The 72089-nt window shown below is 41.4% G+C and overlaps 1 protein-coding gene and 1 long non-coding RNA gene across 3 annotated transcripts; one reads left to right on the top strand and one right to left on the bottom strand.

The window, feature by feature from the left end:
- Positions 1-30293: 30293 nt before the first annotated feature.
- LOC144466751 (uncharacterized) lies at positions 30294-32003 on the top strand. Of its 2 annotated transcripts, XR_013493227.1 has the most exons (4): positions 30294-30435; positions 30581-30778; positions 31165-31251; positions 31680-32003. It is a non-coding gene; the product is annotated as an uncharacterized LOC144466751 (long non-coding RNA). The 2 variants fall into 2 exon arrangements; XR_013493226.1 differs by having other exon boundaries at positions 30294-30778.
- A 3090-nt stretch (positions 32004-35093) lies between these two features.
- LOC144466900 (uncharacterized) lies at positions 35094-41218 on the bottom strand. The gene is made up of 6 exons (XM_078174823.1): positions 40863-41218; positions 38549-38682; positions 38069-38216; positions 37638-37886; positions 36176-36437; positions 35094-35867 (listed from the first exon to the last, which is right to left on the bottom strand). The coding sequence occupies exons 1-6, from the start codon at positions 41216-41218 to the stop codon at positions 35664-35666; spliced, it is 1353 nt and encodes a 450-aa protein (XP_078030949.1). The 3' UTR covers positions 35094-35663.
- Positions 41219-72089: the final 30871 nt, after the last annotated feature.

Below are 72089 nucleotides of genomic sequence, written 5' to 3'. Positions count from 1 at the left end.
CGGAGGAGCTGCTCATAGCTGCAAAAACAAGACTACTTGTGAAGTGTAATTAGCGATGACAGAGTTGTAGATTTATAAACATTAGTCACTGTACATTTTAGTAACTGGTAAATACTGTATGTAATTAGCTAACATTAGTCAGGAAAAACAAAACAATTCCATAACAATGATTTGTCAGACTTAAATTTATATACAGATACAAATGTCCATACACTTTTGGATCATGTGTATTTTGTGTTTGTTTTTTATTATATATATATATATATTGCAATTCTGCAGTTGCAATGTCCTTTTATAGCTTCGTTTTATTATGAAATGTATTATGAATGTATGGGTTAGTTAACAATGAGCTGTTTCATAAATGAATCCAGTCCAGTGCAGTGATATCTGTATGTTAGAGCACATTGATGTCTGTTGACAGATGTTTTAAACACTTGCTGTCTAACACTTTGCTATCTACAGTATGTCACTGTATCAAGAAGAACAAAGACAGATGCCACTGACATAAAAGCTAAGAGATCCTATCAGCTGTGCCACAATGTGAAGTCAAGGTTGTTTATTATGAGGAGGTGTGCTTGCATGGAAAGTTCACAGAGACATGACAGAGATCTGACACAACACTGTCCTCCTGCTTATTTGACAGGTCAAAGGTAACAGGCACTTGGAGCAGATGGTATTTATTTCATTAGGTGCTGTGCGCCTCCAAGGTAACCTAGGGTAATGTGATTTTCTGAGTAGTGAGGACTGCAGCCTGGTTACAAGTTAACGTTCCTCTCTTCCATTGAGGTTAAAGGATGTGGTCCTCAGGCTGTAAACCAGAGATACTCAGCTTTGCCTGGGGGCCACTTTTGCAAAATGACAGGAGGCCAGAGGCCAGTTATTAAACAGGTATTAAAAATTAATGTTTTATGTTTTTTAAATAGGCAAGCTTTAGTTTTATGCGCTTTTTTGTTTGTTTTAACTCTGATTCTCACTCTGGCTTTTAAATCAAAGTCCAAAAAAAAGGATTCCCAGTGTAAATGAATTTATTGTCGTTGTGAATAAGATAATTAGAATTAAACAAAACATGACTGTACCAAAATCTGTGGTAATCCATCCATCCAATAATTGTTGAGACATTTACCTCAAGACCACACATGTCAACATCATGGTGACACTAGTGAAAATGTGAGGAGATCACCAAAGTCAGTAGGATTCATCTTCTGGGCACTTTACATATCTCTATGAACTTCCATGGCAGTCCATTCAATAGTTATTGAGTTATTTCAGTCCTGACCGAAGTGATGGATTGACTGACTGACAGACAGTGATGGGAATAACGGTGTTATAAATAAACGGCGTTACTAACGGTGCTACTTTTTTCAGTAACGAGTAATCAAAAAAGTTAGTGTCTCCCACGTTATAACGCCGTTACTGTCACTCACAATAAAATGCGCCATTACTTGGCTTTACTTGAGTTCACTGAAGCGGCTTTCACCCAAGCAAGCTCCTTCTCAGCGGCGCTCTAAAGTTTTTTTGCTTTGGTGAGGGCAAGTGAGGGGGAAGGGAAGGAGAGACAACCGCATAAGTGATGATGATTGGCTTAGGGAGAGTAAAGTTCCATCATAAACCAATCACAGTAGGGCGAGTATTCACAAGCACAAGCAGGGTTACAAATATTGGTAGTCCCAGGTTGCGTTTTTTTTTTTGGGCTTGTTTCTAAAGTGGAGTTGCTTATTTGGGCTTGCTCTTTAAACGTCACCTTTCTCTATATATAACCATCTAATAAGTTATTTAAACACATGACACTATGTCGGGCTGCAGGAAGTTTCCACAGCTCCGCTCCCTCCGCCCCTCTCCTTGTCCACATACACACAGGTGACGGTCAGTCAGTGAGACTTTTCACATTTTAATTGCGCGATTAAAGGCTCTCTAAGTCTTCCTAAGCTTGAAAAGTTTTTGTCACATACAGCAAACATCTCCTCACGATCCGCTAGCTACATGTCCTCTGAATATACTGTGAAAAAGTCTGGTCTCTGTAGGCAGCCCAGGCTCCGCAAATGGCAACAAAAACATTTTGGTCAGGCTGCACCAACTAGCCCACTGAAAAATTTGCATGTACGTAGCCGGCCAATAGGATGTGCCTACCTTACCCACCCTCTTTGACGGGTATATAAGCAGCTTCGTCCATAGCTGCCCTCATTCCGACCAAACTTCAGCGTAAGGCGAAAGAGCGGCAGGGCCCTAAGTAGAGGGCTCCGCCTGTGCTAATATAACTAGGTTTACAATATCTTCGTTATATCTCACACAGGCTTCGCCCTCTACTGGACTTTATGGGTACAGTAGGCGAAGCCCGATCTATGTACTCCCTGCCGCGGGAGAGGCTCCACCCACTGACCAAGCCAGCTACCGGTTAGGTACCAAGACCCAATCACCACTTTATTGATCTTAGCCACCCTGCAGAGTGATGATGGAACCAACTCCATCCCAGTTAGCATCACCTGGCTAGACTGGGTGAGGTTGTGGTCTAACCTTGCAGGGATCTCAATCATAAGATGCCCTGCGCACCCCATCGTCCGTGTCTTAACAGAGCATGGCTCAATGCAGGTGTTTGTCGCCCCGTGGGGGTCAAGCATAAAAACACTTGACACATCCCTCTTTTCACAAGTCCTGTGTCCCTACGGTGAGCACAGACCTTGAAAAGGAACCCGACACGTCCAAGAGATAGAACCGTATGAACAGGCAGGGTGTAGACCACAACGCCGCTATACATATGTCCTCAACACTCACACCACTGAATAGAGCCGTGGACACCGCCACTCCTCTTGTGGAGTGCGCCCGGACCACAGTGGGGGGCTCCTGACCCACTTGACTGTAGGCTGAGGAAATACACTCACACAGCCACCTACCTCGCCGTTTCTTGGACAGGGCTCTGCCGGCCGTCCCGTCACCATAACACACCAACGACTGGTCGGTGTTCCTGACGGTGGCCGTGTGGTTGACATAACATGCCAACGCACGTACAGGGCATAGGAAGTGCAATTTCACCTCCCTCAAATCCCCGTTGGGGGGGGGAGCCCCCAACTTGATTGTTCTAGACCGAAACGAACTCCTTATATTCTTTGGAACAAAGGAGGGGTTCGGTTTAAGAAAAGCACCACTGCAGTCCTCACGAACAAGTACACAACTTGGGTGGACCGACAGGGCACACAGTTCGCTCACTCTCTTGGCCGACGTCAAAGCAAGCAGGAACGCTGTCTTGAATGACAACGCCTTCAAGGAGGAGTGCTCCAAAGGCTCATAGGGGTCCCTCATGAGGGCCTCGAGCACCAACGGAAATTCCCACTGTGGTACAGAAGTGCGTGCCACTGGCCGCTGCCTTCTGACTCCCTGCAGGAACCGTTTCACCAGAGGGTGGGCGAAGACCGGTCTGCCGCCCAGTCCTTCATGGCATGATGAGATGGCTGCAGCGTAAACCTTAATGGTCGCGTGAGACAGCCCCCTATCAACCAAAAGCTGTAAAAAGGAAAGAGTGTCCCCCACTGGACACGTCAGTGGATCCACTCCCCTTTCCTCACACCAACACTGGAATCCCAACCACTTAGCCTCGTAACAGGCAACGGTGGATCCAGCTCTAGCCGCTTGTATGGTTTGCACCACCCGCACAGACAGTCCAGCCCGCATCAGCCTGTCCCTTTCAGGAGCCAGGCCTGAAGTGGCTGACCCAGGACCGGCAGCACCTGTATTGCACCTGCCTCCTGCGACAGTGCCCCCCAGTATTGGGGGATGGGCTGGGCCACCACCATCGGGGTCAACTCTGCGTACCACGGAGCTGACCGCCGGTCGGGGGCCACCAGAATGACCTTCAATCGCTCCAGTCTCACTCTCTCCAGTAGCTGGGGGATGAGGCGGAGGGGAGAGAATGCGTAAAGTAGTCCTCTTGGGCATGGCGCATGTGCAAACGCGTCCACCCCCAAGGGCAGACGGTCCTCCGGCCTCAGGGAGAACCACAGCGGCAAACAGGTCCACCGTCACTTTCCCGAATCTCTTCCAGTCCTGCTGCACCACTTTCGGTTGCAGTCTCCACTCGTCCTCCAGGGGTCCGCCCCTGGACATGAGGTCGGCCCCCCTGTTCTCGTGCCCTGGAACATGGAGGGCTCCCAGAGATAGTAGGTGCTCTGAGGTCCATGACTACAGGTTCTCCGCCATCACTAGCAGGGCTGCGGAGTGTACGCCACCCTGTTGATGTATGCGACCATGGTGCGGTTGTCGGTCCTCACCAACACATCAATCAATCAATCAATTTTATTTATAAAGCCCAATATCACAAATCACAATTTGCCTCACAGGGCTTTACAGCACACAATATCCCTCTGTCCTTTGGACCCTCACAGCGGATAAGGAAAAACTCCCCCAAAAAAACCCTTTAACGGAGGAAAAAAAAAACGGTAGAAACCTCAGGAAGAGCAACTGAGGAGGGATCCCTCTTCCAGGATAGATAGAATGTTGCAATAGATGTCGTACAGAACAGATCAGCATAATAAATTAACAGTAATCCGTATGACACAATGAGACAGAAAGAGAGACAGAGAGAGGGAGAGAGAGAGAGAGAGAGATGCAGGACAGACAGTAATGACAGTAGCTTACAACAACATTAATGAAAGTAATAATATTATCGTTATAGTTCTGGCTACTGTGGTACAATATGTTGAAAATATATATTAGTATCTGGCCGTATACATATGTGATAATAATCATATGTGTATAATAACAGTAAAAGTATGACTAATGACTAATGATGGCAGCAACAGCAGCAGGAGGCATCTGGCAGGACCACGGCAGCAGCACAACCACACATGTCACGCTATCTAGGCACCGCTGTGATATGAGTTAATCTGAGAGACAGTGAAGCACAAAGGCCCCAGAGAAGAAGCTGAGTTAGTGACATCCAGAATGGTCGAGTTAGCAAGATGCAGTAATAGGATATGAGAGAGAGAGAGAGAGAGAGAGAGAGAGAGAGAGAGAGAGAGAGAGAGAGAAGGTGCCCGGTGTATTATAGGGGGTCCTCCAGCAGACTAGGCCTAAGTCAGCCTAACTAGGGGCTGATACAAGGCAAGCCTGAGCCAGCCCTAACTATAAGCTTTATCAAAGAGGAAAGTCTTAAGTCTAGTCTTAAATGTGTGTCTTAACTGGGTGAGCCGCCGCCATGTGTCCCACCGCCTGCATAACCGTCAAGGCTGTAACTCGTGGACCCTGTTGCAGCTTGAGAATCTCCTGCTGTAGGGCCGTCTGTCTGGACTCCGACAGAACGGCCCAATACTCATGTTCAAGGCACGAAGGTCCAGGATGGGTCTGTAACCTCCCGTCTTTTTGGGAACCAAAAAGTACGGGAGTAGAACCCCTGGTCTCTGTCGTGGGGAGGGACAACAGACACGGCCTGTTTTGACAACAGGTCCTGAATTTCCCCCTTGAGAAAATCTACCTCCTGCTGTGAGGATAGATCATTCTCCTGTATGCCTCTGAATGCTGGGGGGAGCCCGCAGAACTGGAGTGAATAACCTAGTCTGAGGGTCCTGTCTAACCAGTTTGTTAACGCACAGCTGTTCCACCATTCCTCGTAAAACAACGTGAGAGGACGTGCAGGCAGCTGTGGAGCAGCTAACATAAAATTGTGATACGCCAATTTGGCCCTCTCTGCCACCAAACCCACCATAATGGGGAGTCTGGCCCATGGTGGGGCCCTCTATGAAAGGGCTGAGTCGTTCCTGAACGCACCAGGCCCGTTGGCCGAGCTCCCGGGGTCGTCCGTGAATGCATCTCCGTTGTCCGAGCCAACATGGCATCACTTGAATGCACCGTCATGCTCCGGCTCGTCACAGTCTCTGACAACATGTTGTCCCCACTGCTATTAGATCCACCCGTGGAATCAATAGCGGGGGAATGAATAGGAACACTCAGCTCAGCGTTACGGTACTCGTGAAAAAGAGGGACGCCCTCTTCTTTTGAAGTTATAAGTGTCATGGACCGAGGCAGTCTGCTCAACTCGGCGCTTAACACCGCCAGGAGCTGCCGACATTGTGAGCGAGCAGCCAGCTGTTAACCTCCGAGTCACGGGGCAGCTATCGCTGGTGCCTCTGCCGTTTGACAGGGAGACAGCCCGTGTTAACCCGGCCGTTCTACTACAACGGTGTGGGTTAAGCGAGCAAAAAGCCAGCTGGCCAATGTTACGGTCGGGGCGCGTGTGGTGCGTAACAACCGTTCTATTGATCGTCTTTAACCCAGCTTTGTCGTGCTGGCATGAGGGATGATTGCAGGCTTGGCGGTGAGAATCATCGCTAGTCAGACGGCAAACGCGCTGTGCTGGCTCGACCGTGAGAGGAATACAGTGTCGGTCAGCAGCGCGCGAAGCAAGCCGTGCAGTCGCTACAACCATCAGGGAGTGTTTATCTCTCACGCATCGCCGCCGGTTGTAGTGCACAGATGAGGGGACAACGGCAGAGTCTTCCCAGCTGGAAGAAACAACAGTACTCCGCTATGCTGAGTCTCTCTTAACGGAAGCAGAGGGTGTGTTGTGTGCATGTGCTTGTGTAACTGCGATCCGGGGGGCCCGTGTCCAGGACCCGCCACAGGGGTGAAACAGTGGAGCACATATCGGCGGATCGCCAGTTAATACAGCGGGAGCTGCACCGGTCAGAGCCGCACAGAAAGCCGGGGGCATGGAGGGGGTGGAAGGGGAGGATTTTGCTCTTTCAGTGGTGTAATATGTTTTAATAAAAACATTTTTACCTTGAACACAAGCATAATGACCCACAGTAGCACAAACAGAACATTTGCATACACAACCCTGATAACCATATGAACAATAACGGGGGAGGGCAGCGAGGAAGCCTGCCTGCGTCATCCCTCCCGCCAACAGTCACTTGGTCGGCTGCTGTGCGCCCCAAGAGCCGGATAATCTCAGCTTGGGTCTGCTGATGCTGCGCGCTGCGGGACGAGCTGTGCTGGGGTGGCCCTGGTGGGGCTGGTTGCGGGGTTGCTGAGGGGGTCGCGTGGGGGAATCCCTTGCGCTGGCCACACTCTCTCCTCCTCGCCGTTGCGTTATGGCAGGGCAGCTTGTCATCCCTCTTCACTTTTGCAGTGGCAGCAAGCAGTAGATGACGGCTCAGCTACACTTTCTCCTCCTCCAGCCTCTTCAGCCGCTGCGTCACCGTAGTGAGGGAGCCAAAGAGGCCGTCTGGTGAGACGGGTGCAGACAGAAGGTCCTCTCGGTCTCTTCTGGGGAGGGCGGTGAGGCCTAGCCAGACGTGGCATGAGCCGACGACAGACAGCTACATCACGCGTCCTACAGCAGTAGCGACTCCCTGGATCAGGTTGTTGATCTGACCGACGGCACGGCCGACATACTCCAACGTGTCGGGGGAAGGGGGGGCGTCACGCAGGATCGAAGCCTCGGTCGTGACACCCAGCACACCCAAGTTGTTCACTGCTGCGGCCAGCTGCGCGCCCAGCTGGAATATTTTATCAAAATTCTTTCTGTGCTGCTTTGGTTTTCAGCGGCTCCTGCCATGGCGCCTTGACACATTGCCATATGTCAGGAAGCGCCGGGGAGACGAACACAGGTTGGGGTGGATGAGCCGGGCCGTAGAAACCTTGGCGAAGGCAGCTCACTGGCCGGCAAAGGAGGCTGAAGCCGAGCCGGCCAGCACCGCTTCATCAAGCGGCACGGTGGTGGTGTGCACCGGAGCGGCGTGCTCCTCCTCCATGGCGTCCTCCTCAAACTCCCGCTGCTCCTCGTCACTCTCGTCGAGGGTTTAGGCGAGTTGATCGGCGCTGGAGAAGAAGTCAGCTTGTTGTTGGCGGCGGACATGGGGAAGTTTTCTGTAGCACGGGCAGGCTGGGCGCCGCTCAAGCCCGGCGATGGTGTGCTGCCTGCCGAGGCACTCGTAGCACAGAAGATGCGGGTCTGCCAGAGTGAGGAAACCGCTGGGGCAGGCCCTGCAGTGTCTCATCTCTTCTAGCGGCGACTCCATTCTAGGAGGTGGTTGTGTCAGTGGGCACTCGCTGATGCTGCTTATATACCCGTCAGAGAGGGCGGGTAAGGTAGGCACATCCTATTGGCTGGCTATGTACATGCAAATTTTTCAGTGGTCCATCGCGTGCACGCGATTGGAGGAGATTATACCCGTAGAGTCCAGCAGAGGGCGAAGCCTGTGTGAGATATAACTAAAACTAAAACATCTTCATAACTTTAACTCTATGGCTCTGGATGTTGGAAACACTGTCATCACATTTTGCCAGGGAGCACAGATGCAGCTTTCTTTGTTTCAGGAGCTCACTGAACCCCTTAATGCCGCAACCACATTAGGTGTAAGGATTTAAATATTATCTATATTTTTTTTTATAATATCACAGAGCCATAAGTGTGTTTGTAAATCCAGTTTGATGCTCTAAAATGAGCAGTGTTGGGTAAGGGTTACTTTAAAAGTAATCAAAGTACGTTACTGCGTTACTCGCTGAGTAAAGTAACTCAGTTACTTTAAAAGTACTTCCAACGTTACTCCCTGAGAAAAGTAACTCAAGCACTTTTAAACGTACTTTTTAGTATTCTACATTTCCTATTGGGCAATGGACCACAGGGCGATCAGCCTACATTTTTTTGTCTCCAAAATTAAAGTTATGGACCACTTGCCCTTCACTGAGATCCAATTCTCCCATCACAGCCATCACTTTGACCAGTAGAAACACAGAACGATCTGCTGCCATAGACAACTGTATGACAACAACACCCCAGTGTTTTTAATATTTCCTCTAGGAATGTTACCACACAGAGTAAAAGGGGGAAATGATGGTGTGAAACAGCAGAGGCACTTTGTCAACCCGCTGAGTTAACGTTACTGTCATTAGCATCAAGCTAGCAACAATGGTACATCCTCACGGTCAGACATAAAGTAATAACATTAACAAATAGCGGCGGGGCTTTTACTCACCACAACTGCAGAGGCTCCCAGCTTCATTTGAAACAAACTACATTATAGACGGTCCATTATTTATTAATCCCTACGTGTGTTTATATATTTACTTTTTATCCGCTCCATTGTCTTTATAAAGTTAACATATCGCACCATCATTTCAAACTCAACACTTGTTTCAAATTCAAAGCCCCTTATAACATCGGCTGATAGAATCCCTCCATTTTCTAAATAGGCTTTTATTCTGAAACATTTGTCAGAACTTCCTGTGGAAGATACAGTAGCTTGACAGTTTACGTATGGCGCTTCAAATGTAGCTCCTGCCATCTGCTGAGGCTTTTAGGTGACTACAACAACATGTCGGCTGGCACATGAACAGACACAGTGACTCAAATAATAGTAAAAGTAATAAAAACAGGACAAGAATAATCCGATGATATCACACACTCCATGAAAGACGACTGGGGATAATTGGTGAGTATCAGCGTGTAGCGTGTAGCAGGCATAATGCAAGTCCTGAGTCTGAAATATGTCTGTCAGCGAGTCCTACTCCACCTATTTAGACTCCACCGTAGACAACGGCAGCATTTCTCCGACCACATAGAGAGCCACAAGCTCTGTGGCTTAGGTTTAACGTTATCTCCGTTATTAGAACCAAACGACAGCCGTTGCTGTTAGAGTACTTTGATTACTTAGAGTACCCAACTCTGAACATGAGAGCTGTGTTGTTCAAAGGAAAAGATATGAATAAACAAATAGTTAAGTACAGCACGTTCACTGTGCTTGGTGCGCCATTGCTCCATCTCCTTAGACAAATGCCCAAAGTGCAGCGCTTATTGGCGTAATTTTGCGATTTGTGTGAGTTCGGTTTCAGTGGTAATTCTTGCAATATTCCATCACACATTGGGCATATTAGCAGTGATATGAAAATGCACCTGCTGGTATCCTGATTGTAAATGCCTGTGTAACACCTTGTACTAACTGTATGTGACTCAAGCAATTGTCAGTTCTCTATTGGACTGTCCTAACTGCCTACGATCGACAGCACAATGCAGTGCACCATTTTGGGTGAAACTTTTGTTGGATGCCCTATTTTTGTTTTATTCCTATCACTCATGTTAAAAGTGTGACACTGGACGAAAAAGGGCAGATTCACAAGGTTGACATGTGGAGTTATCTATGATACCTCCTCCATTCACAACAAAACCTAAGTAAGTTGGCTGGAGGGAGATCACGAGGGAGCTGAATGTTTCCTCAGCAGAGCTTGCTAGCTAGCTTGTTTTACAAAGTGGAGATAGTGGCATGATACAGTATGGTAGTAACAACGATACTTAGAAATGAACTGCAATAGTGTTGTTATGAATAATAAGGAAGTATGTACTAACCCATCTATTCAAGTTGACTTTGACACCACAGCTGCTAGGTAAGTGGTTTGTTTACATGACATGATGGAGTTCCATATTTAACAAATCCAGTGTGAAAAGAGTGTCCAATGTAATGCGATGCAGCGTGACAGTCAGATGCTTGTTGTTAGGACACGGTGCAAATGAAGCCTATGTTGTACACAGTACATTTTCTCTACTGTTATGCCTCCGCACCAGAAGAGCCGTGGCTAGAGGCATTATGTTTTCAGGTTTTCCATCATGCCTCAAAACAATTTCTTTAAATTTGGCACAAATGTCCACTTGGACTTAGCAATGAACTGATTATTTTTTGGTAGTCATAGGTCAAGGTTGCTATGACCTTGTCTGTCCCATTCTCATGAATGCAATATCTCAAGAATGCCTTGAGGGAATTTTTTCAAACTTGGCACAAAGGTTGATTTGGATTTGAAGATGTACTGAGTAAATTTTGGTGCTCAAAGATCATAGGTCAAGGTCAATGTGACCTTGCATCCATCTCATTCTCGTGAACGTGACATCTCAAGAACAGCTTGAGGGGATTTCCTCAAATTTGGTATAAATGTCTATTTGGACTCAACAATGAACTGATTAGTTTTTTGTGGTCAAAGATCAAAGGTCAGGGTCACTGTGACCTCGTCTGTCTCATTCTCGTGAAAGTGATACCTCATGAACAGCGATGATTTCTTCAAATTTGGCACATGTTCACTTGGACTCAATGAAGAATTGATCAGATTTTGGTGGTCAAACATGAAGATCAATGTGACCTTGTCTCATTTTTGTGCATGCAAGATCTCAAGAACATTGTGAGGGCATTTCTTTAAGAGGCAGACACAGAGGCAGAACAACTGAGATTAAAGGTATCAGCAGCTCTTGCTGGAACAAAAACACCACCCTCCAACCTAACCATCGAGGAAAGGAAGGCCCTGGCATCACTGAGGAAAGACCGGAACATCACCATCTTGCCAGCAGACAAAGGGAGATGCACAGTGGTGCTGAAGACAGCGGACTACCATGCCAAAATCACTGCTCTGCTCAGTGAAACAGCCACATACGGAATTTATTCAGATTTGGGCACAAATGTTCAATTGGATTCAATGATGAACTAATTTTGGTGGTCAAAGGTCAAGATCACTGTGACCTAGTCTACTGCATTTTTGTGAATGCAGTATCTCAAGAACACTGTGAGGGAATTTCTTCAAATTCGGCACAGTCCACTTTGATTCAACAATGAACTGACTGGCTTATGGTGGTCAAAGGTCAAGGTCAGTGTGACCTAATATCTGTCTCCTTCTCGTTAACGCGATATCTCAAGAACACCTTAAGAGAATTTCTTTAAGTTTGATACAAATGTCTACTTGGACTGAAGAAACTGATTAGTATTTTGTGGGCGAAGATCAAAGGTCAAGGTCAGTGTGACCTCACAAAATATGCTTTTAGACATAAGTCAAGAATTCATATGCAAATTATTTCAAAACTTCATGGTGCAGTCTCTCCTTCATTGTCTATGGAGCAGCTCCAGACTTTATACCCTGGGACATCAGAAGTTTGAGGCTCACTTCTCTGCTTTCTGGCTTTGAGAGAGTCACTCATAATTACAAATATTTACTGAACTGTACTCAGCCTTTGGAAATGGCCATAATAAAATAATGTATATGTTAATTATGGCAACATTTCACACTCATGTCTTATATGATAAAAGGCAGAGGCATACAACCACAGGGCGGTAATTCTAGTTTTTGACCCCCAACCTTTAAATTCAATGTGTGCCTTTGCCCAGGAGTTAGGATTATCCTTGCTTGAAAATGTAGGGAACTTTTCACTCTGAGGTAGAAGTGTTTTTGGTTTTAAGTTAACTTTCTGTGTGATCTCTAGGATTAACTCTGAGCTGCCTGATAAATGCAGGCCCAAATCTTCTTTTTACCAGCTCCACCAAATTCCATTTCACTGGTGACAGAAAATAAATCCACAAATAGGATTTTGGCTGCCTGCATGCCACAAATTTCCATGCCAGCTGAATGAGGAACACTGGAATGCTTCAGTGTCACAAAGGATCACATCAGTCCTTCCAGTGGATGATTTTGGGTTGTGGCTGGTGGTGGCAGTGGGTGAAGGCGGGTCACCTCTGATGCTGGTTGCCGGTCTGGCTGCTGTCCATCTCTCTGGCCAAACTTGTGTGTCAATTCCAACCCCCCACCTCCACCTCCACCTTCTCTCTTTTTTTTGCTCTGTGCCCTCCAGCCAGACCTCCATCTTCCCCCAGGACTCTGTGTGCCCGGCCAACGCTTCCAGCCCTGCTGCAGGCTGGGCAGAATGACAAAACCATAGCAGGGCCTTTGGCTAGAGAGTTGGCAGAATCTATGAGCTCCCAGCAGACCACAGCAGACCCTAGCAGGTCTCAAATCCTGCTGCTGTGAGAAAGAAACAGAGAGACAGGCTCAGTGCACAGTGTGAATGGAGAGTATGACATATAAAGGGAAGAGGCTAAAGAAAGGAGAGCAGGAGGAAATAAGAAAGGAAAATCCACAAAAAGATGAATGTACTGTATAAAACATCTAACAGGAGGCAGTTGAGAGCCACCAGTCTGTCACAAATCAATTAAGAATGATAAGTAACTTCTCATTCAAGCAGCATTTTCAATTTTCAAACTCTTTAAATGATAAATTCTGGTGCCTTGCTGAGTTATTCCACATAGTGCAGGTTGGGCCCAGCACCGTGAAGCGCAGATGCATCTTCCCACTCTGCTCTACTGTGACTATCGTGATGAGGCTTGGTGGAGGGGAGCCTCTTTGAAAACCAGCTCAGCTCCACAGAATTTGGGGTCACTGAATAGAAGATGGCTTCTGGGTGAGGTCATAAAATAAAACCTCAGAACTATTTTTCTGCCGTTCCTTCCACCGTCTTTATCCCACTTGCTGCTGCTTTTAATTGTCATTCTTTCTGTATTTCTTTTTGTGTTTGGTCATATGCTATATAGTGTATTGCTTTTTTACCCCCTGATCTGGCTCTCTACAGTATGAACATGACTTCCCAGACTATGAGTTTATCTAAGTGTTTGAAGATAATTTTGTTTTGTTTTATTCCATGGCTTCTATCGCTTATATCTTGCAGTGCCTGTTCAGTATTTATTCACTTGCACTCATTCTTATGCTCCATCCTGTCATACCTTCTCTGGCTGTCTGATCTGATCCTTCTGCCTTTTCCACCTTATTGTCATTTTCACTACAACATTCTTTTTAAGCCTTGCTTTATGCTTCACATGTCACTATCTATTCAGCCATCTATCTGTTCTTTTCTGTTCTACTCCTTTTTGTTTTTCTCTTCTTTGTGCTTCACTTGTCCCGGATTTGCCTGTTTTTCATCTCTGTTTCAACATTTTGACTATTCTGCAGAATAACAAAGATGTCACTCCAGGACACCTGAAGAAAAAACGACAGAAAATGAGTATTCAAAAAGAAACCAGGTTTATGAGAAAATGATTATTCAAAAAGAAACCAGGTTTATGAGGAAATTAAAGCAGAGTCGCCCAAATCTCAACCATTATCAGAACTGTTTTATTACATAGTATAGCACACAGCTCTTTGCCTGTATATATAATGCTCTCCTATTTACATACTGGGGCTTTTCTTTAGTCAGTGTTGATTCCATGTGGTTATATGCCTCTGTGCAGGCAGCAGCCATGGCCTCATTATGGTTTCAGGTTGTGTGTCTTTCCCTCTGTATGTACATAATGTATGTACGTCTCATTCTTTTAATCGCAGTATCTCAAAACAGCTTACCCAGCTGGCCACCAATGTCATTAGACTTTGATATTTGGTTGAATTTCGGTTGTAATGACCACCAAAATTCAATGTCAGGACAATGTCTGATGCAAACGTCAATTTGATGTAGAACACTGATGACAGATCACATTAATATTTAGTTGGTTTAAGTTGTGTTCTCGAGTAACCAAACTCTAACATCTTCCAAACCTCATTAGAGGTAGAACAATAACACTAAGGCAGCGGAAACAAAGCCCAGCATCTGCAAAACACCATAATATTGATGGCAGTACAACATGAAATTAAAATGTTAGACATTTAAAATATCGTCAACATGATTTTCATGCCAAGCAAAATTAAATATCCATCAAATGTAAGAGTCCAATGTCTTTTTGATGCCATATTGATGTCAAGTGCCAGCAGAGAATATATATAAAATAATTACCATATGAGTTCTTGTGAGGTCACAGTGACCTTTGACCACCAAATTTTATTCAGTCCTATTCGTCCTTGAAAGGGACTTAATTCTTTACCGCGTGGGACTTGATAACCTTGATGTCAACCCATTGTTTAAAAAAGCTCAGTAAGGTAGAGTTCATGTTATCATATCTGTAAAGCACACGTCTATTATGTAAATTCATCACATATGAAATGAAGCTTCAAATGTGACATTACATGTAAAATAGTTGTATGTACATGCAAAAACACATTTTACACATGAAATATGTTTGCCATTTTTGCCTACATTACATGAATTTATCGCACAACACATTTGCCACATTTTGTGCAATTTGGGCATAGAAAGTGTTCTTTTACTTCTACTGTTTTTCTATTTTCACATAGGACACACATAGGATAAAAAAGCTGAGTGACTGCATGCACCTGCAAGACTGATTTCTCTTATGGTCAGAATGTACTTCTCTGGGCCACATAAATGAATTTTGTCAATGTGTCTTTTCTAGTTTTAAGAGCAGAGAGAAACTGGGAATGACACACAACATGTCATGCATGTTGTACAGTTTCTATGATGTTCTTCAACAGATGGATAAACTGAAGCACATAAAAATCATAAAGTTTTGACATGGAAATCTGTTTTCATGTGGATGTACAATATTGATGTTGAGCTGCATATTACAACTGAGTCGCCTCCAGGAGGTCAAAGACAATATATTTGCTTGTGCGATGCCTTTCCACTAGTGCCTCCCTTTCAAATGGTAATCAGGCTGAAGGTCAGTGACTCTTCACCCAGTGCTGTACTGTGTGTGTGTGTGTGTATGAGGGGTGAAACGTATCAGTGAACACACACACAGTGCATTCACTGCATACTTGATACGTGTACATTGCGTGTGCAACCATCACCATGTACTTGCTTCGCGTGCACTGCACGTGCATTGACCGTGTACTTGTTACACATGCAATGCGCGTGCAATGCCTGCACACACCTAGACATGTGGATATTAGACGTGCGTGCGTTGACACGTCATGTGATCGCAGGGGTCAAAGTGTCAGCTCTTGAAGCAACAACGCTTCATGTTATGGACGTGTGACATGTAGCATCTCTATGCTAACTAGCTTGCTATGCTAACTCTGCTAATCAGACATGTAGCATCGCTATGCTAACTAGGTAGTAGTGTATATGTTTTTACACAGTATCTATCTATCTATCTTTTTATTTTCTTTCCTTGTTCAGGCACTATTTTTAACACTTCTACATCAGATCATTTGTTATAATAATAGAATACTCTCAGCTTTATATCAAGGGGAAAAAAATCCTAGTCTCTCTCTCCTGGGTCGACTCGAAAAATAGTTTCCCTGCACCATGTTGGAGGAATTTCTAATCACCGTCCAATATTTATTCATATTGCAGGCTAATGAACTGGGGTTGAGTGGACCGGTTGCCATGGCGACAAGTAATCAAAGACAATGCGTTCACCTGTGGATCTGACAGAGACTCTGGACCGATCATACACAGCTGGACTTGACTGCAGGGTACGAACTGAGAAAGGAGATCCGAGCGAGCAACAGTTTGGCTCTGGGAAGCGGAGCTGCTGTAAAGTGCCTGACGAAGCCACCTTTATTGCATTCACGGCCGGGAGGGGGGGAGAAGACAGCCAGCGTAGGTGGAGAAGTTCCGGGGGTAGGGTGGAGGTTAGTTAAGGATCGGGGAATTAGGAGTGTCCTCCCGCTTTCCAGCTTTGTGTGTGCGGGCGTCTGTCACGCTGTCAGCCGCTCGGTGTTCCAGCGCTGGAACCTCCACTGCATACGGCCGGGTCATAAATTACTTTTTTTGGACTTCAAACATTTTTCTCAGCACATTATTGGCGAGTTAAGCCAGCCGCCACCTGTAGAAAATGGTTCTACACACAATAAAGCCTATAGTTTGGGAAAGTATAACACAGAAGTCTGCTGGTTTTAATCCGCCCGTACCCTATCCACTATTAATTACCCTAATAATTAAAATTGAATGACCCAAATCTGTGGATATACGGAATATCTCTAGCCTACTTTACGTCATCCCAAAACTGAATGTCCCTCAGGCATATAGGCTTTTTACAGCAAACAGGAATAAAATATAAATCTAGATTTTACAAGTAAGGAAAGACTTGACAAGACATCAGCATGAACAACACTGAGTGTTCCCCGCTCTCAACCTGGCAGCGAAAGTTCGAGTGAATTTAAACCATTTAAACCCATTTAAGGATGTCTGAAAAGCTGTTTCCATAAACAGTCAAATTTGCAAAAGGGCAAAATGCGAAAAAAATGTTTATGAAAGCACAACTATTGATTAAAAACATACAGATGGAGGTTTGCAGCATTTAGGATCCAATTCAATAATAGGCTATATATTCACAATTAGGCTGTTGTAGCCTATATATTATCTTAGTTTAATATTTTTAAACCACAGCCAGACATCGAGGGTGGTCAGTAGCTCTGATTTGTGAGGATAAAATAAAGTTTAAAAAAAATCATGTGTGTGTATATGCAGGCTTATATCTGCAGCGACTTGATTCATTCATTCATTCCACTCTTGCGAAGCACACGCACAAACGCCTGCCTGCACGTGTGAACTATGGGGACAGACAGTTTGCCAAAGTAATTTGACACGTTCAGGTGTTAATGATGTGTTCATGCACTGTGTGTGTGCGAGATTCACACGCACACGCAGGTGTAGTGTATATGTGGCGTTTGTAACGCGCTGTGCACGCATCCTGAAAAGACGTGTGAGCGCGTCATGTGAGCGGAGCGAACAACGCCTGCGCGTCATGTAGCGGGCGTGCGTGTAACACTCGTGTCTCCATAGTAACCCTATGTAAAATGTAGGCGTGCGCTCACGCGGTTTGATTAGATCTGAAGTGTCCTAAGTAGGCGCAAGTTACGCGTTGTAGTGTGGTTGGGTGAAATGTTTGACCCCTCATATTGTGTGTGTGTGTGCGTGTGCTTGTGTGTGTGTGTGTGTGTGTGTGTGTGTGTGTGTGTGTGAGAGAGAGAGCATACTGACACATTTACAGTATGTACAGCATGTAGTATGTAGCTGTCAAAGGAATACATTAGTGTTTCACATTTCCAGAGGTGAAAAATCAAGCTTCAAATCTTGAGGGGCATGGGTCAGTGTGTGTATACAGTATGTACTCTATGTTTTTTCTCTTGATCAAGGGTAAGCTAGAGAGGTAGCCTGGAGACAGAGACCTTACTATAAAACTGTAATGTCAGTAGTACTTTCTGCCAAGCCAGCTCCCAAAAGCTCCTCTGCTCTCCAACCTTATCTTTCTCCTTCAGCTCCCTCTGCTAAACTGCAACCTTCAAGTCCAACTTCATGTAGACATGACGCATGTCAGCCTGTCAGTCTGGTTGTGAACTCCAAACTCACCTCTTCCCCCACCCATAAATAATTAGCCCAAGGTCAAGGTTTAAAGAGTTTAATCATCCAATTTACTTGGACTCTGAAAATGGGGCAAGAACAAACAGCCTGATTAGCCTCGAGCATCAGTTGAATGTTCCCTCTCCTCCCGTAATCCAGTGGGGCTATGAAACATGCCTCTTCTGATCAGTGACAACTGAGTGACAGCTGGCTGGAGATTGTACAGTACATACGCAAACATACGCATGTACGAACTTCTTCACAAAGGCATTCTTTTTCAGTGCACTCTCATACAGACTATTCTAAAGCAACCTTTAAACTACAGAATTAGGGTTTTAGGCACGTTTTGCCCCAAAACGAGGGCAGATGTGGTGTGTAATTTTCCCTCATCAGATTTCCACACTGGCCTCAGCCAGCAAGGAGTAATTTGTTGCTCCCTCTTTAGCCGTCACCAAAAAGAGGAAACTTCAACTTGGCCCATCAGAACGAATCCCATCAAATCAAACCGACCTCCAGCCGACCATTTGTACTCCCTATGTCCCGTCTCAGTGCGCCCCCCACCCCCGCCCCCCTTATTCGCCCCCCATCAACAGGGCAATCACTTGTGTAAACCTGCTTAAGATAACTGAATGTTTTTCTTTGACATTCATCCATGTCATTTCTCAACTGCCAACAGGAAACATATCTCTTCTCCCATCATGCACAGTGTCAGGAACAGGCTTGCTGTGATCAAGAATGTAGATTATGGACAAAGTAAAATTATGTTCTGATCCGTCAGGGAATCCTGAGATTGTTGTTATGATTCTGTCAATACAGGATCTCAACATTTCCTCACAGAGGCTGTTAATCGTGGCCAACATCATCAAGTATTTTACGAGAAGATGAGAATGTACAAAGGCAGGGAGGAGGGGGTAACACTTTACAATAAGGTACACAAAATTAGAGTAGTTACTGAGGAACTAATGAGGAACTAATGAGGAACTAATGAGTAGTTACTGAGGAACTAATGAGGAACTAATGAGTAGTTACTGAGGAACTACGGTACACAAAATTAGAGTAGTTACTGATGAACTAATGAGGAACGAATGAGGAACTAATGAGGAACTAACTATTAGTTAATGGTCAGTTCCTCAGTAACTCATGATCAAATTTCAGAGGAGTAGTTACTGAGGAACTAATGAGGAACTATTGAGTAGTTACTGAGGAACTAATGAGGAACTATTGAGTAGTTACTGAGGAACTAAGGTACACAAAATTAGAGTAGTTACTGAGGAACGAATGAGGAACTAATGAGGAACCTATGAGGAACTAACTATTAGTTAATGGTCAGTTCCTCAGTAAGTCACGATCAAATTTCAGAGGAGTAGTTACTGAGAAACTAATGAGGAATTATTGAGTAGTTACTGAGGAACTAATGAGGAACTAATGATGAACTAACTATTAGTTAATGGTCAGTTCTTCATTAACTCATGATCAAATTTCATAGAGGGGTTAATCACGACTTAATAATTAGTGAACTAGTTACTTCATCAGTGCAGAATCATTACTCAATAACCCATCCATTAGTTAACCTTTTTATGTCCTAAAGTAAAGTGACACATAATGAGTAGTCTTTCATTACATTATCATCATCTTTACAATTAGTTCCTTAACAAAAATAATCAGACAGCAGGATTCTTGAGAAGAGTTTTATTCATTATTTTCAGACCACATACACATGAATATGACCATCCATGTTATTCTGCACGATGATGCCTTATAAATAAATATGATAGTGTGTCACATTTTAGGTAGGCTAAGCTTAAAGAATTTATCATGGGGGCTGCGTGTAAAGTACTGTATACTGATCACACCGTTGTTCACAGTACAGTTGTTTCAGGTGCACAAAATTTAAAGTAGTTACTATGAAACAAATTTGGAACTAATGAGGAACTAACTATTAGTTAATGGTCAGTTCTTCAGTAACTCCTGATCAAATTTCAGTAGTTACTGAGGAACTAATGAGGAACTAACAATTACTTAATCATTACCTACCCTTTTTGTGTACCCTAAAGTAAAGTGAGACATCAAAATGAGTAGGTAATGATTACTGAATCATTACCTAATCATTAGTTACTCTTTTTGTGTACCCTAAAGTAAAGTGAGACATCAAAATGAGTAGGTAATGATTCATTACCTACTCATTTTGATGTCTCACTTTACTTTAGGGTACACAAAAAAGGTAGGTAATGATTAAGTAACAGTTAGTTCCTCATTAGTTCCTCAGTAACTACTCCTCTGAAATTTGATCAGGACTTACTGAAGAACTAATAGTTAGTTCATCATTCATTCCAAATTTTCGGCTGATTGAGCATGTTGAGTCGGCAGCGGAGCTTGTCGGTGAGAGAGATCCCTCTGACTGGCTGTTCAGGTGTTATATCCTCTTCCCTGTAGCAAGCGAATCTGCCTGTAGTGAAACCGGGGCTAACCGGTGCTTCCTCCTCAGGCTCCACTTCACTCAGCTGCCCGACAGATCCGCTGCTTCTTCCCACTTTAACCTGAATAACAAACCGGAGCTAGCTGGGAGCGGCTAGTGGAGTGTTAGCCGCAGCATGACCGGAGGGAAGCAGCCAATTAGCCTCTGCTAGCTTCCCAGCTAACGTTAGCCCCGGCTCTCCGTTTGGATCCAACCTGTTATTCAGGTTAACGTGGGAAGAAGCAGCGGGTTTGTCGGGCAGCTGAGTGAAGTTGAGTGAAGTGGAGCCTGCGGAGGAAACACCGGGAGCGTCTGGATGTAATAGTCCGTGGAGGTGCTGCGGTGCTCGGCTGCACAGATAGGAAACCCCTCGGCTGTCAGGATGTATCACTCTGTCACTCAGCGCTACTTTGTTGATCTCATGCATTCAACGGACTTCCGGTTTCCCTTTTTGCGTTATTTCCTTTCACGCAGGCGCAGAACGTAGGTGCTACTTGGCCGTCGGATCTAGTCTTCTTTTTTTCCCCCACAACTTTATTTAAGACAGGAAGTTTACAGAATGCAGATCTTCAACATTACACATATATGTCATATATCACATATGCCAGGGGGGATAAGAGTTTACAAGAAAATATTAAAAATATAAAATGTTTTCTATGTGTAAACTTACATTTGTGAATGTGAAATCTTGCCAAAAGTAAGATGAGATTAATAATAAATCTTTCAATGGGTTTTGCCGTATTTCTGTTAAAGTCAAAAAGTCCAAACAGCACATTCCTCCAAAACAGCTTAAATTATTTTTTAATATTGTTCGCAATAAAATTATAAATATCACGCCAGAGTCTTTTGACAATGGGGCAGTGCCAAAATAAATGAGTAACAGTTTCAAGCGTTGGGTGTAGTCTTTGTGGTGTGTTCAAATGCAACTGACACAGGGTGACGTGAGGCGACGTAGACGATGCAACAGTTGGCTTTCGTTGCCGCTAGTTCTTTGATGTCGGTTTGGTGTGTCAGCACCTTGTACAGAATAACATGGATGATCATATTAATGTGTATGTGGTCTGAAAATAATTAATTAAACTCTTCTTCTCAAGAATCCTGCTGTCTGTGATTTTATTTGTTAAGGAACTAATTGTAAAGATGATGAAGTAATGAAAGACTACTTATTATGTGTCACTTTACTTTACGACATAAAAAGGTTAACTAATGGACGGGTTAGTAATTAGTTCACTAATTATTAAGTCGTGATTAACCCCTCTTTGAAATTTGATCATGAGTTAATGAAGAACTGACCATTAACCAATAGTTAGTTCCTCATTAGTTCCTCAGTAGCTACTCCTCTGAAATTTGATCAGGGGTTACTGAAGAACTGACCATTAACTAATAGTTAGTTCCTCATTAACTACTCCTCTGAAATTTGATCATGAGTTAATGAAGAACTGACCATTAACTAATAGTTAGTTCATCATTAGTTCCTCATTAGTTCCTCAGTAACTACTCTTATTTTGTGTTGCTTAGTTCCTCAGTAACTACTCTTTCGTTCCTCATTAGTTCATCAGTAACTACTCGTTAGTTCCTCATTAGTTCCTCAGTAACTACTTGAATTTTGTGTACCTTATTGTAAAGTGTTACCCACAATAAAACTGAAGTCAACGTAAATGTAACAGGCTGATAGATAATTACACCTTGGGTTTTATTGGCTACATTGCTAAAAAATAGGTCCAAAGAGGAAAAACAAAACAAAACAGGCAGTCTGTGGATCAGACATGTGAACTTCAAAATTACAACCTAAACTGTTAACATCCATCACATTTTACAGCCCAACATCCTGGTTCAACTTTGACCTCCTGTACTTGCCTTAGTTGTGTGCACTCGTGGTTTTCAAGTGCAATGGTGGATAAGTGCAACATATTCTCAAAGAATGGTTCATATGATATCCTAAGAAAAATGGGGAACTGCCCATTGGTTCGACAGCCCATTGGTTCGACATCCCATTGTTCCGACCATATTAAACTCATTGTTCCGCAGTCCGTTCCGAAATCATCATGACGCCCTGTGGTTAAGGTCTGGTTAGGTTTAGGCACAAAAACCACTTGGTTAGGGTCAGGAAAAGATCATGGTGTGGGTTAAAATGAAAAAGAAAGTGGCAAACACATAAGCCGTGAGCCTGCTCCGCCTCAAGCCGGTCGCGGCGCACCATACACCCGCCGTGAGCCGTTCAGCACCGCGGACAGTCGGACTAATGGGATGTTGAACCAATGGGCTGTCGAACCAATGACATGGACCCAGAAAAATGCATGTACAACAGTTCATATGATATTCTACAAATTTGTACCCCACGAATGATATTACATCCTTGACATACAGTTATGCAGTTAAGGTGAAGTTACGGGGGTTAGGTTTAGGCAAGTAAAGTTACAAAGGTTAGGTTTAGGAAAAGAAACATGGTGAGGACATATTTTAAACTCAAAGTTCACACAAATGTGGACGTGACTCCAACAGATAGTCCCAGGCGAAAGTCTGTTTTTTTTGTGAGCCATCCACCTCCTCAACCTGCCTCCTTGCAAGCACTCGGGACTGCTTACTTGTTTACTGCCTATAGCGCATTGGTCATGTGATTGCAGTCTTTTAAAATACCTAAAATATGTATGAATTTGTGTACATTGTTTTTCGTAGGAAAACATATGAATATAATTTGTCAGAACAGCCTGATAAGTGATATTTTGTGTATGCTCACTTTTACCTTTACCATCTAATAAAGTCCTCAAGATAATCTGGCTATACTGTTGCCTTGTTTACATGTGTAAAGATATGTATTTATAAAACAACAAAACTTTTTTTTTCTTTACTTCTTCTGACCATATTAAACCTCAATGTTTAACTTGTGAAGTGAAAATGCTTTCATTCAGACATTTAGGGGCTGTGTCCATCAAAGGCCAGCATAGAAATTGTGAATTCTGAGCCAGTACCAAAGTTTAAAGAAACAATTTGGCCAATAGACAATACCAATGTTTTTTTCTGTTTTATTAATTCCCTTTTTTGGGCCAGAGGAACAAAGAAATGTTCATTATGAAAACATTTTTATTGTTTTAAACTCATTCAGACATTCATTACACTACCCCAATTTTAGTCAAAACATTTGTGAAACAACCTTCAAAATAACCTTCTATTTTTTTAAAATAACTGTTTGAAAAGCCATAATTATAGATAACATGAAAATATATATATCATAATTTCCTCTCTAATATACATTTTATATTATTGTAAAAAAAACTCAACAGTTTTTTTCCCTTTAAACAACTACATTTTTTCCACGTTTCTCGCCAACAACTACATTTTACAAGATAACATTTGAACATATCATTGAACATTATAGTTTACCTTTGCTCAATTCTCCTTTTTACGGAGGAGTTTGAAATGTTTCATAATGTAACTCAATGCCAGGCAGCAACCTCCAAGGCTGAAAAATTAAGCCAATGCACAAGTGCCAAAAACAGCAGTTCCTCGCATGGCCACTTAAGGCTGGTTCTAAAATCGAGTAAATTCCCATAGACTCCCATGTTAAAACTTTACAGCAAAGATGAACATGTTTACAGCCTGGTTTTGGTCTCTATAGTTAATTTTATCATTCTTTACAACTATAGGGGGTGAATTTATTTTATAATCACCAGTTTACATTTTTTATTAAAGAGGCAACAGATAGAATTCATTGTTTTTTTAGCTTGGCGCCACCTAGCGTCAGTGGTGTTGCTCGCACTGTCACAGTGACCAAATTGACCGTGGTGATCAGAGATAATCAATAAAATGTAGGCTGTAAAGCCACCAGTATACCTCTATGTTTATGTAGAATGAGAAGGTATGTGGACACTATTCTAAATAAATGAGTAAAGAGACCGAGCAACAATTATCAAATTTATCTGAAGAAAAAACAAATAGTAATGCAAATAATTATACCAGAATGCACAGTACCAGTACAAACAACTCACAGTAAATTATACCAATATGCACAGTATCAGTACAAACAACAGTAGTATGGAAGCGATTCGTGACCAGTATTTAAATTAAAATGCATTTGCAGAAATGCTTTTTCCTTTTAAGAATGTGGCTGCATTTTTTGACTCATAAATAAAATTAATCATCAATCAACCTATTTGCATTTGCATTTTCTTCTTCAAGACTGCTCATTCTTTCACTTAATTAAAATGAAAAAGAAAAAGACATTTGAGATTTAATTTTCAAAATATGCCCCAGCAAATAGATACCAAAATTCAATTTGAAATGTAAAATTTGAAAATTAAAAGGCATTTGCAGAAATGCTTTTCTATTTCAAGAATGTGGCTGCATTATTTGGCTCATAAATAAAATGAATAATCAATCAACCTATTTGCATTTGCATTTTCTTCTTCAAGACTGCTCATTCTTTCACTTAATTAAAATGAAAAAGAAAAAGTCATTTGAGATTTAATTTTCAAAATATGCCCCAGCAAATAGATACCAAAATTCAATTTGAAATGTAAAATTTGAAAATTAAAAGGCATTTGCAGAAATGCTTTTTCATTTCAAGAATGTGGCTGCATTATTTGACTCATAAATAAAATGAATAATCAATCAACCTATTTGCATTTTCTTCTTCAAGACTGCACATTTTATGCCATAATCAAAAAGAAAACAAAGAAGACATTGCTATTTCATTTTCGTGGTCTGCCCCGCAAAATAGTGACCATAATTCGAAAACGATTTAGCAATCTGAGCGGCGCAGGAGAGTGACGTCAGTAGCCGCTCTTCTTCGGCTCCGTGCTGACCATGCTACCCATACCCATCTATACGGTAGGGGGCGGTGTGCACTTGGACGCATCACAGATCAGCAACTTCATCAACTTGAAGAAAGAGAAAGGAAGAATCGTGTGAAAGTGAAAAGCATGGTGCATCGGATCGGAAACCATGGCTAAAACCGTGGCAGAGCTGCTGAGGGAGGCCGCTGCTGCTTTGGAACAGCATCAAGTTCAGCCACAAACAGCAGTTTCCGACTCAAGTCTTTCTTCAACACCTTCTGCTCCTGAGCGCCGTAACAATGCTCGAGGTAAGATTTTAGCAAGAAAAGCTAGCAAAATAACATGCAGTTGCTGGATCGATTTATTATGATGTCGTTAGAGCATGAGATTCACTGTTGTTGAGTGTTAGGGCCCGCCAGGCAAGCATCAGTGATTAGTTTTTTACTGACGTTACAGTTACAGTGGGTTAGAAAGTTCACACTAACCATTTATCTGTTTAAACAACTAACTTAAACGTCAACAACAGCAGGTCTGACATCAGTGTGGCCCGTTTAATTAAGCATTGGCGCCAAGTTCCGTTAGCATCACTGAAGTCACAATAACCATGGTAAAGCACACCCTCGAGTGTAATAATGCGATTATACAACAACCACCAATAAAAATCGAATACATAAGCAATACGCTCTCAAAATATAAAATATTTTTGCTAGTGTTCTGTCTGTTTCAATGGAAATACATGAGGTCTGACGTTAACTAGTCCTGGGGGGTATTCCAGAAAGCGGGTTATGTGAAAACTCAGAGTAGTGAAACAATTTTTCATGGACTGTTCATTGAGTTACGGAGTTAATACATCTGCTGACTTGACAGTCATTTAAGCTAGTAGCAGCAGGTGCCGTGTCTCTCAGTTTGAGCTTACACTTTGTAGACAAAGACTGAATGACTAAAAAAATACCACACAGTCCAGCAACTTTTTCGGGGGAAGCCCTGTGACATTGACACGTTAAATAATTTTCATACATACAAAGCTGCCTTGGTTTGATTCTAACCCATAAAATATGGTTGTCAAATATTGAATCTGCTGCATCGTGAAATTAAGAAATTATGCACAGCTAAGATTAACTGATATGATATTGAGTACCTATTGACATCAGTGTGTAATAAGCCTGGAGGCCATAGCTAACAAGCTGCAGTCAACAAAGACCCTTGTAAACTTGTATACGTTTCACAGATATATTTACACTACTATTAATTCAGCATGATCTTGACCATGACAGACATTAAATTGCATCATGCCATCTTGCTGTTCTGCATTAAATTTTTAAGCAAAAAAATATCCATTGATCAAAGGAATTGTTGGGCTGTATGTTTATCTCACCATTTATGTTTGCATGTTTATGTATAACTACACTATCCTATCCTTATTATTTTATTTTTTCATTCTGTTTCTTCTTTTTGAAATATTCAAAATAAAGTTAAATTAGTTCAATTTATCTTCTGCTTTTTCCCCATATTTCTTCCAGCAGAGGTTTTGAGGCTGTTCAGTCCTTACTCTGCATGAGGTGTACAACGGAAGTCAACCTCACCAGCCATCATGACCAAAAAATTAAAAAAGACCACATACACTCACGTTTTCTTCTGCCTGGCTAAAAGAAAGGACAGTGACGTCCCAACCCCAGCCAAGAAAAGAGCACTTGAAAGGGCAGGTCTAGGGGAAAGGAAAATCACATTCCCAGGTAGGTCTACAAGTATGTATTGCATAATGTCAAGTGTAAGGGACCTTTGGTAACTCAAAGAAATATAAATTAGAAAAAGCCATTTAACTAAAGAACAAAATATTGACTGTACAAAAGTTAACTAAATGTGCCCGTTACAATTAGAACTAATGTACTATGAAAATGCTAAATAAAATGTGTGTATGTTGTGTAAAACAAAACCCATGTGTGTTGCCTTCTGTCTGTAATGTGCCATGTGCCTGAAACAAAGTAAACTAAATCAGGACAAAATGAACTAAATGTACACTAGAAAGAAATTCAAGTGTAAATGCCAGAGGGTTACTGACATTTAGACCAGTTGTGAGGCCACAGGTGTGGCCATCGCAGTCAGTAAGACCAATGCCTCAGCTGTGCTACTTAAAATGTCAAAGATTGGTCAGCTAGCTAACTTTAGGGCACCAGAGGAGGTGTGCCAGGCAGCAATGCCATAGCAAGCTAACATCATCCTGTAAAGAGGGTATGTACATGATGTCACAGCATGGAGGAGTCACAGGGTTTACGCCCGCTGAATGGCAGAAAGACAAGAGGCACCATTAGCTTGAATGCCGTGAAAACACAAAAACCACATGTAAAATTGTAAAGAGCTGTTGTGCGATTGACTATACAAATATATTCAACATGAGAGCAGAACTATCTTTTTACAGACTGCTGAAAAATGAAGACAAGCATGACTAAAATTTACAAAAACTACTACATGAATAAAACATGTACAATGTAAACATTGTACATATTTACATATTTTAATTTCAAATGTGTTAATAAATGATTGTACATCTTATTTCTTCTTAAAAAGCACATCTCATTCACTCAAAGAGAAATGACATCTCAGTCAAACAGGTGCATGTGTATTAATATGGGTTTTTTTCTATTAAGCACCTCTGAGGGCAGTACCAGCACTGTGCTATGCTGAGTAGAGCTGTTAGGACTTGTCCATGATGTTGTATTAAAGCACAAATGTTTACATTTTACCTCCAAGCCGGTTATAATACTATTTTGTTTTGTTTTTTCCTCAGATAAATACTGTGGTGCATCTGACTTTTCCGATCACCTAGAGTTGAACTTTCCACAACTAAAGCACTGTGGTGGGTTTCAACTCCTGCGGAGCCGGGGCTCTACAAGGTCCAAGGTCTTGGAAATCATACCTTGCCCAAAGGATGGGTATACTCCAGAGGGCCTGTGCAACAAAGAACTTGGAGTGGGGGCAGCTGTGATTTACATAAGGCCACTCCAAAAAGATATTGACCTGCAGGTAATAATTTGTTTAGTATTATGTATGTTTAGTAGTATGTACACTGAACAAAAACATAAACGCAACACTTTTGTTTTTGCTCCCATTTTTCATGAGCTGAACTCAAAGATCTAAAACATTTTCTATATACACAAAAGACCATTTCTCACAAATATTGTTCACAAATCTGTCTAAATCTGTGTTAGTGAGCACTTCTCCTTTGCCGAGATAATCCAACCCACCTCACAGGTGTGGCATATCAAGATGCTGATTAGACAGCATGATCATTGCACAGGTGTGCCTTAGGCTGGCCACAATAAAAGGCCACTCTGAAATGTGCAGTTTTGCTTTATTGGGGGGGGGGTCAGAAAACCAGTCAGTATCTGGTGTGACCACCATTTGCCTCACGCAGTGCAACACATCTCCTTCGCATAGAGCTGATCAGGTTGTTGATTGTGGCCTGTGGAATGTTGGTCCACTCCTCTTCAATGGCTGTGCAAAGTTGCTGGATATTGGCAGGAACTGGAACACGCTGTCGTATACACCGATCCGGAGCATCCCAAACAAGCTCAATGGGTGACATGTCTGGTGAGTATGCTGGCCATGCAAGAACTGGGATGTTTTCAGCTTCCACGAATTGTGTACAGATCCTTGCAACATGGGGCCGTGCATTATCATGCTGCAACATGAGGTGATGGTCGTGGATGAATGGCACAATAATGGGCCTCAGGATCTCGTCACAGTATCTCTGTGCATTCAAAATGCCATCAATAAAATGCACTTGTGTTCGTTGTCCATAACATACGCCTGCCCATACCATAACCCCACTGCCACCATGGGCCACTCGATCCACAGCGTTGACATCAGCAAACCGCTCACCCACACGACAACCACACACGCTGTCTGCCATCTGCCCTGAACAGTGAAAAACGGGATTCATCCGTGAAGAGAACACCCCTCCAACGTGCCAGACGCCATCGAATGTGAGCGTTTGCCCACTCAAGTCGGTTACGACGACGTACTGCAGTCAGGTTGAGACCCCGATGAGGACGACGAGCATGCAGATGAGCTTCCCTGAGACGGTTTCTGACAGTTTGTGCAGAAATTCTTTGGTTATGCAAACTGATTGTTGCAGCAGCTGTCCGGGTGGCTGGTCTCAGACCATCTTGGAGGTGAGCATGCTGGATGTGGAGGTCCTGGGCTGGTGTGGTTACACATGGTCTGCGGTTGTGAGGCCGGTTGGATGTACTGCCAAATTGTCTGAAACGCCTTTGGAGACAGCTTATGGTAGAGAAATGAACATCTGTGGCATTGTGCTGTGTGATAAAACTGAACATTTTAGAGTGGCCTTTTATTGTGGCCAGCTTAAGGCACATCTGTGCAATATTCATGCTGTCTAATCAGCATCTTGATATGCCACACCTGTGAGGTGGGATGGATTATCTCGGCAAAGGAGAAGTTCTCACTAACACAGATTTAGACAGATTTGTGAACAATATTTGAGGGAAATGGTCTTTTGTGTGTATAGAAAATGTTTTAGATCTTTGAGTTCAGCTCATGAAAAATGGGAGCAAAAACAAAAGTGTTGCGTTTATATTTTTGTTCAGTGTAGTATTTGATTCTTTAGCGTATGATAGAATATTGGCAAGGAAATCCCCAGTCAGTAACCCTCACAACTGAAATATGTCTGTACAAAATCCACCAAGCTCTAATGTAAAGAAAGATGTTTGATTGCTTGATGCATATTTATGTTACTATTGTCTCATTTATGCTAGGATCCTCCCAGTGTGACCCTCACTCCTCAAACAACTGGACCAATGGTGGAATGTGTCTACTGTGCAGAGATATTTAGTTTCTCTGAGATTCAAGGCCACATTGACTGTTGTGAGAAGTGAGACATATTTCTTGTTTATACATGAATTTACATGGTGTAAATCGTGAAGTCCTACAGACATTTTATTATCCTAAAACATCAGTTGACACAATTGTTTTTTTATTGTTATTTTATTAGTGTGTCTCACACACTGAACTGTTATGGATTATGTTTTAGATTTCTTCAGTGTATTAACAATTTCCTGCTATCATTCCAAGAAAAAATAATTCAGATTCAACTGCTGAAGAAACCTTTGAGAATCCCCCGTCAGGAAGCTCAGAAGAGACCTGGGCAGGAACCTCAGCTGCTGCTAGCTCATCAAGCAACCAACATCCCCTTGAAGAAAATCAAAGTAGTAGCTCTGAAGGTGCAACTGTCTAATAGTTTATAACCATAAAATAGAAGGAGGAACTTTTAACTGCTGTCCTAAAGTCTAAAATTAACTTCTTTTTTTTTCTTTTTCTTTTTTACCATTTTTGTCCAGTTTTCACTTATAATGACTTGATTTTCAGAGTGGACAACAGAGCCTGATGTTTACAAGGCAGCCAACATGTTTCGACGTCACTTGCTCAACAATGCTGAACTCAAGCCAGAGTTGGTTGCAAGGCTTGATCTCAGATCAACTGAGGAAGATCGTGAAAGGGAGATTCTAACTTTCTACAGAAAAACAGGGATTGACTGGGCAAGCCCATTTTCTGTTATACTGACTGGTAGGTATCTTTCATTAAATGTGTTTTACTGCAGAATTTGTAACAAGAACAGTGATTGCAACTTAAAACTGAAGTAAATCTTTTAACTAGCTGAATAGGCTTCATGCCCAGCTCCACTACTTCCTTAAATTAAAGCAGCTCCTTTATTTCCTGTCTTACATTACATGTCAAATTGATTAATCCAGATGTGCCTTACTGAAGCAGTCACAACAACCATGATCAGGCATACATGTATTATCAAATTAAAGTAACTCCTTTATGAAAAAAAGGAGCTGCTTTAATTTCAGTAAGTAGTTGAGCTGGGAATAAAACCTATTGAAATAGATTTGCCCTTACATTACATACACATTCCTATTAAGTCTACAGAGTAACTCCTTGTATTTCAGGTGATGCAGCTGTTGGAGATGGGGTAAAACGGCATTTCCTGTCTATGGTAATGGAAAAAATCCAGTTTGGTTTCGACCTTGACCTCGGTGAGTTTTAACAATTTATTGTATTGTTTTGTTTGTAAAAAAGCATACAATTTTGCCTCAAATAGAAGTAGTGGGGTTAGATTAACTGGCTCTGACTAGTTGGCCCTAAAGCCCTTGTTGGATTTGGAAAGGTTGGTCACCAAAATTGATCTCAAATTGACAATGGAGGGCGCATTGTGTCATTGCGTAAGCTGTCTTGTACAGATTTTTCACATAATTCTCACAAATAAATATTCTTTAACTGAAAATTGTCTTCTCTCATGTCTATTTTGACTCACCCAAATCCGTTTGTGTGACACTACGTAAAGCATTATCAGAGCTAGATATTTCCTTGAACTGCGATTAGAAAAACTCAGGATAATGCTACTGTCTCACCAGAAATCAGCTTGTATTTGTATCTTTTGTTTTTTTTTTTTTTTGACTCTCAGAGAGCACTGGCAGAACTCTTCTGTTCAATAGGACAGGCGATCACAAGGTCCCATCCACTTCCAGACCCCTGATAGATGGAGACTTTTTCCGAGTAGCTGGACTTGCCATAGGACATTCTTTTATTCATGGAGGCCCTCGATTCACTGGACTGAGTCCAGCAATGTTGCAGCTAATTGTTCGAAGTAACGAGGAGTCTGCTGCACTTGAGCTTTCTGACTGCCCTGGTACAGATGTTGTTGATGTGGTGTCTATAGTAAGTGTCACTTGAAGTTGCTTTATTTCATCATGACACTACTTTTTTAAATTCACTTGAATTGATTATTCCTATGCTATCATGCAAATATGTTTACTTTGTATTTAACATAAAAAGCACAGGCCATAAAAGTGATATACCATTGCCTTACTTTATTAATTGCAGCTTGATAGTCAGAGGGAACTGACCCCACAGGAACGATGCGAGGTGAACAACTTGGCCTTCAGCTGGGATCTTCCTCGCATCAGTAATAACAACAGGAGGTGGTTGGCAGAGAAAATCCTACAGCATGCGGTATATGAATAATTCTAAATGAAATTATGTAAATGTGAAAAAAGATTTACATGTCTTTGCACTTTTTTGTTTTTTTTAATTTCTCCGCCCTTTTATTGGGTAAAAAACATTAAAAGTAGTCCCACCAAAAATAATTATGCTAAGTATATTGTAAAACAAACAGATTCACTAGTGTAATGTTGTCTTATTTTTTTCCAACAACTGTATCTAAATTATACTTAAGAAACTCCTTGATAATTTATTTTTGTAGGTCATTGAATGGAGAAGAACACAAATGAAGCAGCTCCGTAGGGGGCTGAAAGACAGCGGTGTTGTCACCATGATTAAAGAGCGTCCAGCCCTAGCCGAGGTCCTTTTCCCAAGATCGGCAGAACAAGTGATGGACTCACAGGTAATTAGCTTCTCATATGAAACTGCTGACTGTTTACATAAATATCATTATGGTTATTATTGTCATTGTAATTATAAAACTGGAATAAGGCTTTAAGTGTAACATCTTGGAGTTCTATCATTCAGATAACAAGCCTCCATTTTTATATACAATTAAGGTTGCCTTTTCTACCTGTACTTTTCTAAATGTGATAGTTCTTTGCAAAGTAGCTCTACTCTGTTAATATACCCTTTTACTTTATAGTCTTTGAAAATGTTTTTACTTCTTAGACCATCTTGAAAAGGATCATCTGGCCAATACCAGATAGTGAGGATGAGGATGACCACAGCAACGTGGAGGAGACATGCCTGGTCACAGGCTTTTTGAGAGACTACATTGAAAAAGGTCAGATTATAAATGTTATCTCAGAAAAAAATAGATCTGATTTGGAACAATGTACATCTCCTAGAGCTGTTGCTAATTATTCACATTGAGTCCATATTTATGGAAACATGTTGGTGAAAAACCACATTTTGTAAACAATGTTTTATTTTACTGTAGAAAGTCCAAGTTTTTAAAATCACTCTACAGTGAAGCAGTGACTAATGATGTTCGGGTAAACGTCAAAAAGGTATAATGTAGCTTGTTCTTGTGTTTTAAAATATTTGACTGTCTTTGTAGGGTCTTCTCAGGAACTACAACTCCTCCTGAAGTTCTGGACAGGTTGGAGTGTAACTCCCCAGCACCTTTATGTTGAAGTATCTCCGGAAATTACTCTGCCAGTCGCCTCAACCTGCCTGACAACGCTGAATCTCCCACTGAAGTGCCAAAGTTACCAGGCATTCAAAGAAAACCTGGAAGCATCTGTGAGATCTACAGAGTTCGGGTTTGGGATGATCTGTTCAGAGTGATCTGAGAAACTGTGTCTTTAAAGCAGAGGTAGGCAATAAGAGAAACCGCACTCATTTCCACGCCTGGTTTGTAGTTGTGTTTGTAAATTTTAGTGATGCTTGTCTTTATTTTTCAGCAGTCTGTAAAAAGATAGTTCTGCTCTCATGTTGAATATATTTGTATAGTCAATTGCACAAAAGCTCTTTACAGTTTTGCATGGTGGTTTTTGTGTACTGTATGGCACATGCGCCCATGATGGCACACAAGGTCATTAACATGGGAACGCAGAGTAATTCAATAAAAAAATTTTAATATACTTTTTGGGATGGCAAAACATTTTTAATAATAAAATATAACCTAATGGTGAATTAAACGAACAATTTGATTCAAAATAATCTGAGATAATTAATTAGGCTCAAAATACACCATTGTTTTTGACAGCAAGAGACACAAAAGACCAGTCTATTCCCAGTCTTTGCATTGACTTTGTGTGTAATATAGACACACGTAGCATCAATCTTTTGCAAAATTTCAGGACTTCTATTTTTGCTAAATTTTATGCCTTATTTGCAAAAAATCACCACTTTCTTCTCAGATTTTTATGATTTTTTTTTTTTTTTTTTTTTTTGAGAAATTTGGGCTTTTTGTGAAATTTTAAAACCTGACACAAGACATCCAAAAGGTTGCTGACCCCTGCTTTAAAGTTTCAATGGTGTTATTTGTTTGAAATTCATTTCAGACTCCCAGTTGTGAAAGTTGGTGTTTATCTCTTTTTCATACTCTTCAAGTAAACTGCTTTCAGTTATGGAGCACTTAGACATGTTAAGGCATCACCTCAAAGGGACATTTCCCTTTTTTTGAAGTGGGGTTGTATGAGCTGTAGATTTCACTCTCTCAGAACCAGCATGTAACACAAGTCGTGTGCTTAAAGTCTTGGGTTGGTTACAAAAAGCATTTTATCCAACAAAAAAAAAAAGCCTAGCAAAAAAACAAAAACGTATTGTTTTAAATGTACATTATGTGATATTTCCACTGCTTAACTTTGCCATCAGACAGAGCTGTCTTTTGGCACTATATTTTCTCTACTACTAATAGGGAAGTTAAGCTGTTGAGAATATATTGTGCCAAAAGACAGAGCTTTCAGTTCATGGCCTGCATTACATGCTGGTTCTTGTGGCTGCTTCAGGAAACCTGGAGCGCTCAGAAGTACCTCATGAGGAACTATCCCCTTAAACCAGTTAATAATGTTGACATTATAATATCATACAGTTAAGGAGTGTGATATTTTATTGACAAATGTTTGTTAAGGTTGTGGAATAAAAACTGTTGTGCTTTCTGCTTCCAGAATGCACCTTAAATGCACTATAACCTTTACAGGTGAACTTAATTTGACCTTCTCTAAACTTTTGAATGAACATGTTCAATGTCTCATTACTTATTGCATAACATGCTGTTCTATATCAAGGTGATTAACCGCAAAAATCACAAGTGTCTGATACATGAATTGACCACTACATGTTTTGGTTAAGTAACAACTTTTATTTAAACAGTAATTTTTTTCCCCAATTAAAGTAGTAGGATGTATAATTAAATTTAAGGCAGACTTGTTTAATATTTGACAATATTTAAACTCTATACAATGTCCAAATCCAAAAGTGGAGCACAACAGGAACTTTTATAACACTATAAAAGTAACAACTCATTTTCACTGATAATGACCTTCAAACAAGGGACGGACACTTCACCCTAACCCATCTGCCACTCTTCTATATTTCAACAGTCCTCTTCATCAGGCTGTTCACATTTTGACATGAGACCAAGACAATCGATCACCAATAATAATAACAATAATAAGTAGTAGTAGTAGTAGTAGTAGTAATTGCAAGGCTTCAAGTGGGATGTTCTCAGAGGGAAGTTGTCACTGAGCTTAGAGTGTCACAGTGTCATCAGCGGGTTGTAACAGACAGATAGACTGGAAGAGTCACAGAACGGCAGAGAATGCCCTATTTTCATGATATATCATGTAGCATGAACTTTTTACATTTTCCATAAATTTGACCCAAAAGTTGAATATCCCTAACTTTTTTGGAGTAGTGTGTATGAATGCACCTCTTGGTCCCGCAGCCTCACTCCTATTTATCCAGTCCTGGATAGGAGAAGGGGAGGGGGAGACTGTCACTGCATCAACTGCTGTAGTGTGGCTGTGTAGATGTCCAGTGCATCCAAGAAGGGAACATTGGGGTCAGGTAAGCTAGCCATGTCCTCCTCAGTCAGGTGTCGCTGCAGCTGCACTTGGGGTACATCAACTTGTTCCCTTTGACCTCCAAGGTCATCAAAGCCATACGGTCCATCCCAATCAATACCATAGTCTGCCTCCACCTCAACACAAATAAAAGACAATTGGAATTTTAAGATTATTAAACATTTTATAAACTTTGTTGTAACTGTTTCAGAAAACTGAGGCTTTATTTAGACTGTTAAATACAATACAATACAAAACCTATGGCATCTTCAAGTTTTTCACTTCAAGATTTCCAATTACAGTTTTAAAAATGTTAAGCTATGCAATCAGTTCTCCTAAGCTTAAATATTACATTTCTGTAATCTAGCCATATCATTTTAGGGTTTTTTAATGTATAATTGAAAGGATGACTCCTAATATGATACACTCAATCGTTTTAACATACCTCATCGGGATCCTCAAGGTTTCTGAATGATGCCCAAAGTTGGTAGGGAGACTGGCTACCTGCTGTTCTCAGGCCATGACTGTTCCAAGCATCCATGAAGAAGGCCAGTTGCCTCTGTAGTTGAGGCAGAAAAGCCCAGTGGAGTGCAAAAAGATGACTCTCATCATCAGGATTCAATATCCCTTCTCTCTCCAGGTTTCGAAAGAGAACATGGAATGGGTCCAGGACTTGGATGTACACATCTCTCCATAGGCGTTCTATCCTGGAAGGGCAAGTGACATGATAAAGAAAAAAATTACAAACAAAATGAAAAAATGTTTTTGCTTTGAATTATAATTGACAAAATTATAATTTAAGTTATTTAAAATTAGAATTGAAGACAAAAAACGATGTTCAAAGAAATGATTGATGTGCACAAAAGTGGTAACTTTAGATAGTCCTGAGTAACGAGCTAATATCCAGCCAGGATTTAGATTGTGACAGACAGTAAAGCTCCGCTGATGAATGAGCTATGGACTGAATAAATGAGGAAATTGAACAGTGTGTCTAACCCTACGCTAGGGCTGGACGATTATGGCAAAAATCAAAATCATGATTAATTGAACTTTTAACCTCGATTACGATTAATGAACGATTATCCCCACCCTTGATGAACAATTATGTTTTTTCACAGTTTCTTTTGTTTTGTATTTTATACTGCCCTCACACCTGGATATTTTGTGATATCTTCACACATGAGTATCTTTAGGGAGTGAAAATAATGATGTTTTAAGGTGTGACGCTGAGGTTAATGTCTAGTTTAGGCACAAAACCCACTTGATTAGAACTATGAAAAGATCATGGTTTGGGTTAAAATGATCACTGGAGACAAGTTTTCAAATTCCTTAAAGATATGCAAACTTTACTGTCATGGCAACATTGAACACCACGATTAATTGACATGAGCAAGATTAAGTCGATTAAAGTTTCTAAATGTCAGTTTCGATTATTTTTTGATTAATTGCCCAGCCCTATCCTGCAGTTTTATATATGAGGCCCTGGTCTTGGTAGACTACTTGCCTAAAAAACTAAGTATGAAAATGTGTGATGTCAGAGATAAGCAAACTACACACTATGAAGTTTGATGTATTAAGCTTTATGTCAGTGGTCAGAAGAGAGAAGATCATAACATCCAACAATTATGTGAATAGAAAAGAAGAAATAAAAAAAATAAGTTTGAAAGTAGTTCCCTGGTCCCTAAATGTTGTTGTAACCCTTACATACTGTTCGGGTCTATTTTCTATTTTTCAGAGCCCTACAGTGCAAGTATTTCACTCACATTTGAGTGAAATATTCCAATTCTGTCATGAAATATTTAAACCCTAGCATAAAAACTCTTTATAGGTTAGCCTATAACCCTTGTTAGTGCCATTATGTTCTCCTGCAATGGTTTTCTCGTAATACTGTGCTACTGAAAACTTACCGCTGGTTATGGACACTCCTTCCAGTAATGTGAGAGTTCCGGTTCTCTCCTCTGTGTTCCACCATGAATTGGGCAACCTCTATGTTTTCACCACCCTTGTCAGAGCGCACACGTGATGGCAAACCAAATTTGTTGATGCCACCAATGAAGCTCTCCAACACAGTAGATGCCCAATTGTTTGTTGCAGCAGACAGATAAACAATTAAACAGCTGAAGCCATCTATTCCACCATGAACAACAAATCTCCAGCTATTGGTAAAAAAAGGAGAAGAAGAAAAAACATCCTTCTAAAATATATAAGGCATCAGATAGCAATTCGAAAAAGGTTCATACACAGCTTATTTGACACAAAGAAAGGTAGGGTACAATGAAGAAAAGTTGTGGAGTGGGTGAACAAACTCAATATATCATATGTTCAAGTTCAAGTATACCGTATTAATTTGTGGTTTCCATCTATGTGCCACATTGCATTTGGTGCAGAAACAGAGTATTGCCTCCGTCTTAGTGTCCGATTGGCCATGGCCCGCACTTCATTCCCAATTGGGTCCACTCTTTTTAAGGAGTCACGTACTCTTGTAACTACAACAACAATGACAAACGTTCAATTTCAAAGACAAATTACATGAAATATTAACAGCACTTCAAAAATCAGTGTTAACACAGGTAATGCTAATTAAGGTAAGATTTCATTTATGCCCATCTCATTTAAATAATTCTATTTTTATTTTATTTTCTTATTTTAATTATATCATGTCATCATCTTTTAATCATCCTTGTTAAATAAAGCACTTTTATTATATTATTATTATTATTATTATTATTACTTAGGTCAAACTGAGAGAACGTGCATTGATTGAGCTTACAGAGAACTTAATGCATTCATATGGGGATAAACTTTATATTAAACTTACTTTGCACTAGCAGTCCCCTGGCATGAAGGAATGACTTCATCATCCTGTATCCTGTGTTAGGGTGACTTTGGTGGATTTCTGCAATGACGGCATCCAGCTCTTCGTCACTCAGCGCAGAATACATGTCAGACATTCTAAACAAACAAAAAAAACAATTTCTGAAATTTAGTTTGTCGAGAGCAAGAAAGATGGTTTGTTAATTTTTTTAATTGACATTTTCACAGCCATTTTAATGTGAATTTTTTTAGCTTATTGTGTGTGCACGGGTGTTTGCCACTATCATCACATTATGCTGCTCCGTTCACATAGTCAAGGATACATAAGGAAAACGAGTTTCCAAGGGGGATAGTGCATGGAGAACTAAATAAATCATGTCCACGTTTTGGTAATGGCAAATTAACAATAAATTTGGCTAAAATGTTATGTATTCATTATTCTTAGAACATAGCTCTCTTGAATACTCGATTCAGAGTATTAAAGAATGAAACCATTCCCCTGTCGGGAGTTATTTCAATAATCATGGCTCACTATACAGTATAGTGAGCCATGATTATAGTATAGACACTATAGACAACTCACTGTGATGTCATAAGGCTTATGACATCACAGTGAGTTGTCTATAGTGATCTACGTTAGTTTTTTTATTTTAAGTGGCAGTACTGTGTTTTCTTATGACAAGCGGTAATAACATTTTTGGCGGTTTTGTGTGTGTTTTGGCGGGTTTTGAACACTTTTTGGTCTGGAAATCATCAGCTGTACCTGGTAGTGACATCGAAATGGCTGCTGTGAATATGGATATTGGCCAAACTGATAAATCCAGGTGTGCCTTACACTACAGCAGTCACATCAACAATGATCAGGCTTTAACTCTGGCACAAAGCATCAAATGGCAACAAATATGTTTAGTAGTTAAAACGGTCCCTTTCCAAATAATCAGTGTTGGATAAGGGTTACTTTAAAAGTAATCAAAGTACGTTACTGTGTTACTTTTTTTAAAAAAAAGTAACCAGTTACTGCGTTACTCCCTGAGTAAAGTAACCCAGTTACTTTAAAAGTACTTCCAATGTTACTCCCTGAGTAAAGTAACTCAAGTACGTTTGAAGTACTTTTGAGTATTCTACATTTCCTATTGGGCAATGGACCACAGGGCGCTAAGCCTACATTTTTTTGTCTCCAAAATTAAAGTTATGGACCACTTGCTCTTCACTGAGATCCAGTTCTCCCATCACAGCTGTCACTTTGACCAGTAGAAACACAGAACGATCTGCTGCCGTAGACAACTGTATGACAACAACACCCCAGCGTTTTTAATATTTCCTCTAGGGATGTTACCACACAGAGTAAAAGGGGGAAATGATGGTGTGAAACAGCAGAGGCACTTTGTCAACCCGAGTTAACGTTACTGTCATTAGCATCAAGCTAGCAAACAATGGTACATCCTCACGGTCGGACATAAAGTAATAACACAATAACACAAATAGCGGCGGGGCTTTTACTCACCACAACTGCAGAGGCTCCCAGCTTCATTTGAAACAGACTACATACTTACTTACTTTTTATCCGCTCCCATTGTCTTTGTAAAGTTAACATATCGCACCGTCATTTCAAACTCGACACTTGTTTCAAATTAAAAGCCCCTTATAACCTCGGCTAGAGAATCCCTCCATTTTCTAAATAGGCTTTTATTCTGAAACATTTGTCAGAACTTCCTGCGGAAGATACAGGAGATTGACAGTTTAGGTATGGCGCTTCAAATGTAGCTCCTGCCATCTGCTGACGCATTTAGGTGACTACAACAACATGTCGGCTGGCACCTGAACAAATACAAATAATAGTGAAAGTAAGAAAAATAGGACAAGAATAACCTGATGACATCACACACGCCGTGAAAGACAACCGGGGATAACTGGTGAGTACCAGCGTGTAGTGTGTACCAGGCATAATGCAAGTCCTGAGTCTGAAATATGTCTGTCAGCGAGTCCTACTCCACCTATTTAGACTCCACCGTAGACAACGGCATCATTTCTCCGACCACGTAGCGAGCCACAAGCTCTGTGGCTTCTTTCAGACTGATAGCTTTAACGTTATCTCCGTTATTAGAACCAAATGACAGTCGTTGCTGTGTCGGAGCTGAAGGACCAGCGTTCTAAAAGTAATGGAAGTAACTGATGTCTTGTTTGAAAATGTACTTAAGTATTTGATTACTCAAACAGCAAACTAACGCGTTAGGTTACTGCAAAAAGTAATCAAAGTACTCTTTGTAACGCGTTATACCCAACTCTGCAAATAGTAATAAGGAGCCTGTTACCGTTACCTCAATCCGTTGCTTTGCATCCTCCGACGGATGGTCTGGTAGCCTACGCCGAACAGCTCCACTATTTCCTTCACTTTGAACCCATTTAATAAATAGTTCTCTATGGCCTCGAAAGGGATGTCGATGGCTGGTCGTCCTCGTCCCCTTTGAGGCTGCACAGTATCCAGTTGTTCCAGGACTGAAGAGAGGTTAGCTAAGGCAACCTCATTAACTTCTGAATCTTTGATGGCAGAGTATGCAGCCAAGCTCTCTATGACCTGCTCAACTCGGTCACGGGCATCAGACTCAGATATAATATTAGCATCCACCTGGGCAGCTAATTCTACAAGTGCCTGCACAATCTCAGGGAGCACCATGATCAGCACAAGGTCAGCAAGGAGCCGAAGAAGAGCGGCTACTGACGTCACTCTCCTGCGCCGCTCAGATTGCTAAATCGTTTTCGAATTATGGTCACTATTTTGCGGGGCAGACCACGAAAATGAAATAGCAATGTCTTCTTTGTTTTCTTTTTGATTATGGCATAAAATGTGCAGTCTTGAAGAAGAAAATGCAAATGCAAATAGGTTGATTGATTATTCATTTTATTTATGAGTCAAATAATGCAGCCACATTCTTAAAATAAAAAAGCATTTCTGTAAATGCATTTTAATTTTCAAATTTTACATTTCAAATTGATTTTTGGTATCTATTTGCTGGGGCATATTTTGAAAATTAAATCTCAAATGACTTTTTCTTTTTCATTTTGATTAAGTAAAAGAATGAGCAGTCTTGAAGAAGAAAATGCAAATGCAAATAGGTTGATTGATTATTCATTTTATTTATGAGTCAAATAATGCAGCCACATTCTTAAAATGAAAAAGCATTTCTGTAAATGCATTTTAATTTTCAAATTTTACATTTCAAATTGAATTTTGGTATCTATTTGCTGGGGCATATTTTGAAAATTAAATCTCAAATGTCTTTTTCTTTTTCATTTTAATTAAGTGAAAGAATGAGCAGTCTTGAAGAAGAAAATTAAAATGCAAATAGGATGATTGATGATTAATTTTATTTATGAGTCAAATAATGCAGCCACATTCTTAAAAGGAAAAAGCATTTCTGCAAATGCATTTTAATTTAAATACTGGTCACGAATCGCTTCCATACAGTAGACACATAGGGATAATGTATAGTGAGCCGGTGACAGTTGAAAAATAACTCCCGACAGGGGAATGGAGTTTTTTTTTTTTTTCTTTCAACAGTCACTGGCTCACTATACATTATCTATCTATCTATCTATCTATCTATCTATCTATCTATCTATTAGCTTAGAACATGGCTTACTACTAAAATATTCAAATGTGACAACTGGCATCAATATTATTAAATTGCTGGCAGAGTGTATTGACAGAGGAGAGGCGTTCACCAGACAAACTGCGGCTGTTTTTTGGAGTGGAGGAGAGGATTTTACTCCACTTCTCCCGGTCGGAGATGCTGGGTGCCCAGTAGCTGCGAAGGCTGCCCTCACATTTATGGCCAGTGACCGATATGATCTCCCTGCTCTCCAGGCCAGCTTGGGAGAGCTGTGTGGACTAACGTTAACTGATTTTGATGCTCTGTCGATAGCTGCCTCCGTGAGAAGACAACAGAAGGAAGGGGGGATATCACTGTCCAAGGGCTGAATGGCAGAATGGCAATAAGGATGTCAGCCGACCAACACTCGCTACCCGGTCCCTGGTTGCGGCGATTTGCGATGCTGGCCAGCTAGGAGTTAACTAGCAGCCAGTACAGTACAGTCCTCTCTCATCTAGCTAACATTTAGCCGTGTTACTTACTGATCCATTAGAAAGAAAGCTAGCTGGACATCAGTTTTGAAACCTCTTTGATCACAGAGCTCCCTCCATCTCTTGAACAGCTGACTGAGGTTTACTCTTGTTTTTCCTCTTCTTTTATTGCTCTCCTTTTTGCTTTTCTTTGCCTCCTCAGACAGAGGAGCTTGTTTTCTTTCCCTAGGCCGTTTTTCACTTGTTTCCAAATTTTGTCCGTCTGCCATTGTGCTCGTGACTCAACTATCTCATGCCCAACTCCTCATAAGGACCAGCTCCAGTCCCTGATTGGTTGACTGACCAGTTTCGCAGTACATGACGTATTTCCTGTTGTAAAGCAGTTTTTTTCCGCGAAACTTTGGCACCGGTGGCAGAAGCTTATTGCAAAGATTGCAAAGCCACTAAGTGACCTATGTAAATGCTGATAGTCTGATTTTACTGTGGCCACTACCCTGTGCAACCCACATTATTTTCATAATGATATATTTAGGAAAAAATGCTATCTGTTGCCTCTTTAAGGCCCAAAGTTATTTAAGGATGGGTCCGATAGAGTGAAAGGCTGTCACAACAGTCTGTGAGTCAGATCCACTTCTTGCATCTCCACAGCCTCTTGTCAAAACATGGTCATGTCTGGCTCCAAAAAACAAACAAACAAAAAAAAAAAAACAATATAGTGACAGCCAAAATGCAAAAATGGCAGTCCACAAACAACAGTTGATACGTTATTTTTCGTCTGTGCTCAATGCAACCTCCATCAGCTGTTGATTCTAGCAACTGGCTGCCAATAGCTAATAGCTAGCTCTCCTTCTGCCAATGTCAACACAAATTTATTGAATGTAGCATTATCAATGAAACAACATGGTGCATCCTCTGATGTGTTGAAAGTGAGTTTACTGCGTCCTTTTGTCTCAAAGGAGTCCTGGAGAAGATCTCTGTTCATCTCAAACATGTTTTTGTTTTGTCCCTGGGACACTGAGACACTGTAATGCTTGAGCCCTGATTTTTCGCAAAATTGACGGGACACAACAGAAAAACATCAGCAACTGCCGTCAGTGAATGTCCTCTTATTTGCCGATAGTAATTAACAGGCAAATATCAGTCAGTACTGATGTGCAATTAATGAGTCAGTGCATCCCTATAAAAACTCTAACAGACTGCATCACTGATGGATCTAAAAAATGTATTTACCTGAGTATTAACGATTGCCTTGCTTCTCATAGTTAATCCAATCTACATTTCTATCAATGTCTTCATTTACCATTTTTAGAGAGCAAAATTTTGCTGCCTGTTTTAAAACATCAGACAGATGCACACACACTGAAGACAGGACAGTAAGTTGAGACTCTGATTTCATTCCTGTTTGCCCTCATGCTGCACATAAAGCAATTTGCTGGAAGGTTATGTTATTAGCTACATAGGTGGCATGAATGTAAATTTGTTTTGACTCGGATCTGAGAAGAATCTCAAGAACTGTTTCTTTCACAGTTTTTCAAAGTTTATTAGATTTTACTTTTTTTGTGCATAAGAAATGAAGATTGAGATTCAAACTGATCTCACAGAAATACGTGAAATGACCACGACCTCTTAGCACCACATTCCGTGGTGGCAGCATGTAATGTGTTGAAATTATGTGCCGGTACCACGGAAACAATGCCAATGTAAAGTCAATTAGGATCCTTTGTCGTGCTGTACACACGAATTCCCTGGTTCAACAACGTCACGTTGACCTCATTTTTTCTCAATGATATCTTTAACATTCCTGTAAACACAAAAACACAAAGTGTCCATGATAACTCAAAATTATGACAGGTTAATATCAAGGTCATAAAATAAAATGAATGTATTTTGCCAGCTTAGTAGCATAGGGCTTTAAGAGCATTGTGCTGTGGGCAGACGTGGCGCGTTCGACTACTGTTTTGTACTGTCTGCCATCCGTGGGCTTCATTCCATTTCAAATTGCCACCCATCTGTCGCAACTGAATCCAAACACCACTATCTATGTTAAGAAAAGTGTGTGTGGGGGGGATGTCAGTAGCATAGTGGATAATGCCTGCATCCAATGTACAGAGGCATTGCCTCGCTGCAGCGGCCACGGGTTTGAATCTGGCTCGCGGCCCTCTGCTGCATGTCTGTCCCCACTTTCTCTCTCTCTCTGTCTCCCCATTTCACTCTCTGTCCTGTTATTAAAGGCAAAAAGCACACAAAAATATTCTTTAAAAAAAAAAAGTGTGTGCGTGCGTGCGTGCGTGTGTGCGTGTGTGTGCATCAAATCTTGTACCATGGCAATATAAACGGGATGAAGACAGAATTTCCGGACTATTATCAATCAATCAATCAATCAATCAATCAATCTTTATTAATAGAGCAATTTTCATACAATCAAATGTAGAACAAAGTGTTTACATGTTAAAAGCAGAGCCCCCCCCATCTCCAACAGATCCCCCACAGACCCCCTCACCTCCATCCAGATGTGATAAAAAAAAATAGAAGAAAAATAAAAGAAAAAGTGAATAAATAAATAAAAAGAAAAAAATAAGGCTGAGCACAGAAGAACCAGAGAGGAAACACCATCACATGGAGCCATCCGCATCGGGAGGTGGCCGCCGCCCCCGGCAACCCGGTTGCCAGCAGGAACCTGCATCCCGGCCCAGGCAGGGGAAGAGAGTGTCACTGCCAAAAGGCGATGGTCTGAACCCTCCACCCTACCCACCCAGTGCACACGGCTTCCACTGAGGAAACACTGGAGTTAAGAACTAAACTATGATAAATGACATAAAATATTAAGATGTAACATAAAATAAATTAGTTATTAAATAAATTTTAACATATACAGTAGATAAAAGTAGAGCATGCTAAAAGTAAATACAATAATAAATAATATCTAAGCAATAATAAATAGTGTCTAAATAGAAAATTTAGACACAATTTATTACACCATTCCACTCTGTAAATAGATTTTAAAATTTAAATATAATTTAAATTCTCATTTTAGTAACTATCTACAGTAAAAAAGATAAAAAAAAACAAGCAAAGAAACAAACAAAACTCAATTTATACAGTGGGCCTTCAAAGTGCTCTCTGAAACTAGACCTGGCATGGCTTGTGTCCAAAAAATGAAAAAAATCAAAACTTTGTCGTAGAGCTAAACCAAATACATCACTGGAAATGTCTCAACTTGGAGAGTAACATATGTCAGTATGAAGATTCTACGTGGCTCCTGCTTTGAAATACTGACCTTGAAATGCTGACCTTTGACCTTTGAAAGCTTATAATTCAGCAAAAAAAGGGGTAACAGACATGGGACCAACTGTTATAGAGAGCTCTTGACCTCAACTATCATGTGAGTGTAGTCAGCAACTGGGGGTGCTGTCAGATATGGGAAAAATATGGATAATATTAATTTTCACCCATTTAGAAATTAGATATTTAAAATCTGACTACACAAATGTATTTACCATCCCCCTTAAAGTCCACAGTGTACTCTGAATTCAATATTAACAACTTCCAAATCTAGGAAAAACACTTATATTTTTTAAAAGCTACAATTCCCTGGGACCACGCCATGCAGTTTGATACATATCAGCAACATAGTTGTAGTTCTTCAGATTTGCAAAGCAGGGTTCTAAATAGGGTTGTAAAAAGATATATCTACCCAATATATCTAATATCTAGTAAAGCTGAACTAGTAATGACACCGCACCTAGATGAACTACGTTAAAGGGACATTGTGTAACATTTTCAGTTGTTTATTGGCAAAAATTGATGTCTGCATTCATAAATATGTCATCACTGGTGTACTATTACCTCCACCAATAATCTGACTTATTCTCGTAAAAGGAGAATTTCGGATTTGTTTGTACATCGTGCGGGTAAGTCGTCTGTGGGGTTCCATTACGTTTCGCCATCTTGAGAATACACCTGCCAGCAAGGGACATACAGCACCGCCTTCGGCATTTTCGTTGAGAGCCAGGCCAGCACTGTGTGACTGAGGAGCCGAAGGAGAGGAGCAAGAGGCGCTTTGCTACTACCCTGGCAAATTTGAAACAAAGTCCCACTCTTTGAGCATAATGCAGGATCATGCATATGCAGCATCATGGGAGACGGAATCCTTGTCGCCAAGAAAGTGCAAAAGGGAATAGAAAAGGCAGCGTGGCCGGCGAATTAAAAAAAACGAAGGCCCACATCGGGGTAGCCTTTCCCAGGTAGAGAGAGCTGCTGAGGGAGAATGGTAATGCAATCACAGGCCAGCGCCGCTGGTGGCTGTTAGCCGCTGTTAGCGGCCAGTCGCTAACAGCCTCATCCCTCTCCTCGCATCACTGCGCCGCTGTTAGCTGTTAGCTGTTAGCTGTTAGCCACTGTTAGCTGCTGTTAGCCGCTGTTAGCGCTGGCCTGTGATTGTATTACCTTTCTCCTTCAGCAGCTCTCTCCACCTGGGAAAGGCAACCCCAATGCTGACCCTTGTTTTTTTAATTCGCCGGTCACGCTGCCTTTTTGATTCCCTTTTGCACTTTCTTGGCGAAGAGGATTCCGTCTCTCATGATGCTGCATAATACATGATCCTGCATTAAGGCCCGAACATACTCGGGCGGAACACATGCGGAACAGACTCCACGAGGAATGTCCGCAGTCATTCGGGCTTCCATAGTCGAGCACACTTCCGCGTTGTAGTTTCCTGTAACGACACAAGCATACTTGGGCATACTATAAGCGGAGCGGACTCCACGAGGAATGTCCGCAGTCATTCGGGCTTTCATAGTCGAGCGCACTTCCGCGTTGTAGTTTCCTGTAAAAATGTCCGTGAAAAATCCCCGCGATGTGAAAAATACATGCCGAGCAGTCACTGGTGCGCGGAGCGGAGTCCGCGCGGTCGTAAAATCTGAGCTTTGCGTGCACAGGGCTTGCGGATGTCCGCTTTGAGTCCGCACGGACCTCCGCGGAATCCGTTCCGCGTATGTTCCGCCCGAGTATGTTCGGGCCTTTATGCTCAAAGAGTGGGACTTTGTTATGCGGCAGTAGTGCCGCTGGCCACTAACAGCTGTTAGCGGCGCAGAAATGCGAGGAGAGGGATGAGGTGTGTGAGGTTGAGCCACTTGTCAGTTGTCAAAGGACAAGACGTGATTGGTTTGTTTCAATTTACATCCGCCCCAAAAGTCCTACGTTGTAAACACAGCCAGCATGGTGAGGAGGGGATTTGTCAACTCGCGTCGCGTGTAGGAACCTGAATGAATACTCCATGAAGTATCGGATGACATGGTTTCATCAGTGTTATCATAGCTTTTTGGTACACAGCGGCTACAGTTGTTGCAATACGTGTTTGAAACAGTGAGGCACTAGAGTGCGCCATCTGTTTGAATACAATATATGATTTCAACGTTAGATGGGAGAAATTCCTACACACTGTGGCTTTAAGAGAAAGTAAGGATGTTGTTTAATTTCAGATATTTTAGCTAGTACTCTAGAAACGGCATTTTTGGGATGGTAGTTCTTCCGGCTTGTAAGTAGAGTTGTAAAATAGGGTTGTTAAAAGATATATCTACTGAATATATCTAATATCTAGTAAAGCTGAACTAGTAATGACACTGCACCTAGATGAACTATGTTAAGAAAAAGTAAGAATGTTGTTTAATTTCAGATATTTTAGCTAGTACTCTAGAAACAGTGTTTCTGGGATGGTAGTTCTTCCGGCTTGTAAAGTAGAGTTGTAAAATAGGGTTGTTAAAAGATAAATCTACTGAATATATCTAATATCTAGTAAAGCCAAACTAGTAATGACACTGCACCTAGATGAACTATATTAAGAGAAAGTAAGGATGATGGTTAATTTCAGATATTTTAGCTTGTACTCTAGAAACAGCATTTTTGGGAAATATCTAGTAAAGCTGAACTATCATGTTATCATTATTATTATTATTATTATTATTATTATTATTATTATTATTATCATTATTGAGGGGAAATTATGACAGAGGAATATATTTGCCGTTTTAATATCAAGAACACTTTTGTGTTTTTGTGTGTATACTGCAATGTTAAAGATATCACTGAGGAAAATGAGGTTGAGGTGACGTTGTTGAACCAGGGAATTTGTGTGTACACCACGACAAAGGATCCTAATTGACTTTACATTGGCATTGTTTCCATGTTGCCGGCACGTAATTTCAACCCATTACGTGCTGCCACCACAGAATGTGGTGTTAAGAGTTCGTGGTCATTTCACGTATTTCTGTGAGCTATGTTGAAAGTGATACAGAAATATTGCAACGTCCTTCATAGTAGTATAAAGCGGTGCATGTCTGAGAAAGGCTTTGATTGAAATTTTGGAAAAATACAGAAGTTATTTTTTTTTTATTTTTTGTAGCTAACTACTGGTTTGGAAACATGCTCTCAGGTCAAGATCAACCATAGTAGAAGTATAAAAGTGATAAAGTAGTAATATGTTAGGCGTGATCTGTTTCAGAGAGTCTGGTGTCTCCCGGACCCCAAATGATCACCTGGTAAACAGTGGAAACATGGCCTTCATGTTATTAAGTAATCTACCAGGAATGTGCCCTTGCAATTATTCCATTTGCAGAGGATGAGACGGGTTGTACATTTTTGCTAAATGACCTTGCTTTTCTTCCTGTGTGAGCCCTGTGCAGCCCACCATAGCGGCCTTATTGAAACAAATGAGGTTGCTCTGATGAGGTTGTTCTGTCTGAACACAATTCCACTCTGCAAACATATAAACAGCCTTACCTCTTCTGTGGGAGCATTGCAGTCTTAGCATTTAAATTTTGTAAGACAACAAATCACAAAGGCACCAAGAGCCTGAAATATGCAGATGCTCTTTTGCCTTTAACAACACACAACATCAAACTCTATATAAAGGTTGTAAAATTGCATGTTATATTTATTTAATCTATTACTGTAGAGAGTGATAAGGCAAAACATTACATTGAATAGAAATGCCTCCTGCTGTATTCATTATAAGCAATCATTTGAAAACATTTTCCAGCAGCGATCAATGTGGACAAAAGGACTCTCCAGATGGATGATTTGTTGGTTTAATTAACCAAGCCACCAATGGCTTCTGCAGTTATAATGCCACTGCAGGTTTGACTAAACAAACAAAAAAGAGAGAGACAGAGAGAGAGAGAGAGAGAGAGAGGGAGGGAGAAAAAGTGGTGGCCGCAGCATTCACAGGACAAGCTGGCAAAAGCACATTTAATTGCCATTCAGCCCACTGAGGTTTCACACCACAGGTTAAGCATCAGTGTTTGACCTGACTCAACACCACTCAGCGGTTTATCAACAGGAGGTTGGAGGCAGAAAATAGAAAAAAAAAAAAAACACCATTGTCTCACTTTTATCATGGAAAGCAGATGCTGAAAGTGATGTAGCCTGTAGCTGGAGCTCTCCCCTCTTTTAATTAAGGTGAGAAATTGACTGCTAAAAGCAATTTGCAGCTTCAGCCTGTCTAGTCAGATCTGCATGCTGAAATAGTGCTGCGTTTGCCGCCCTCCAACTCATTTCTCTCTCTGTCTCACCTACTCAAAATCATTCCCCCTCCCCTCCTTTACTCTTGGGCGTTGAGAAGCCTGCTTGGAAACAGTGCTAAAGATATTCAGCGAGGTGTCTCACATTTTAATTAACTCCTGCCTTCCTCTAAGAGGTAGCGAGAAACAAGTTTTACTGCCTTTGTCTCTCTCTGATGAACACAGTATGTTTCCTCACAGACTTTGAACAGAGCCAAATGAGGCCAAGTGGATGGATATGTGAATGGATAGCACTGCTGAGTGGTAAACTTTGATTTAATTGTACATGATTGTTAACCCCCCCCCCCCCCCCGTCTCAGCTCGATAGCTTTTATGGTTATTGCACATTGATCGAAACAAGTTTGGAGACTTGGAGGATGCTGTCCCTTTGATTGAAATATTATGTCTCCAACAGATCAATGGACATTAGTATTCTGCTGTAGTTGATGTTCAGTATACTGTATCTCCAACTGTACAGGCACGGTGTCCAGGAGGGAATCTTTCAGTAAAAACTGAGAGAAGCCTGATGGGGAGGACGAGGCCACTGATACTGCTGGAAGAAGGGGAGTATGGGACAGAAATAAAGGATGATCTGTAAGACATTACAGTAAGACTAAAGCTTTGTTTATACTCCGTGGTGCAGGCTTCCGCAGGCACAAGAGCTATGAGCATGCATAGAGGCATTAATGTTCAATGCAATATGTTTTGAACAACAGGGAGTGTCCGAATAAAACATTTTGAGGATAAGCAATAAGTTAACAAGTGTTACGAGAAGAACGTTGCCAGAAAAGTAGGCTGCCTGGCAACAGTATTAAATGCCAAATATGTTCTCATCCCCACACATTACCACTGCTTTGTAAGTTGGCCTAAACGTTAAAATATGATGTGTTAGGTGGCCTGATGTGTCAGTTTTGGACATTAACAGATGGTGTCATATTAACTAGCCTGGAAATCCAGACTCAAATCTAGAAAGATTTTGAGTCTGGCCCTCACCGATACACCCTGCGTACCCAAGGGGCAGCACTAACTGAGGCATTTCAAATGCCGCCGCACGCAATTGGATAGCACGATGGCCAATCAGAGCAAAAAACAAGGTGACATATTCATTGCATTAAGCCCCATTTGTTTGACGAACAGTGGGGCTAACTGATATATTATGCTTTTGCCGTATCCCGTCGGCAAAACAGCAAAAACATCCTTCCTGGAAAGGAAGGCTTCTGGGCAGCCTTCTGTTCCTCTCTCAAGGAAAAAGGTAAGTGTAGTTGGCTTAGTCTTTCTTCCAAAGCTAAATTAAATGGACGCGGTCCTTCAGCAGCTGCCATCTTGGCTGTTTACTTTTCAACTCCTGCGGTGCAGCGCTGTCGTAATCATGTCACGTCTGCCCAGAGCCCGCCTCTGTCAGATAAACTGATCTGATTGGTCCGATTTGTGATTCAATGGGCTCTGCTCGTCGGGGCCAGATTCCCATACAGTGCAAATTCGAATTTGCTAGGGGCGGGGCATCTGGATTTCCAGGTTAACATTTAACACTTTTAACATGCATTGTGTCTTTTCAAAATACACTTCCAATTTCGCAGGAAATGTACAGTTTCTGCGTGTTAGATGCATAGTCTTCAAAAAAACTCTTACTACTTACTACTAAAACACTTCATTTGTACATTTATTTCATCAAGGCATTAGGCAACAAAAGTTCCTGGTTAGATTTAGAAAAAAAAATGGTGGTTTAAGTATAGCTCTTACAGTAGGTGACATATGTCATGTGATGTTAGTTACTACTGTAGCTTGCTACACAGTAGCGCACCACTTTGTTTTTATAATAACTCTACTGACATTTGGTTTCACACGGGAAATAAACAGCAGGCTCTTAGGTGAAAGTCTAGTGTTTGTTTGTCCCATCCACCTCACCTTTTGCCTGCTCCATAGGGCCTTTCTTGCTCTTTATACTATGGTAGTTGTTGGGAGCATCAGAAATAGCCAACGCTTGGTAAGTAACACATCACCGCAAAAAGCATCTTGGTGCATAGGTATGAACATCCACTGACAAAGCAGTATTCGGCGGAGTTCAGTTGTGGCTGGTAGCATCAGAAACAACAGATGTCTCTGTATGTCAGTATCTGATGCCACATCATTGACAAAGCAACAGTATTTTCTAAGTTGGCCGTGAAAACACACTGTAAACACTGACGTACTGCCAAACATTGCATTTGCGTACTGTAATTATGACTGCTGCTTATATACAGATGTCTGTGCAGGCAAACCAGCTCAGCCAGTCATTCCACCAAACTGAAAAGTGCAGCACGAGCCTGGTTACAAAAATTCAGAGACATGACCCAGTGCTGCAACAACTTTTGGAGCATTCAGCAAAGGATGGATTGCTGTGAGATTTGGTACAATAAAAATTTGCTGATGCAAGTGGGTGATTAAGTCATTTTCTGATATGTGAAGCTCAAAACTATAAACCACACATAAGCAGTCTATAGCCATGCTCTCAGAGAAGCTGTACTGAAGCACAGTGGTACTACTAGCGAAATGCTAACATGAGCATCATAACATGCTCACAATGACAATGCTAACATGCTAATGTTTCGCAGGGTTAACATTTACCATGTTCATCACCTTTTTTACAAAGGTATGGTAAGGTAGACTTTATTTATCCCCGGGGGGATATTCATTTGTCACAGCAGCCTAATATAAAAGAGGATACAGGACAGATGAATAATAAATAAATACCATAAAAATCTGTACTCTGCCTGATGTATAAAATAACATATTAAAGTGCAGTGAGTTAAGTGCTACAGTGGATGGCTGTGATGTAATGTAACTGGTACTTGATAATGACAGCAGAAACAACAGCATCAACAACCACAACAGCAATACAAACTACACCCCCCCCCCCCCCCCCCCCCCCCCCAAAACACAACAGAATAAAACACAACTGATGCTACAATGCTGTCATAAAAGGTCTTTAAAAGTGGTCTACAGATCCCAAAATACCTCAGTCTTAGCAGATGTAGCCAGCTTTGTCCCTTTCTGTATATGGCATCAGTGTTGTCTGCCCAGTCCAGTCTGTTGTTCAGGTGAACACCCAGGTATTTGTATGATGTTACAGTCTCAATGTCCGTACCTAGGATGTTCACCTGTGTTGTTGGAGGCGCCTTTCTCCAGAAGTCGACAACCATCTCCTTTGTTTTACTGGCGTTCAAGTACAGGTGGTTTAGCCCACACCAGTTGAAAAAGTCCTTCATGACCTGCCGATATTCCTGTTCATTCCCCTCAGACACGCACCCAACAATGGCCGTATCATTGGAGAATTTCTGTAGATGGCAATTACATGTGTTGTGAGTGAAGTCAGATGTGAACAGGGTGAACAAGAAAGGAGAGAGCACTGTCCCCTGTGGGACACCTGTGCTGCAGATTAGTATATCAGACACACAGTCATGCAGCCTCACATACTGTGGTCTGCTAGTGAGGTAGTTGATGATCCAAGCAGCCAGGTGACAGTCGACTCCCGCCTCCTCCAGCTTTCCCCTGAGCAGTGATGGTTGCATTGTGTTGAATGCTGATGAAAAGTTAAAGAACATGACTCTCACATAACTCCCACTGTTCTCCAGGTGTGAGAGAGACCTGTGCAGGAGGTAGGTTACAGCATCATCAACTCCAATGCCTGTAGTGGATCCAGCATTGAGCTCACCAGAGGTTGCAGGTGGTTCAGCATAATCCTCTCCATGGTCTTTATGAGGTGTGAGGTTAGAGCTGCTGGTCTAAAGTGGTTGGGCTCCCTGGGGTGAGCTATCTTGGGTACTGGGACCACACAGGACGTCTTCCACAGGACTGGAACTCTCTCCCGACTGAGGCTCAGGTTGAAGATGTGCGACAACACCTCACACCGCTGGTCAGCACAGTCCCTGAGCAGTCTGGGGCTGATGCCATCTGAACCTGTGGCCTTCCTAACACAGATCTTCTTCAGTTGTGCTCTCACCTGGTTAGTTGTAAAGATGCGGACACACCAAACCGACGTCAAAGAACTAGCGGCAACTGTTGCATTGTCTACGTCGCCCCACGTCGCCCTGTGTCAATTGCATTTGAACACACTACACAGACCACATCCGACGGCCAAGTAGCACGTACGTTCTGTGCCTGCGTAACAGAAAATAATGCAAGAAGGGAAACCAGAAGTCCAAGGAATGCATGAGATAAACAAAGTAGCAGAGTCCTGTCAGCCGAGGGGTTTCCTATCTGTGCAGCCGAGCACCGCAGCCCCTCCATGGACTATTACATCCAGACAGTCCCGGTGTTTCCTCCGCAGGCTCCACTTCACTCAGCTGCCCAACAAACCCTCTGCTTCATCCCACTTTAACCTGAATAACAAACCAGGGCTCGGTGCTCCAGTTGGATCCAAACGGAGAGCCGGGGCCTAGCTCAGAGGCTAGCAGAGGGTACATATATATATATATATATATATATATATATATATATTCTTTAATGAATTTGGGTCATCTTATTTTTTGTCATTGTCAGTATGTTTTCAGTTCTTGCCACTAGTGTTTCCATTCTTCATTAGGTGATGAAGTATAAAGTTGAAGAGTATGAGTCAGCTTGCCACTTGAGTCCTGCTTGTTATATCCTATTTTGGTGGGTCTGCACCACAAAAAATCAAGCTGCATTAGGTATTGTTACTACAGGTGTACAGACAAGAATCACTGGGTTATTCATGTAAAAACATCTTGAGTGAGTATATCTGTGTGATGCTATATCTAAAGTGATAGAGCATCTTTTTTCTTTGATTTCTAGGCAGATTTATGAACATTTATCCTTGATCAACACTGGAGATATCACTGAAATAGTAAATTCCATCTGTGTGTTATTTGATTAAGAAGTTGTGCAGTTTTTAACACAAATTGCATCAATTCAGTTCAAAGGGCTAGGGAGGAAAAAATTCAGAGATCATGAATATGTGAGCAAGTCGATTTTCTATTGGAAAAAAGATCTTTGTAATTCCAAGCTCATTAAATGTGTATGATGAAAGAGAAGGTGAGAGGTGGATAAATAAGAAAGGAGTGGGTAGGTGAGAAAAAAAAAACTGAACTGGGAAAACACTTTTACTGTCAAAGCAATGGTAGCATGAAGAAGAATGTAAAGGTGGGAATATTGTATGTGCAAAAACACAAATTGGGTGAGTGGGGGCGTTAGAGTGAAGATTAAAGGTAAAAATAGAAAGTGAGGGTGAGAAAGGCTGTTAATAAAATGGACTCAAGGCCGGGGGAAGGCTGGGCCATTGCTCGATACCGAGCAGTGTTCCCAAACCGTATGTCCAAGAAGCATCTGACTCTGCAGCTCGAGCAGCTTGTTGAGTGATTGTCAAGGACAATTTCATCTGTTTCTAACATTTCCCCTGCTTTATACTTGTACAACACGGTCTGCATGTATTAAACAAGCCATTTGAATCATTATCAAACTGTTTATACATGTGCCTGTCAGCGTGATACTGTTTTCTCTATCCTTGTTATCTTTACCTCATCACTCCAAACAGATTTCCCTCTGTGTATTTATCTTTTCCTTCTGTGACCAGGGATATAAACATTTTTGTTGGATTTGGGTGGCATTTCCTTAAGTACACAGTGAAGAGACACAATTCCCTTTCCCGTGAAAACACAACAAATGGGCAGAATATGGAATGTTATAAGCTTCCCCCTGCAGCTAACAACAATCAAATGTTTGGTTAAAGGGATGGAGGTTGGGGGATGACAAAGATGAAGGTTGCCTGACTCAAATCATCTGCAGGATAATTCAAAGCACACTGAATTGGCAAAAAAGTTAACAAGGCTTGTTATAAAATGAGGAAACCCACCGCAAAGGGCTCTGAGGCTCTAACTCCTGCTCGTTGCGAGTGTTTAAGTGGGTGGGCCAAACAGGGAAATCAGATACCCTTTACTCTCAATCCCTGCCCTATCAGTGGAACTGAGCTGCTGAACTGTGCTGTTTGCCTGGTTGCCACTCCACTCCCTGGTTTTAGTACAAGCTTGGAGGATAAACAAAATGAGCGGATCATTTTGCCTCTGTGGCCGCTGGAAAACCGCTGCTGTTTACTCAGCACAAAGCATGTGGTGACTGTGGTGCTCCAGAGATAATGTGGAATTGATGAATTATTCCTGAGTGTATCTGGTGTTCGAGGATGACTTCTTATGACATGATGGGGTTAGAGCATCTGCGTCTGTTTGACCTCTGCATCTCCAAAGTAGCACAATTAAACAAAGGATATCAAATTCGTAGCTCACTTCCTTCAGGGGTGAATTCTCCCAATCAGCCCCACCGGCAGAGACACCGGATGGGAAGAAGTATTATATTTTGTCCTGCCTTTGCAAAAATAAACACACACATAACCACTGATTGCAGCTCATTGAGAGTAGGTCCTCTATTATGTAAAACCCCAAAGCATGGCCTGCTGATTATGGCGACAGTGATCCCTGTATCCATTCTGGCACGGTAACAAAGAGAGGCGCTGCCTTCGCATGTGGCCAAGGGTGGCTAGCATAACCAATTGTGCTGACCAATTAAGACTGAACATAAAAAGGTGAGCATAAAAGAGTTTCAACAGAGTTTGTCTTCATGTTGGCATTTGTGTGTTTGTGCGATTTAATTAATTACTCTTGATAAAGCTTTTTTCATGTTGTTTTATATCTGTTCTCAGCTCTGAGTTGAATGGTAATGTGGCAGTGTGGGCCTGTCAATCAGGCCCATCGTCATACTGGAGGAATCCTTCTTTTGAAGGAGACGTTCTAGAGACACCCTCTACTTACTCTGCTACTGATTGCAAAAAAGGAAGAATTGCACAAATACAAGCAGATACAATGCCAACCGGCCTACACATACACCCATTACACCTTTTCAAATAATAATTGCCACTTCCCTCATGGTAAGCCTACCATCCAGGCCCTGGAAGAATGGATCAGGGAGTGGGTGACATGTACCTGTTTCAATAGAATGCCTAAATATACACTTTATCCTCCATTCATGCTCTGAAAACATACTGTATGTACTGAGAAACCTCTAAAATATCAGGTCATCTTTATTTTATCCTGTCTTCCATCTTTGCTGGTTCCCTTTTTGTTCCTCTCCTCCCAAGTACATGTTCTCATTATTCACATTGCCACAGGGATGTGTATACGTGTCTCCACTGTAAAACATAAAAACGAGAGTCCTGGGCAGATTGCCAAGGATGCATACAGACAATGACTTGAGCTAAATGTTTGGGACAAACTTAAAGACAAGAACTGGGGAGGGGGGTTAGTTGGTAAAGGGCAGCTTCAGCCTGAAGGATGGGGAAAATGGGTTTTGCCTGAGGGTCAGGGGTTTAAATCTCGAGAGGAGCTTGGGAGGATTTGAGTTAGAGGAAGAAAATAGGTAACACTCTCCTTTGCTCAAATTAACTGCCATCAAAGTGCCCTTTAGCAAGCCACTGACCCTTAACTGTTGTTTTGTAGCTACTCAGTCTGTAACAATAGGCTGCAGAGGAGGGTAGCATGTCAGAGTTGTCTAATGATTCCCTCGTGGATCGGATTTACAGATGAATTTATTTTGTGCAAGGGCATTTTGGTCTTTTAATTTTCAGGTGCAGTTGGAGCCTTTTCTGAGAAAGCTTAACCAACAGCTACTATAATCCTATACTGCACAGTCTCCAGTTAGAATCTGGCTAGGGTAATTTGTTGTCCATCTCTCTCTACTATCAGATAGATAGATAGATAGATAGATAGATAGATAGATAGATAGATACTTTAATAATCCTTAGTAGAAAATTGCAAATTAGTTGGACTGAGTGAAGTTTCTGCACTACAATTAACTTAAGTGGGGATGTTCTTGGAGATGACTACTAGACAATATTGCCACCATTCAGACGCATCTTCAGTTGTGTACCTCAACGACACCTTTCATCACAAGGCATCCTCAGGAGTGGGGGCACAGTGGTGCAGTGGTTAGCATTTTTGCCTCACAACAAGAGGGTTACTGGTTTGAACCCTGGTCTGGTCACAGGTTGGATGTTGCGATGTAAGACGGCAAGGTGAGTCTCTGGCCTAAGTTGACATGCATTTCCGAGTCTCTGGCTGGGAAATGTGAAGTATACATGGAGACCATATTGCAGAATTACTTTCGGATACTTAAAAGCATCTGCTATCATACGGCGTTGCCAACTATAAAGGCTAACACGATTATCCTCTGGCTGTGATTACTTTCTCAGAGCCTATGTTATATTAAGTTATAAGCTTTGGTTAACAAGACTAGCAGTTTCAACTGTCTCCCTTTGGACCATGACCCTTGCCTTGGATGGCATAGTGCTTTGTCAGGAATATCAGATGGCATGCATACCCCAGGTTACACCTGGGTCTAAAATTCTTTACTCAGAACTCGTAATAATCACAGCACTTATGTGCCACTTTTCAAAAGAGTTAGGAAATGTCAATTCTGGTTGTTGGTCGATGTTTTGTATAAGACATGGACTTAGATTTCAAAATGAGCACAAATGTATGTTGACCTTGCCAAGACAAAACAGTGAATGAATGGTGCTCTCGGGAAGTTTCAGGGGAGGGGGCCAACAGAAAATGCCTGGTGAGCAATCCTTAAGATATCAGACATCTCACAGGGTGTGATATCCCATTTACAATCAGACTGACTCTCTAAATCCATGCACTCAGTGGGTGGTGCGATATCCTTCACTTTATAAGATCACAGCACATCAGCATAACTTGTTTCATCTCAGCTGTTACTATGCAGGTCAGATTACCTGGCTTTGATTTCCTCAACACAGTCTCCCAGCTCTCTTCTTGGTCTTTGAAAGTTCTTATCAGAAATCAGATGCCTGATGATGCATGATGCAGCTACTGCCGGTGGTCATTTGGGGCTCAGTTGGTGTGTGCAGTTCTAATTGTATGTGTGTGTTTGTGTGTCTCATTTTAACACCACTCTGCATAATGAAAACCATCCCCTGTCTCATCTCAGCCAGAGTTAAATGAATCAAACTTTCTGATTGTTTAACCTCTGTGATTTGACTTCATACGTCAGGCCAAAGGGAGCTCAATCAACTCAAATGGAATGACTCACATGGAATAGATTATGTTGCTGTTGTTGGGATTCACAGGACCACAGATGATTTGTCATTTGTTAAAATCTAAACTGGACATGAGAAGGCTTGTCGCCAGTCGCCAAACTTGATTGGACAGGATTTTTACAGTGACATGTGACTCTGTGGTGTCACAGGCATCTGTAGAAGGTCTGCTCCCTTCAGACTCTTTCTCTTTTCGGCTGGGCCTGGAGCAGCCCAGATGCTCTCTTGCTCGTGAGATGCCGAGCAGCACACACCACCTCTGACCAACTCAGAGGCCATTGCCCCAAACCACTAAAGGGAGGGCAATTGCTCACAGACTCTCTTTCTCCTGGACCACGACTTGACCACGCTCAAGGCAGAGGAAAACCTGAACCAGAGAAGTTAGATTTGCAAGCACAAGGTTTGCAACTAGTTTTCTAGCAACAAGGAGAACCAAGTGAGTTAGCACCCAGCGTCTAACTCTGCAAAGACCCTGAGTGACCAGCTTCCTCAGAGTTTCACCTTTGGAACAAAGGACACAACAAAGACTGCATCTGGAGCCACAGCTCTTTCCAGCCTTCTTCTGCCGGCTAAGCAGCTGATTTAATGTTCATTAAGTCACATTATTTAACATAATTATTAATCATTATTAATAATTATTAATCATTTCCAATTTACAACATAAATGGTGCCCCCTGGTGAGGCCTAATATTGTTGTTCCCAACATAATTGGTGCCTCCATGTGACGCCCAGAAATTTATGTTCCCTACATAATTGGTGCCTCTGTGTGATGCCTAATTTATGTTCCCAACACTGTAGAAGTACAGGGATAATATTTGGGGTTTAAGCTCTGACCTTGTCTCTTCCCACAAGGAAACACCAAGCACAGTACAGCAGGAAGGGTAGACTGACAATAATAAATTTGTAGAAAACAGATTCAGAGCTTAGAGGGGGATGCTGGGGTGCAGGTGGGGCTCTTGAAATTCTATATGATCAGTAACAGCAAAAGTACACAATGTCTTGTGAGTGTAGTGGCAGCATGTGACTGCCTAAATTAGTTCACAGAATATGTTTCATTAATGGAGATGAAGAAGGCCAAAATGGGCAAAGGCATACAGTACAATACATAATATTGCACTGTATCTGAGAGTGTGGAGGGGTAAACATTACATATTCGCTGTGAGGATGGGGCCTCTGGAGTGCTAAACAGGGCTAAGCTAGCTAAGGGTTGGTTAAGATCAGCTACTTGCGAAAGGCTATAGCTGTGCAGCGGCTCTCGTTCCATGGTTTGGAGGGTTTGTACTATGCAACCATGTGTGAGCTACTGGCTTGACTGCTAAAGAGAGTCTGTTGCTTTGCACCAGCTTGTGCTTTGGCTCAGGGGTCGTGTATGTTACTGTATGGGGTCAGATCAGTCTCATAATGAATGAACTCACGCAGGGTTTTTTAAAGAATGCACATGCTCTGGTTCGCAGTTGTATTTCGGACTCACTAATGCACATGATCTGTTTCGCAAATGCACACGCTCTGGTTCACAAATATAATTTTTATCCAAACTTGTAATATAAATTTGGAAATGCCCATGATCTGTTTCACAAATGCACACGCTCTGGTTCACAAATATAATTTTTATGCAAACTTGTAATATAAATTCAAATATTATTTTGAGGCACAGATCATGCGAATCGCTGAATGTGCATTTACACACTGCTTCTCATTTGTGAACCTCTCTACATTTGTGAGAGAAAACTGTGTGGTGAATTTTGAGACTCCCCTGACGTCACTGGTCAACGAACGTCACCACTGGCTGATAAATCTGTCAATCAAATTTATGATTCTGATTGACAGATTCATCAGTTAATCAGGTGTGTTTGCTTTCAGCCAATCGTATGGCTCCTTACATTTTCTCCACACTTTTAAACCAATCGCAGAGCTACTGAGCTACTGTTTGCAGTGTTCAAACAAGACGCGCTAGACTGAAAGACATGGACATGGATCAATCTCAACCTGTAAGTAACACATTTATCTTATTATCCCCTCGTTGTAAATCATGCAATGTTATTGAATTATAATGAGTTGAAGCGTTCTGCTTAGCCAAGTAACATGTTTGAATGAACATAAACGATGAATACAGCCTTCCCGCCTTTCCAAAAATTGACCTCCATTCTTCTTAATGGCAGGGTTTCCCATTTTTTCTAAAGCCCCCACTATTCCCCATATTGGGCACAGTGAACCAGGAACTCTCTTGCTGTGAGGCGACAGTGCTAACCACTACCACTACCTCACCTTATTATTATATCTTAGAACATTGTGTTTCTCTGATCTGGCTTGGAGTCAGACTGTGTTCATAATTGTTCAAGTATGATTTTCTTTTTTTTTTTTCTTTTTTTTTTTTTTGTAACTGGTTGGGACAACCATAGAGGTACCACTGAATCCTTGTGTATTTCTGCACTTTACCAAGGTGTTTATCCAGTACAATTGTATCTGTAACAACCTTCAAAAGTCTATCTCGGTCAAAGCCTTGAAAACTGTAGCTGGAGCTCCCAGGTGTGAATATATCCGTGTAAATGTGAAACAGTGCTTCATTGCAAAAGAGCATGCATGCTCAGCAAACCCTTTCCTGCACAAATAAAGGTTGAATTACTTAATATAACCTAAGCTATTATTCCCTGCTCCTCTGAGACCAATTCATCTCATGGTGAAGTTTGTCCTGTGTGGTTATGTAACCGATCCTTGATCGGTTCTTAAAGAGCAATGCATTGTATGACTATCAGCGCTAGTGCTGCTGTCTGAGACAGTATATTGTGAATATGACATTACGCAAACTAACATGACATCCATGGCCATTTTTAAATTATTGTACTTTTCTTACGTTTCTGTTGTCTCTGCAGCAGTCGTATTGAAGAGCACCTTGGTAAAGTGTACTTCATACCTGCAAAAACTTTCATTTAGTAATTCACTGACCTTTCTACCTACAGCAATGTAGAACTGTACCCAACCTAGAAAAACACACACACAAAAAAAAGAAGATTTTTTCTTCAGGGTTTCATAATATGTTACGTCCTCCAGACAGCTGCCTTGTCAATAGTGGCCTCTCCTTGGGGGCACTACTGTTGTCTGATGTCAGCACTTTCCACATGTGAAATGTGTCATCATGGTACTGCAAAACACTGTTAAATCACAGAGAACCCTGATGTCAGGGGGATGTGAGGTTTACAGTGAGCTTATTGCATGACATCTGTTGTTCACAGAGATGTGATAGCTGCGACAAAGTAGCTATGAGCTTTAAACACACACACACACACACACACACACTTCTGTCACTGTGCTATATTCTGATTTCACATGGAATCGCTCACTAAATTGACATTGTTTTAATACCATTTTATTCTGATTTGCCAGCGGATTGCCTCCCCCGTGACTTTAAAATGAGTTTTGGGTGTGCCAGCCAATGCAAACACTGACTAACACAAGTGATCAACATATTTTGTGGTTTGCTACTTGTTTGCAGTCACAGTTAACTGGATACCAGAAATAGTTGCACACTGAGTCACGATCACCACAAAATTATTTATTACTATCTTGGCAGCCTAATGTGATACCTACAGTTCATGCCTGAACTTGTTACCTCCAAGGACAAAGCAGAGATGGGTTCTGTGGCAAGAAAAACTTTAATTAAAATTGCATTAGTTGCAGTAGGGATGGTAGACATGAGCAATATTTTTCCATTCAACTGGCTAAAGGAGTGTAACAAATGTGTGGGGTGCAATTAAAATGCCACTCACATGGTTTAATTGGCTCTAATTATTGTTGTGTGTCATGAGGTCAGTGAGGAAGAATCTTTTCAGGAGACGGCAGCTCTCTTTCTCACAAGTTTGCTATTTTAAGTTTGGTTCAAAAATAATTGCACAGTTAAAAAAAGAAAAGATGAGAGAACTTGGTACTTTTTACCACTGGGCCTTTATTGGCTCAGTATTAAAACTAAAAAATCAGCTGTCACACATTCAGTGTTTCCCACCTCTCATATCAATATGATGCTGTGTGACTGAAAAGTGACACTGCTCTGATTGTCTGCTTCTAGCCACAGTAGTCCTCAATTAAGTCCAGTGCAATATTGTGATTATATCCTACACAGGTGTGCCAGGATACACATTTTTGTATTTAATTTGACATTTATCATAGGTTTGATTGGAGAATTTTAGCACACCATGATTGTCTGAATGCTGCTTTAAAGTAGAATGTTTTCAAAGCTTTCTGGGGCTCCAGAGGGAGCTGTCTGCTCAACACCTGACATGTTATCATTTACACTTACACTAAGTCTGATATATTCTCTCATGTGATGTCACTAAGTCACTTTTGGTTGGATCTGAATACTACGTGTTTGAAAATCAAAGAAATCTAGAGGTGTGAAGATGTGAGCATACCAGATGTCTGTAGCCAGCCAATTCTCACCCCCAACTCATCAAATACTGCTGCTTTGTTAATGATTTTGGCGACAAATACTGACTTACAGAGGCATCATTCATGATGGTATAATATGCATCATGGCTATTTCTGATGCCACCGGCCACAAACAAACTTCTCAAATACTGCTGCTTTGTCAGAAGATGTTGGATCAGACGCAAATGCACCACGACAGTCTTTGTAGGGATATGATACCCAAATGAGCAGCACAAATAGGTCAAAATGTCACTCTGTGGGCTATAAATAAAGAAGTGTTGCTTTGACTTGGGGAGCCATTCACTGGGGATTTCAGTGGGATTGTTTTGCTGTACCCAGCTACATTTTTTTGTAGATTTCTGAATTTTTTTTTTAAGATTTTTTTTGGGCTTTAATTAACAGTGAATCATGGATGGGGGAGAGAGAGAGAGGGAATGATGCACAGTGTGGGGCTGCAGGCTGGAATCAAGCCCACGGCCGCTGCAGCAAGGCTGATGCCTTTGTACATGGTGCGCCTGCTCTATCCACAAAGCCACCAACGCCCCATCAATGGAGTAATTTTAATAACAATGTAGTGTACCAGTATGTGCGGCATGCTACGTTAGCAACGTATGTCACATGTTGTATGTCCCATGACGTGACATTACATTAGTAGGAGTCTTATTTTAAGCTAAACCGTGATGTTTGTTTGCTTGTTTTCTAAACCTGACCATGTGCTTTTGTTGTCAAAACCTAACCAGGGATCTTTGTTGCCTAAAACTAAGAAAATTTACATAAAAAGTGCTTTACCTGCAGTAGTGTAAGGTAGTCAGGGTGGACTCTAGTGCACACTATTATGACGTGCCCTAGTGCACACTATCCTACATGTATTGTCTTGACACAAATAGAGACTTGACATAGGACAACATCAACATACTTATTACCCAGCAATCATCATTGTATATCTGACAAAAATATCAAAGAAAATAACAAAATTAATCATTTATTTGAATAGTTTTATAGTATATTTCTAGATTTTATACTTAAAGAAGAAGAATATAAATTTGTCTTAAATAGCTACTATTTAAAAAAAATAAAAAGAATACAGAAAACCATGAAGCAGATGGGTTTGCCTTTTTGAAGACATATTATGGCACTGTTTTTAAATGAATAATATTCTTTCTTTTTTTTATCATTTATCTTTGAACACAGGTATATTTCCAGAGTGGCAATCTGAATCATTTGCAAGGACTCGCTCTCTTCAGACCCCTCCACCCCAGGGGCCCCAGTGCACTGCCTGCACTGTCTATATTTATGCCTCTGTTTAGCTGCATTAAAGGTTAAATTTGATAAAAATGTATGCATGTAATGAACAGAAATTGTACATTTCCTGTGAAAATGAAAGTGTGAATGAATGAATCTAACAAGCATCAATTGAGACGCCATCTGTGAATGTCCAAAACTGATGCAGGAGGCTACCTAGTGCATCATACTGTATTTTGACATTTAGGTCCACAGACAGAGTGTATATGATGACTTAGAACAGGTTGCTGTACTGTAGTCTGGTTTTCATCTCTGCTACAGGCTTGAGGCACCAAGCTACATTAGCCGCAACTAGCAAAACAAACCAAATCTCCAACTGAACTGTCACTGGTCAAATAGCATTTACCAGTCCAATCCTGGCAGGAGCTGGCAGGTCCACGGCGTTAGCTGTCCGGGGAGCTGGAACACCTCATCCGGGCCCACGACAGGTACCAGCCAGGCGTCGACAGGGTCCAGCGAGTGCCGAGAAATAAAGAGGCGAGGCACCGCTCCATACTCAGTCCAAGAAGCCGTGGAAGTGCTCGCCAAACAGGCCTTCAGCCTTACCAAACGACCGCTGCGTTTACCCTGGTGGCAGTGGCGCTTACGCCGGAGCAGTAGAGCTGGGGCGCGGCAGAGGTGAGCTGGGATCCCTGATAGGAGCGGGGGCAAAGTTTTCCCGTCTTGTTGTTTCATTCATCCCCAAAACAAACACGTGTACGAGCCAGGTAAGCGTCTTTACGACAATACGCGCTAGAGCTCATGGGAAATGTAGGCTTCATTCCGGCAAAACACTACCGCTTTTGTCCACAGGGTCGCCAAAATCAACTCAAAGTGAAAGTTCCTTGTAGGGGCTTTAAATTATTGTCAAGGTTGATGCATGGAGGGCGTGCTCAAAAGCAAGAGCAATGCTGATGTGGTGTGCAAATATTCCCAAGCACACCTTAAACTACATAAACCAAATTCAACTTTTGGAACGCAGCGACATGCATGAGGTAAACAATCACAGCAAGCGGATATCTTTTCTTTCTTCTGTAAATACCAGTCTATGGTACATGAAGAAAAAAAAATCATCATTTTAGTGCAGGGCTATCCACAACTTTACAATAGTCTCACGGACAATATTTTAGGCCTAATACACATTTTACAATGCCTGGAAGAAGTGGGAAGCTTCAAAATCGAAATTAATAGTGGGGCAAAATCCAGCTACTCACACTCTATACCGATTACCTGCACAATCAGTTACTGGCATAGGCCTGCCAAAACCTACATGCTTCAAACCCCAGTGTGCACTATACTGTACCTACAGTCAGGCCTCTTCCTTCCCACCAATGGCATGCCCTGTAGCAGGAGTCCTTGCTTGCGCTTCTAAAACAGAGAGATCAGTGATGTTAACTCATGGAGGCATTCTCTATTTTTCTGTGGTGAGCCACTGTCCACTTCCTTGAGTCCCCCCCTGTGCCAGCACATTACTGCCAACAGTGATCCAGTCAAGCACCTGCTGATGAGCGTGGGGAGAAGACAGGAAACATTAACAAAATTTAAAAACACGAGAGCCTTCATGAACACGACAAAATGTCTGTGCTCTCTGTGTAATCAATCAACTTATTCTCCCCCTTCCCGGCCCTCTGTTCCTGCTGTACCTCCCTCTTGTCTCTACAACTAACCATTTCCTGGCAAAATATAGAGGGAAAATTTCATGGTTGGTGGCTGTGTTGTGAAAATGTCACTCTGTGGGCTATAAATAAAGAAGTATGGGTTTGACTTGGGGAGCCACTTTTCATTGGGAATTGTTTTGCTGTATCCTGCTACATTTTTTGTAGATTTTTGAGTTTTTGGACACTGTGTCCATTCAGAAATGCCAGATACACATTACAAAAGCCTTCAACTTGTTATTCACTTTAACTCTTTTACACAGACAAATCTGAGCACACACACCCAATGCTTCAATTTGTCTTCTACTTTCTGAGGCTATATACAGTGCTTTCAATCATACCCACAATCAATACACATTTTGACACACTAATAAAACAAAACAGGCCACTCTGGCGCCGTTCCTCGCCTCTGAAGTTGAGTTCAAATGTTTAGGCGAGGATTATATATTGCCCTGTGACAGTGGGAGGGAGAGGACTGTTAAAAAAAGTGAGATTTTTATGTAAACTTATAAATTTTCACTTGGATTTCGACACTGAAACAAAGGGACCTGATGGTGTCATATCCTCTGGAGAGCCTTCATACAAAAGACATATCAGAGTCTATGTTCTCACCAGAATGATGGATTTATGTAAAGATTCCTTCATGTGTGCACATTGTGGCCAAGGCACTCAAAGGAATTTGTTAAGGGGCCCAAGACATGTCAAGGTAGGATTTACTGTTTGAAGAGCTTTGTATGGATGCATATAGTGATATTACAGCATACTTCAATGTCAGATGTAAACCTGAAACAAAGAAAGAAAGACACACTGGATGTGGCATAAAGATTATCGAGAAATATTCTCACATTTGTGAACCTAACAGGTAAGAAGAAAGGAACTTGAAGTGCAACTGAAATCATGGGGTTAAAGAGTTTTCTGTCTGCTAGTTTGGGGTAACTGAACTCTAAACGGAGAACAGGATGATCTAAAACTTTTTTTCGTGTTTGCTAAAGTTATATTCACACAGCACTAAATGAAAAATCTCTGTGAAAAAAAATAAATAAATAAAAGAACATACTCCTTTGTCTACTCTATTGCCTTGTAGTGCTTCTAATGGCCTTACAGCAAGTTTGCTGCCTTACTGCAAACCATCAGAGCCGAGGAGTTTAATGCAGCTGTCAATCACTGCTCATGAACTGTGGTCAAACAAGGCAGCACTGATCAAACATGATTAAAAACTCTGCTGCTGCATTGCCTATTTCTCACCTCAAATGCTTTTAGAAAAATTTAAAAAAAAAAGTTTTAGTGTACTGTTTAGCGGTAAAATGAGAAAGGTGGTCCAGCCGGTTGGCGGTGCTTGGTGCTTCGGTTGATTGTCTCCAGCTAGGAGTGGGCAATATAGTGATTATACTCAATGTATCACAGCTTGTTCCACAAGGGCTGTATAAACTATAACTATACTACTATAACTATATATTTATTTATTTATTTATATATATATATATATATATATATATATATATATATTATATATGACAAACATCAAGTACAAATTGTCAAGCCCTTTGTTTTTGGTTTGTTTGTTTTTAATATTTTTTAGGGCATTTTGCCTTAGGACAGGTAAGTTTGAGAGGGGGAGAGAGAGAGGGGGAATGACATGCATAAAAGGGTCACAGGCTGGACTGTACTTGTACATGGGGCGCCTGCTCTACCCACTAAGCTACCAACACCCCTAAATTGTCATGTCGTTTTAAGCCACCTTTATTGGACTCTCTTTGGCTCTCTCCCTCTCACAGACACACACAAAAAGAGAGACTCACAAGCACACTCCTCTGCCCATCCAGACCACTTTTTTCCTCAGTAATCATGTGAAAGCAGGCCATTTGTATTTTTCTATTTGCAGGGCTCCAGACTGCTACCATTTAACTGCATTTTGCAACAATGGAGCACCCGTGCAGTTTGCAAATATTATTAATATAGCAATCAATCAATCAATCAATCAATTTTATTCATAAAGCCCAATATCACAAATCACAATTTGCCTCACAGGGCTTTACAGCATACGACATCCCTCTGTCCTTATGACCCTCGCAGCGGATAAGGAAAAACTCCCCAAAAAAACCCCTTTAATGGGGAAAAAAAACGGTCGAAACCTCAGGAAGAGCAACTGAGGAGGGATCCCTCTTCCAGGACGGACAGACGTGCAATAGATGTCGTACAGAACAGATCAGCATAATAAATTAACAGTAATCCGTATGGCACAATGAGACAGAGAGAGAGACAGAGAGAGAGAGATGCAGGTAATAACAGTAGCTCACAACAACATTATTGAAAGTAATAATATTATAGTTATAGTTCTGGCTACTGTGGTACAATATGTTGAAAGTATGTATTAATATCTGGCAGTATACATGTGTGACAATAGTCATATGTGTATAATAACAGTAGAAGTATGACTAATGACTAATGATGGCAGCAGCAGCAGGAGGCATCTGGCAGGACCACGGCAGCAGCACAACCACACACGTCACGCTGTCCAGGCACCGCTGCAATATGAGTTAATCTGAGAGACAGTGGAGCACAAAGGCCCTGGAGAAGAAGCCGAGTTAGTGACATCCAGAATGGCCGAGTTAGCAAGATGCAGTAATAGAATACGAGAGAGAGAGAGAGAGAGAAGGAGAGAAGGTGCCCGGTGTATTATAGGGGAGTCCTCCGGCAGACTAGGCCTAAGTCAGCCTAACTAGGGGCTGGTACAGGGCAAGCCTGAGCCAGCCCTAACTAGCTTATAAGCTTATAAGCCTAACTAATAAGCTTTATCAAAGAGGAAAGTCTTAAGTCTAGTCTTAAATGTGGAGACGGAATCTGCCTCCCGGACCGTAACAGGAAGATGATTCCACAGGAGAGGAGCCTGATAGCTGAAGGCTCTAGCTCCTGATCTACTTTTGGAGACTTTAGGGACCATGAGTAACCCTGCGTTCTCAGAGCGCAGTGTTCTGGTGGGATAATATGGCACTATGAGCTCACTAAGATATGATGGAGCTTGACCATTTAGAGCTTTATAAGTTAACAGTAGGATTTTAAATTCAATTCTGGATTTTACAGGGAGCCAGTGCAGAGAAGCTAAAACAGGAGAAATATGATCTTGTTTCTTAGTTCCTGTTAGTACACGTGCTGCTGCATTCTGAATTAGCTGGAGAGTTTTTAAGGACTTACTAGAGCTACCTGATAATAGAGAGTTACAGTAATCCAGCCTAGAGGTAACAAAAGCGTGGACCAATTTTTCTGCATCTTTTTGGGTCAGGATAGGCCTAATTTTCGCAATATTACGCAGATGAAAAAAATGCAGTCTGTGAGGTTTGTTTTAAATGAGAATTAAAAGACAAATCTTGATCAAATATTACTCCGAGGTTTCTTACGGTAGTGCTAGAGGCCAGAGCAATGCCATCTAGAGAAACTATGTCATCAGATAAAGAGTCTCTGAGTTGTTTGGGGCCAAGAACAATAACTTCAGTTTTGTCTGAATTTAACATCAGGAAATTGGTGCTCATCCAAGTTTTTATGTCTTTAAGGCAGTTATGGAGTTTAGTTAATTGATTACTTTCTTCTGGCTTCATCGATAAATACAACTGAGTATCATCCGCATAACAATGGAAATTTATAGAGTGATTTCTAATGATGTTACCTAAAGGAAGCATATATAGAGTAAATAGGATTGGACCGAGCACAGAACCTTGCGGAACTCCAAAACAAACTTTGGTACGTAAGGATGATTCATTATGAACGTCAACACGATCAGATAAATAAGATTTAAACCAGCTTAGTGCAGAACCTTTTAGGCCAATATATATATATGGACTGGATAGGTATTGTTTTGTTTCCATCTTACAGTGAATATGTCATCATGTTTAACAGTGCTGCAATAACAGTTTAACTTAATGAATTTGACAATAGTGAGAGCAGACAAAGTGTGTTTTGTATCTGCAGGGCTGCAGACTGTTTAGTCACATTTTGTGATCATGACGCACCATCGTGATTTGCAAATATTAATAGTATAAAAACTGGAGAGCTGTCAGTGTGTTTCCAGCTCAATTGCTGCTGTTTACCTCAAACATGATTGGTCAATACTTTTCAGACTACAATGGGAAACCAGAATGCCTCGAATACCAAACTCATGCCCTGTTGCCCACAGATTCTGTATAAATATGCAAAATCTGTTAATAGAAATGAGTGAACTTTAATTAATTAATTAATTAATATACTAATAATTATAATTTATATTAGTTAGGTTTAGCTTGTATTTCCAAGTGAAACAGAATTGTGTAAGCAGGGGATATTGAGCTGCACCATATTCACATTTCCCAGGAAGTGAAAATAGATAGCTTTTCACAGAAAAAAAGGAAATTAATACAAGAAACTAATGTTAGCAGTGCATGTTTCAGTGGAGAGTCATGGGGGGAGGAATGAAAAAAAAAAGTCCCCAGCGGACTTTAACCAGGGACTGCAATTACATGGGTAGCTGAACCCTTAGGCCATCGGGTCCCAAATTTTGGATCTTTCTCCCTAAAAGAGAGCATAAAGCATTTTATTTTCAGAGCATTTAGTGCATGTTGTTGCAAGAAAAAAAAAGAAGCAATTTAAGTTTAGTTGGACTTAAAGTCTGTGTCTTTTATAAATCCTGAGCTTTGACTGTGTTCTTTTCAGTCATTCCATTCCACAGTAATCAGCCGTGGCAGTAATATCCCACCAGATATAAATCGGAAATTATCAGCAATAGATGAGTCCATACCACTTTTTCATGGCTGTTATCCATGCCAATATAGAGAAATTGAATCTCTAAATACCATATCATTATGTTTCACGCGCCAGCCCTGTACTTAGCTACTTTATCTTGGTTATCAGGCCTCTCCCGTCTGCCCTGTTTGATCCCAGCTGGGACCTAGACACTGACGATACCAATTAGCCTTGGTGGCATTTCCCCAGAAGTACTTTGATCCTCCAGCCAACATTGTTCCAAAGCTGGCCCTCGCTGGTGTCGGTCGGATTGGACAGGCAATTGGCAGATGTCTTGACTGGCTAGTAACAGGCTAACAGGAAGTCTGGGAGGAATAGCATACATCACAGGCCAGTTGGTACAGTGTGTATGAGTGCGTGTGTATGTGTATGAGTGAGATATGCTCACATATAGAGAAGCCTGAATCTAGGATTAGGGCAATTTATAAATTATGCAAATACACTGAACTGAACACACTGATTCTTGACAGAAATTGTAATGTCTGTATTTTTGTAGCTGTTAATATTTTAATATCATATGAATATGAAGCAAAAATCTGTTCAGCAATCCATCCATCCATCCATCCGTCCATCCATCCTCTCACGTTATTCTCGCCTGATGTTACATTTATTCCACCTCCAACCAATCCCCCCCAACCTCCCCAACCCCGAGGTCTGTCTTTAGCTGCTATCCATTCTCAAGTGAG

This window comes from Epinephelus lanceolatus, chromosome 14 (assembly GCF_041903045.1).
Source record: "Epinephelus lanceolatus isolate andai-2023 chromosome 14, ASM4190304v1, whole genome shotgun sequence".
Lineage (NCBI taxonomy): Eukaryota > Metazoa > Chordata > Actinopteri > Perciformes > Serranidae > Epinephelus > Epinephelus lanceolatus.
The sequence above is the reverse complement of the archived record's forward strand: the minus strand, read 5'-3'. Positions and strand labels throughout refer to the sequence as shown.

Excerpts from the sequence above, each read along its gene's own strand:
- LOC144466900 (XM_078174823.1), bottom strand. The coding sequence starts at position 41,218 with ATGGTGCTCCCTGAGATTGTGCAGGCACTTGTAGAATTAGCTGCCCAG. Across the intron at positions 37,887-38,068 it reads GGAAACCACAAATTAATACG|CTGGAGATTTGTTGTTCATG; the intron begins GTATACTTGAAC and ends TTTTACCAATAG. Across the intron at positions 35,868-36,175 it reads ACCTTGAGGATCCCGATGAG|GTGGAGGCAGACTATGGTAT; the intron begins GTATGTTAAAAC and ends ATTTGTGTTGAG.